This window comes from Leucoraja erinacea, chromosome 28, assembly GCF_028641065.1.
Source record: "Leucoraja erinacea ecotype New England chromosome 28, Leri_hhj_1, whole genome shotgun sequence".
Taxonomy (NCBI): Eukaryota; Metazoa; Chordata; class Chondrichthyes; order Rajiformes; family Rajidae; genus Leucoraja; species Leucoraja erinaceus.
The window spans coordinates 31,913,004-31,966,543 of NC_073404.1; the positions used below are offsets into that span (position 1 = coordinate 31,913,004).

A 53,540-nucleotide genomic window follows, 5' to 3' on the forward strand; every position below is an offset into this window, starting at 1 on the left:
AATCCCTCTTCACAATCTGCAATCAGGGAAAGATTGGGATTTTTAATTTGGTGCCAGAGTGAAGTAGGTGTTTGATGCTGGGTGTAACATCGAGACAGGAGGAATTTCTTTAGTCAGAGCATGGTGAATCTGTGGAACTCATTGTCACTGAAGGCTGTGGAGGCCAAGTCAATGGATATTTTTTACGGCAAAGATAGATAAATTGTTGATTAGTACGGGTGTCAGGGGTTATGGGGAGGGGAATGGGGTTAGGTGGGAGACATAGATCAGCCATGATACTTGATGGGCCAAATGGCCTAATTCTGCTCCTATCACATATAACACAGAACAGCACAGAAGAACAGGCCCTTCAGCCCACAATGACTGAGGCCCACCCGCCTGTCATTCTCTGGTTAGTTTAATGGACAGTTTTACGTGTACGAGGTACAGTGAAAAGCTGCTGGGTTTCTAGTTACTTAAACAAAGGAACAACATTGGCTGCTCTCCAGTCCTCTGGGACCTCGCGTGGGGCTGGAGAAGAAGCAAAGATCTCTGTCAAGGCTCCTGCTATTTCTGCTCCAGCTTCCCTCAATAATCTGGGATGGATCCCACCAGGTCCTGGGGATTTATCCACCTTAATCTCATCAACAGTCCCAACACCTCCTCCTCCACATCTCAAACTGCCCTTGTAAATGCATTTCGTTGTCTCTGTACTGTACACTGACAATGACAATTAAAATTGAATCTGAATCTGAATCAAATAGTCCAATTACGTTCAAACATGATTTAGTTGAATTACCAGTGAAGTCTGAAGTTGGATCTCCACCCAAAACGTCACCTATTCCTTTTCTCCAGAGATGCTAATTTACCTGCGGTTGCTCCAGGACCGTGTCTCTATCTTTGGTATAAACCGGCATCTACAGGTCGTTCCTGCACAAGTCTCTTGGAAAGGCCTGTGTTGAAGTCTTGTCAAACACACAGAGGGGCAGTAGAGCACTTTTGAGGAGGTTCCTTACCCCCAAGAGCCTGAAGAACCTTTCTTCCCCCTCCCGTTCCACAATCTTTGCACATCCCCAAAAGATCTGGTGTGTGTAGGAACTGCAGATGCTGGTTTAAACTGATTATAGACACAAGAAACTGGAGTAACTCTGCGGGACAGGCAGCGTCTTGTTGAGTCTCACTGTCTGTAACTGGTTTGCATCTAGACTACAGCTAACAATGGCCTGTTTCCTTATCATCGTTACTTTTCTGCAGATCTTTCATTCATTGGTTCTATATATCTCTACATCATCGTCTATATCTCTTGTTTCCCTTCTCCCCTAACTCTGTCTGAAGAAGGGTCTCAACCCGAAATGTCACCTATTCCTTCTCTCCAGAGACGCTGCCTGTCCCGCTGAGTCACTCCAGCATTTTGTGTCTGTATTCAGTTTATATGTGATGTGATGTGTATATGTGATGAGCCTAAATGTGGTCTGTTAGCCCACATCCTCCTTGACAGCTTGAACCAAAGATCTTATAGCGAATCGCTATAAGATCTTTGCTGCGCAGTCTCTCCTATCCCATCTCACTGTGTGCTGCTTTGTGTAGCATTGAGACTCAGGACATTTACATTTTAATAGGGTTTATTCCCTGGTGCCGACAGTTTGCAACTGCACGAGATGCACATGTCGTTAATCCCTTCACAGCTGCTTATTCAGGCTAATAGAGAGAGACCTGGAGCAACACCTGGAGCAACACCTGAAGCAATCACCTGGAGCAACACCTGGAGCAACAACCATTGTGTACAGGTAGTGTGGGAAGGAACTGCAGATGCTGATTTACACTGACAATAGACACAAAATGCTGGAGTAACTCAGCAGGACAGACAGCATCTCGGGAGAGAAGGAATGGGTGATGTTTCGGGTCGAGACCCTTCTTCAGATACAAAATGTCACCCATTCCTTCTCTCCAGAGATTCTGCCTGTCCCGCTGAGTTACTCCAGCATTTTGTGTCTAAGTTCGGTTTAAACCAGCATCTGCAGTTCATTCTTTCACATTTCAGAGCCTTACAGATCAGAATCTTCCAACGTTTAAGCCCTTTTGAAGATGTTTCAATCTTGTCAATAACAAGAATCTTTGCAATTTATTTCGCTGAGCGCTAGTTACTCCAGCACTTTGTGTCTTTCTTTTGCATCTGCAGTTCCTCATGTCTCCTGCACCCCACCCAGCCTTTGCTTGGCCATTATCTGTGCCAATGATAAGTGCTGGCCATCAGGCCTCAGGCTACAGAGGGGGGGAGATAGGTCTTCATCAATGACCTCTCATCACTGCATTCACACCTATTGTTCCTTTCCCAACAGTTCAACAGATAAGGTCTTCAGCAAAGGGAAGCCAACACATACTAGGGACATTAACACCAGATATGTTTCTCAGGTTGATTTCACTCACATCACCCTGAATATTAATACCAGGGACAATTTACAATTCTTACCAAAGCTAAGTCTGAAGAATGGTCTTGACCCGAATCATCACCCATTCCTTTTCTCTGGAGATGCTGCCTGTCCCGCTGAGTTACTCCAGCATTTTGTGTCTAACCAACAAACCTGTACGTCTTTGGAGCATGGGAGGAAACCGGAACAGGTTATGGGGAGAACGAACAAACTCCGTAGAGACAGCACTCGTAGTCAGGGTGTAACCCGGGTGTCCGGCGTTGTGAGGCAACAAGTCTACTGCTGCACCACCGTGCCACTCATTACAGCAGGAGGTAGTCATATCTGAAGGAAGTTTGACGTTTAAATGCACTAATTACTTCAACTTGAACTGGAGGCCATCAACCCTTTCACTAGTACACACGTCAACGTCATTTATCTGACACATATAATTTAGATAAAAATGGAAAAACGCTATATTTTCTTTACAAAGTCTTGCTTGCCAAATCTTTTTCAAGCCATGCTGCAAGAACATCTTCTGTTAATACTCCCTATTACATAAACATAAAACACCAAGGAGTTTGTTTAAGAAGGAACTGCAGATGCTGGAAAATCAAAGGTAGACAAAAATGCTGGAGAAACTCAGCGGGTGCAGCAACATCTATGGAGCGAAGGAAATAAGCGACGTTTCGGGCCGAAACCCTTCTTCAGACTTTTGTCTACACCAAGGAGTTTGGCAGTTTAAGATGATTGCAATATATTTAGCTTGCTCTGCTGAATCAAGGAATATGTTACAAATAGCAGAGACAGCCACTTGTTTAGTTTGGCAGTGGTCCTCCAAAGATATGCCACAAAACTATATGGTTACAGAAATCATGTGTTTAGAAATGAGAATCTGAATGATTAGATTCTGCGCTGTGGAAAAGTAACGCCTTTCTTGCTTTGTAAATTACAGGACATACTCGTATCTCCGTTACTCATCATCACTCAGAGATTTTCCAGCTGGGTTTTTGGTTGCCAGCACATCAGCTTTGGGGAGGGAGAGTCATGTTAAGTCAAGTCAAGTTTATTTGTCACATACACATACGAGATGTGCAGTGAAATTAAAGTGGCAATGCTAGCGGACTTTTGTGCAAAAGACAAACAACCAAACAAATTATAAACACAATCATAAACACACACATATTCTTTTACATAATAAATAATGGAAGGAAAAACGTTCAGTAGAGTTAGTCCCTGGTGAGATGGGAGTTTACAGTCCGAATTGCCTCTGGGAAGAAACTCCTTCTCAACCTCTCCGTTCTCACCGCATGGCAACGGAGGCGTTTGCCTGACCGTAGCAGCTGGAACAGTCCGTTGCAGGGGTGGAAGGGGTCTCTCATGATATTGTTGGCTCTGGAGTTGCACCTCCTGATGTATAGTTCCTGCAGGGGGGTGCATGAAGTTCCCATAGTGCGTTCGGCCGAATGCACTACTCTCTGCAGAGCCTTCTTGTTCTTGGCAGAGCAATTCCCAAACCAGATGGTAATGTTCCCGGACAAGATGCTTTCCACCGCCGCTGCGTAGAAGCACTGGAGGATCCTCGGAGACACTCTGAATTTCCTCAATTGCCTGAGGTGGTAAAGGCGCTGCCTTGCCTTACTCACGAGTGCTGAGGCGTGTGATGCCCATGTCATATCCTCAGAGATGTGGACTCCCAGATATTTAAAACAGTTCACCCTATCCACAGGATCCCCATTTATCCTCAATGGAGTGTACGTCCTCGGATGATGTGCCCTCCTAAAGTCCATGATCAGCTCCTTCGTTTTTTGATGTTCAAGAGGAGGCTGTTATCCTGGCACCAGAGTGCTAGATCAGCCACCTCCTCCCGGTAGGCCTTCTCATCATTGTCTGAGATCAGGCCCACCACCACAGTGTCATCAGCAAACTTAATTACTGAATTGGAGCTGAACCTAGCCACACAGTCATGTGTGTACAGGGAGTACAATAGGGGGCTGAGGACGCAACCCTGGGGCGATCCTGTGCTCAGGGTGAGGGACTTTGATGTATTCCCTCCCATCTTGACTACCTGGGGCCTGGCGGTAAGAAAGTCCAGGACCCAGGCACACAGGGAAGTGTTGAGCCCCAATTCCAGTAGCTTCCCCGCCAATTATTAAAATGGTGTGACATTGTACAGTAATTTAGGAAAGGCTGCCCCTATAACATCATTGCAGGCAGCTGCAGCATCCGTGTCTCTGGCCATAACATAGATGCCATTTACGCAGTGTATTTTTCCGGTTAGCTCACCCTGTGCAAACAGTAGCATCAGAGGTCCGTGCTGGAAGGCTGCACCCCTCGGCAATGCTCCAGGTTGTCCATCTATGCCTCAGCTCCAGTGAGAACACACTCACAAACAGACAGTTTAATTGAATTAATACTTTATTGTCAATTCTTTGCTTGCCAAACCAAGGTACATAAATGGTCGCCCATTAAGAGGGCTTACAAAGTTACAAAGGGGGAGGGAAAGACAAAGGGGGACTTGTCCCCCCCCCCCCCCCCCCCCCACCAAGTCCCCCCTTTGTCCTTCCCCCTCCCACACAGCAGCGTCCCCATGCTGGCTCCTTCCCTCATTCCCACATGTCCATCTTCCTCGCTATCATCGACTGCCACACCAACCTCTCCACGAACACTGCCAGCTCCTCTCCTGATGCCACTGTGGGTCCCGGCTGTCCAGCTCTGCCTCAGCTCCAGTGGGACCACACTCATAAAGAGACAGTGTGCATGCACCAGAGGCCTCGTCTGGGAGGGTTTATTTTTTTAGTTTAGTTCAGAGATACACCGAGCCCGTGCCGACCAGCGATCCCCGCACATTAGCACCATCCATCCTACACACACTAGGGACAATTTACATTTTCACCAAGCCAATTAACCTACAAACCTGTACATCTTTTATCCGGAGTACCTGAAGAAAACCCACGCAGGTCAAGGGGAGAACGTACAAACTCCATACAGACAGCACCCGTAGTCAGGATTGAACCTGGGTCTCTGGCGCTGTGAGGCAGCAACTCTACCGCTGCCCCACCGTGCCACCTGTCAGCTTTATCCCAATATGCCCACATCAACATTATGTAACTAATCCTCCAAAGAATAAATCACTATTTGAAGATTGCAAGGATGAAAGCAAAACCGTCTTGTGTTTGAGGAGATAAAACTGCCAATAAAACCATCCCTGGCAGTTTAGAGTCATAGTGTATTATGCAGTACAGCCACACCCTCTTCTCCCCTCTCCCATAGAAAAGGTATAGGTGTGAAAACCCACACACCAGATTCACAGATGCTGCCTGTCCCACTGAGTAACTCCAGCACTTTGTGTTTATCTTTAGTCTAAACCATCATCTGCAGTTCCTTCCTACACATTTTGTGCTCCACTGCGACATCTCCTTGAGGTATGTCTACTTTGAGGAAGTTCTCCTCCTCTCTCTGAGCAGAGTTCTGGATCATCCTCTCTCACTGCTCCCTCTGATGCCTCCTGTTCTCCGATTCTACGACCACATTTTAACCCAAAATCGCGACACAGCCAGGTGTATTATCTTGCTGCTTGCCTGCACATTCCCACCTAACAATAGCCCTTTCCTTTATCATCGTTACTTTTTTGCATATCTTTCATTCATTGTTTTATATCTCTCTATATCTCTCGTTTCCCTTTCCCCTGACTCAGTCTGAAGAAGGGTCTCGACCCGAAACGTCACCCATTCCTTCTCTCCAGAGATGCTGCCTGTCCCGCTGAGTTACTCCAGCATTTTGTGTTCAACCTTATGGAAATGTTTACATATCAAAATTGCTATATATGACAAATAATTGAATTGAATTGAATATACACATTCCTCCCAGCTGTTTTCAGGCAACGGAACCATCCTACCACAACCAGAGTGCAGAGCAAGTGCTGAACTACTATCTACCTCACTGGTAACCCTCGGACTATCTTTGATCGGACTTTACTGGCTTTACCTTGCACCAAACTTTATTCCCTTAACATGTATCTAAACACTGTAAACGGCTCGATTGTAATCATGTATTGTCTTTCCTCTGACTGGATAGCGTGCAACAAAAGCTTTTCACTGTACCTCGGTACATGTGGCAATAAACTCAAGTGGCCTGACCTGAGCTGTGATATGTCAATGCAGAGCCACAGTCACACATGGGGCAATAGAGCCAGTGCTTCGACCAGCTGCCTCTCACCACTGGAGTGCACGTTCCACAACTGAACACAAGACTCAGCCTCTGGTGGAATAATGGAATATGGGTATTGATCACTGAGTCACAGCACATGAAACATTTAATACTTAAACTCCATCTTCAATACACATTTAATGCAGACACCACAGAAGGAATTAGAAATCAGTAACTAAAGGTAAGTGTTGCGAGATGGTTATTACTTGTCGTGACGGCCTCATGGTTTTGTAACTCAATCATGGGCATCTATTATTGCAGATGTAATTTCCTGTCAGCTTCAAGTGGATGACACAGAGATTGATATTCTCATGCAAGATTGTCCTTCTGTGCAAAGACAACCAGGGAAGAATTTTAATAAGCAAATGTGTTCCAGTACATGGGCATGCAGGATTTCTAGAGTGGTGAGCTGGCTGAATCTTCCGTTACAGATACTAATGCATTAGGTTTTAATTGAAGATCCGAGTCATGAAATGGTGCAACAAGAATGATTTATTATCATTCTGTTATCAATGTAAAATGCCCATGGACGTGTGGCAGGTGATTATCCAATCTAGAACTGGTATCAATAGAGGGTGAATGGTGAATGGAACAAGCTGCCAGATGAGGTCGTTGAGGCTGGGACTATCCCAACGTTTAAGAAACAGTTAGACAGGTACATGGATAGGACAGGTTTGGAGGGATATGGGTCAAACTAGTGTAGCTGGGACATGTTGGCCTGTGTGGGCAAGTTGGGCCGAAGGGCTTGTTTCCACACTGTATCACTCTATGACTAATAGAGGACTGTGTCTACATTTACAAGTAGAAAGCAGGCAGATAAACAAATGGATCTACACCAGCAGCAGCAGAAAATCATTTTGTCTTCAAGCTTCGACCCTTGTATCCTTCATTAAACTTGGAAACATTGTGATCCATTTAAGTTCTGTCCATTAATTTCTGCAGCCCATTGCACAGAGTGCTGGAGTAACTCTGCGGGTCAGGCAGCATCTGTGGAGAATATGGATGGGTGACGTTTCACAGAGTGCTGGAGTAACTCAGCGGGTCAGGCAGCATCTGTGGAGAATATGGATAGGTGAACCTACTGGGGACTCCACAGGGAGTACCCACTGCATTTTCTACTTGTATCAGTACTCTTTACAAACACTTGGAGCAAGTCCCAGAAAATGTCATAACAAAAGTGCAGAAATTGTGCAGCACAAGATTTAATTTGCAGCGATTTCCTCTGGTCCCATATTCCATGTCACTAGTCTAGTTACTGCACTGAATAGCTGGCATCATGAACACCAGAAACCTGGTTGTGTTTAGCAGCTCCCTCTGCCAAGGGGATTTATAGTGGGGATGTTTTCTAACACTTGCAAATACTTGTATATATTTGGTAAAGTGTAGCGTGTGAGAACCAAAGGCATTTATAGCCTTAACTGATGCATTAAGAAACATACAGTAAGCTCCAGTCAAGGTTGAAGGAAATTATATTACAGCTTTTTGTAATTAGAACAGAATGTGAAGACGTGGTAACATGTTGCTGCAGCCTATTCCCAAATGCCAACAAGACTATATATTCTGCAATACTTGCACAAAATGTTATCCAGGCCCTGCTGCAAAAGCAAGGACGTAACTCCCTCTGGCTGCATTGTTCTGGCTGCATCCAGCACCGGACATCGTCCAATGGAGAGGAGAATGCGCACTTCTCATTGAACGGTTCAGGTCATCTTGCATTGGGCTCATCTCCCAAAGCTGCAGGAATAAAATGCAACATGCAGACATTTGAATCAATTATTTACTATTCATGAACAGTTTATTTTATTAAAAACGTGCATGTATTGTTCACAGTACATCCTTACATTCTAATATCCTCACATATGCTACGATTGCTTTCATAGGTCGAGGTGTTGAGGAAGAGTCAGGCCGCATGTGGAGTATCGCGTGTCGTTCTGGTCACCTCCATTACAGGAAGCATGTGGAGTATCACGTGTAGTTCTGGTCACCTCCATTACAGGAAGCATGTGGAGGCTTTGGAGATGGTGCAGACGTGGTTTACCAGAGTGATGCCTGGATCAGAGGGTTTCAGCTACAGGGGGAGGGTGGAGACGGTGCAGGATTGGTTTACAGGAATGACGCCTGGTTTAGGGGGTACGAGCTACAAGAACAGGTTGGGCAGACTTGGATTGTTTTCTCAGGATCTCTGGATGTTACAAACAGACCTGATAGAAGGATAAAATGATGAGAGAGAAAGATAGGGTAGACAGTCAGAACCTTTTTCCCAGGATGGAAAAATCAAATACTTGAGAGCAGAGCTTTAACATGAGAGGTTAAGTTTAAAGGAGATGTGCGGGACAGGTTTTTATTTACACAGAGGGCGGTGGGTGCCTGGAACGCGCTGCCAGGGGTGGTGGTGGAGGCAGATATAGTGGCATTGAAGAGACTGTTGAATAGGCACGTGGATATGCAGGGAATGGAGTGATATGGATCACGTGCAGGCAGATGAGATGGTATTGGCATCATGTACAGCAAGGACATTGTGGGCCGAAGGGCCTGTTCACATGCTGTACAGATCTATGTTCTTTCTTGTTCTCAGAATGTTGCCTTGTTGAGAGGTGTGAGTTTCTGTCACTCATCTTACTCGTGGGCATCTTGCTCAGGTCATCATTAGCTCCTTCAATGTTAAATAAACAGATCCAACAGAGGGCCATCCTTGACCGATCACTGACCTTCTGCGACTATCTGCAGAGGTTTATGGCAGTGGAGGTCATAAATCCACAGACACAATCGAGTGACAGAATCAAAGAGCCTCCTTGCATGCCGAGTGGATGTGGAGAGGATGTTTCCACTAGTGGGAGAGTCTAGCCAGAGCATGGTGAATCTGTGGAACATTGCCACAAAGGGCCGTGGAGACCAAGACAGTGGATATTTTTAAGGCAGAGATAAATTGGTTCTTTATTAGTACGGGTGTCAGGGGTTATGGGGAAAAGGCAGGAGAAGGGGGTTAGGAGGGAGAGATAGATCAGCCATGATTGAATGGCGGAGTAAACTTGATGGGTTGAATGGCCTAATTCAGCTCCTATCACCTATGAACATGACCTCAGACAGCCATGATCACATTGAATGGCGGTGCTGGCGCGAAGGGCCGATTGGCCTCCTCCTGCACCTATTGTCTACTGTCTACTGTCAGCTCTCCTGCTTGGTCAGTGAGCCACCATCTAAACTCAATGATGTGCAGGTGAGCGTGTAGGCAGCTTTCAGAATCTTAACGTCAACTCCAACTCCATAGCTCCTGGTGTCAAATGTTGCTGCTCCTCACATCCGTCAGAGAGGCGTGTGGACCATCTGTAACTGACCAACCATTGACACCACCTCAGTCCTCAATGGGCCCGTTCTCTCCTGCAACCCTCTCTCAACCCATTCCTCCCACCTCATCTATTTGAACAGCAATGACCAATGGATGTAAGTCTGAACTGACAACATTGCCCTCAACACAAACTTACTCCAACTCCAACTCAGCTCCGCTGTCAACACCGTCCAAGGCTTTGGGTGTTTGAAATAACGAACACAAAGGAACTCTAATCTGGCAAGTCAAACGCTCCTCTACCTATCAATGTAACAATCCAAATCAAACATTGACGAGAACATCCCCATTGCCAGGGTGAGACCACGCACCTCATATTCTGCTTGGTTAGTTTGCAACTCGAGGGTGTGAACGCTACCAATTATCCCCCTCCCCCACTTTCCATCCCCATATTTGTCCTGTGCTCCACATGGATGCTCCACCTTTGTTCCATCCTCTGGATACATCTTACACCTTATCTCCATATCTCACTTTTCATCTCTGATCTTCGTCCAACGATCTGCTAATCACTATTTTTTTCACTACACCTTGGCCTGGATACAAAACTGAACGGTGATATTTTTGAGTTAAACTACCTCTGGAAAATTGCTATTCAAAGTCTTAGACAGGTTGAACAATAAATACATTTCCAGCCAGATTCAAATCCCTCAGAATAAATGTGATAAATATGTGTAAACATTATGAACAGATTGTTTCAAGAAACACGTTGAAAATGTAACAGCTTTACAAATAATGAAAAACAACAAAATACTTGCTCACGTTTTATTGCCACCAATGTGTTTCCATGGCAACATGCCACGGATGTGATGAAGTAGGGGTTGTTTTCATCCAAGTGTAATTGTTTGGGGATTCCAGTGTGGTCTTCCTTTCTCCCCAGCCGTCCTCTGGCCCCCTTTCCCCAGGTGTACACCTCACCTTCTAGTAAAGTAAACAGTGATTAGATTAACTAGCACCCTGCAGAAAACAACTGACCAGACCAGACCCGACACTACTTTGTGTTCAAGAGAATTCTTCAGTCTTCCAATTGGAAAAACCAATCGCTATGATAGAATTTTAGACACACAATGCTGGAGTAACTCAGCGGGTCAGGCAGCATCTGTGGAGCTAAGGAAATAGGCAACGTTTCGGGCCGAAACCCATAAGGGTTTCGGCCCGAAACGTTGCCTATTTCCAGAAGGATTTTGTCAGGATTTTGGCCCGAAAAGTTGCCTATTTCCTTAGCTCCATAGATGCTGCTGCACCATAACTCAGCGGGTCAGGCAGCATCTGTGGAGAACGTGGATAGGTGACGTTTCACAGAGTGCTGGAGTAACTCAGCGGGTCAGGCAGCATCTCTGAAGAGAAGGAATGGGCGATGTTTCAGATTGAAACGCTTCTTCAAACTCTTCTTCAAACTGAAGAAGGGTCTCAACCTGAAACGCCACCCATTCCTTCTCTCTGGAGATGCTGCCTGTCCCGCTGAGTTACTCCAGCTTTTTGTGTGTATCTTCGGTGTAAACCAGCACCTGCAGTTCCTTCTGCACATGAATTAAGAATGATATAATTTAAGTTTGAAACTTGTCTTGAATTTAAACAAGGCCAATTGTGTGCGTATTAGTTGATTGAAGATGATTGAAAAATTACATTAAAAGGTTTGCCAGCAGTTAATGCAATGTCAACTATTTAAATATGCACTTCTTTTAATTTTCAATTACCAACTCCACAGAAAAACTCCTCCATCAACTGCCAACTTAGTTAAGAAAAGAATCAGGTTAAAAGAGACACAACTTTGCCACAAGTCACAAATGTGAGCAGGACAAGTTACAAAGTGCAAAGAAGCAAATGTATTAGTGGATGCAAAATATAGAAAGAAATAAAGAATATATAACAGCTTCCAGCGTAACAACATCCTTCCTATAACAGGGTGACCAAAACTGAACAGAGTACTCCAGGTGCAGCCTCACCAATGTCTTGCACACAGCTCCATGTACACTCAATATTGTGACTGATGAACCAATGTACCAAAAACGTTCTTGACCACCCAAACTATGTGCAACACCAGTTTCAAGGAGTGATGTAAGTGTATTACTAGATCCCTCTGCTCTGCAACACTGTCCAGGGACCTGCCATTCGCTGGGTAGGCCCTGAGCTGGTTTTATTTCCCACAATTGGACAATGGGACAAGGCATACCCAGGAGTTGTGACCGATGGGTCTATACCTCGTGTGGTACAAACCATTCTGTGAGGTGGACAACCTCCCTTCTATTGACTCCATCTACACCTCACGCTGCCTCGGCAAGGCCAGCAGCATCATCAAGGACCAGTCTAACCCCAGCCACTCCCTCTCCTCCCCTCTCCCATCAGGCAAGAGGTACAGAAGTGTAAAAACGAACGCACACCTCCACATTCAGGGACAGTTTCTTCCCGGCTGTTATCAGGCAACTGAACCATCCTACCACAACCAGAGAGCAGTCCTGAACTACTATCTACCTCATTGGTGACCCTCGGACTATCTTTGATCGGACTTTGCTGGCTTTACCTTGCACTAAACATTATTCCTTTATCCTGTATCTGCACACTGTAAATGGCTCGATTGTAATCATGTGTTGTCTTTCCGCTGACTGGTTAGCACGGAACAAAAGCTTTTCACTGTACCTCGGTACAAGTGACAATAAACTCAACTCAAACAATGTCAGGCTGTTGCCCGAGCAGCCCCCCAAAGAATGTTAACGACCTAAATGGGTTTTCATGACAATTGGTAGTTTCTATGATCATCAGTACTGAGTCTAGTTGGTGTTTTATTAACTAATTGAGTTTGGTCACTGAATGGCTGTCAGAGGTTACGGGGAGACTGGCAGGAGAATGGCTGAGAGGGAGAGATGTAAACCCTAGCTTGACGAAGGTAGAAAAACACATACACACATACGGACGAACACACACACACACACACAGCTTTTATAGGTATATAGATGGATATATGATCTGTATCTACAGTATGTGTATATGTGAGTATGTGTGTATATACACACACAATGAACTATTTGTTCTCGTTTATTATATGGTTTACAGTGTGCTATGTTTACATATTGTTTGTGCTGCTGTCATCTATCTGGGACACATCTATCTGTTCTATCTGGGACACATGGCTATGAAACACTCTGGACTCTTGACTCTTTTTCAGTGTGTGTCCTGGACATAAATCACACACAGGCTGGAGGTGTTTTGCTCTCTAGTCGAGTTGGAACTGCAATCTCTGAGAGCTGTGTCACGGCCAATGCAATCAGTTAACAGTGTAAATCCTCAAGGACTTCACAGAGGTGTACAATTTACTGGCCTTGCAACACGAGAGCAGCTCTGGAGCCCAGGCTGGAAACGGCATTTTCTCTCAATGATTTGTAAACATCTCCCGATTTATATGATCTTTTCTACTGACATTTATGGCTTCTCTTTGTGTTTCATTGAAGAGAAACTTGCTGCGGAGAATGATTAATGACTAGGTTGTTCATAACCTTCCTCCACAGTTATGAAATATCATCTTTCATACAGCCAAAACATTACAAAATACTAATCCCACAAATTCAATATTGGAGCAATGGTTATAACCACACGTTGCCTCGGCAAGGCCAGCAGCATCATCAAGGACCACCCCCGTCACTCCCTCTTCTCCCATCTCCCATCAGGCAAGGCCAGCAGCATCATCAAGGACCACCTCCGTCACTCCCTCTTCTCCCATCTCCCATCAGGCAAGGGGTACTAAAGTGTGAAAACACACACCTCCAGATTCAGGGACAGTTCCTTCCCAGTTGAACAGTCCACTCACCAACTAGACAGCGGTCCTGACCTCCCATCTACCTCATTGGAGACAGTCGAACTATCTTTAATTGAACGTTATTGGGCTTTATTTTGCACTATTTCCTTTATCTTGTATCTGTACACTGTTGACGGCTTAATTATAATCATGTACAGTCTTTCCGCTGACTGGATAGCAAGCGACAGAATGCTTTGACTGTACCTCGGTACACGGGAAAATAATAAGCGTTAGACCTGAGCTCTCTGATTATTGCCGTTTACAATAACTGCCAGCAGCAAAGTTAAACAGTGGGTCTTTGATGCAAATGATTTGCATTTCTGCAAATAACAACATTATCATGTTCCGCTTCATCATAATATTCTGAACAGGGTTTATTGTGAAATACGTGGTGTACAACCTCCACGAGCCATGCACTGGTCCATCAACTATCAGCTACTTTCAGCTATTTCAAGAAATAGGTTTATTAAGATGAGTGTTATTTTATAAGCAGGTATTTGGAGACCTATTGTAATATCAATGATTAACTGTTAATTTCACTAAATATTTATTTCATTATCATCGCTAGATGAGAATCCAATAGATGTCAGGGTTTAAACATGGTCCATCTTCCCTGTCCACTTGCCTGCTCCAATTGCCAGAGTGAAAGCATCTCCACAAGCGATCATGGTGACCTTTATCCCACGGAGCTCAGAGACCAAGTAGGGCAAGCGATTGTTGTGTCGGGTACTGGAGCCGAGTTGTCCATGCTGGTTACTGCCAAACGTGTAACATTCCCCAGTCTCTGAAAGGAGAGACATCCTCGTTATTCCAACATGACCCTCTGATACAACCTGGATTCAATCTTTATTTACTTTAGTTTAAAGATAAAGGACAAAACCGGCCCTTCAGCCCACCAAGTCATTGCCGTACCATGACCCGCTGAGTTACTCCAGATCTTCCGTACAGATGCTGCCTGACCCGCTGAGTTACTCCAGCACTCTGTGAAACGTCACCTATCCATGTTCTCCACAGATGCTGCCTGACCCGCTGAGTTACTCCAGCACTCTGTGAAATGTCACCTATCCATGTTCTCCACAGATGCTGCCTGACCCGCTGAGTTACTCCAGCACTCTGTGAAACATCACCTATCCATGTTCTCCACAGATGCTGCCTGACCCGCTGAGTTACTCCAGCACTCTGTGAAATGTCACCTATCCATGTTCTCCATAGATGCTGCCTGACCTGCTGAGTTACTCCAGCACTCTGTGAAACGTCACCTATCCATGTTCTCCACAGATGCTGCCTGACCCGCTGAGTTACTCCAGTACTCTGTGTCTAGCATGGACTGCATTGAAATTCTGTTCTCTATGTTACTGCAGTCATCATTTCATTGGTCAATGTAAAGACCTAAAATGCATTGTATTTGTGGAACCCTTTCTTCTTTAATTATGCAGCTTGCTTGTAACGAATGCCAAAGTCTGTACATTAGGTCTTCCAGTTCAACAACATCCCTTTGCATCATCAGCAGAAGTGAAGCTGAATGAAAACATAATTGTTATTTAATCAAGAAATTTGGATGGTCACAGATACATGGCAGAGTCTGTTTATTCTTGGCCAGTACTGCCCGTCCCGAGTTGCCAATGCCCTGGTAACTTCTTTGGTGAAAGACACAGGGGCACTGGGTGAGTGATCACAGCAATCTATCTGCTTTCACAGTCAATCTACTGATCTCTGCCCACAAGTTTCATTCATTTTCAACTCAAACTAAATGTTACCACCCGGTTACGGTGTCAAGGTAGTGAGATGTGCAGCACATCCCCACGGCTACCATGTCAAGGAGCTGCTGCATGTTCAATATTACACTTCCAATGTTGTATATTCAGACAGCCAGCTCTGGAGTGTCGTGCTCTGCACCATCCTGTACAGGCTCTGACAGGTTACATCTTCAGACCAAAAGGCCACTCCGTTTCCAATGTAATGAATGTCTACATCTCCAGTCATAGTAGATCAGTGAAACATGGCTCTGTGCAAAAAGCTAAAGGAAAGCAGTGTCTGGATTTCAGGCTGCATGATGTGTTTAATAAATGTGGAGATGTATTCATTCAAAGGTTAATTGCTAGAGAACAGACACTGATTGTGGGAATATTAATTAAGACCCTGCAGACATTAGCGCTCTGGTGCGTCTGTTAACTGTTTTTTTATTCATTACCAGTATTATCCTTTATAATTTTAATTGTGAAAACAGAATTTGTCATCAGGCAAGGTAATAGAGAGAGGTGGGTCATTAGGAAGAGCAATGCTGATGAATGGTGATCTGTTATATGGAGCTGGATGCACAAAGGACATGACCACTTCAAGCTGCGACAAGACTAGATTTTTAGTTTTAGTTTATTAATACAGCGTGGAAACAGGCACTTTAGCCCACCGAGTCCGCACCGACCAGCGATCCCCCCACACTAACACTATCCTACACACACTGGGGACAATTTACAAACCTGTACATCTTTGGAGTGTGGGAGGAAACCGGAGCACCCGGAGAATACCCAGGCAGGTCACAGGGAGAAAGTACAAACTCTGTACGGACAACACCTGTAGTCAGGAATGAACCTGGGTCTCTGGCGCTGTGATGCAGCAACTCACGGTCCACGGTCTACTAAGAACAGGTGTAGAGGCTGAGGTGAGGTGACAGGTGAGGGCTGCCAGAGGAGGTAGTTGAGGCAGGTTATATAACAACATTTTAAAGAGTTAGACAGGTACAAGGATAGGAAAGGTTTAGAGGGATATGGACCAAACGCAGGCAGGTGTGACAAGTGTAGATGGGGCATGGTGGTCAGCATGGGCAAGTTGGGCCTGTTTTCATGGTGTATGACTCTATAACATGGTGGTTAATAGATTCAAGTACAGACCACTTTTGTTTCATGCTGATTATAGCGATGCAAAGTAAACATGAGAAATCTGTATCAGGATTATTCACCTTGTTTTTTTTTAAACTTCTTATAAATCAAACCATAAAGTTGTCCTAGATCACGATATCACAATGCAGTTTAGAATCACCAAAAAATATTTGTATTCAAACACATTCAGCTCATCCACATATAGCACAGTGTGAAATATTGACAGATTTATAATTTTCCAATCTTATGCAACGGCTTCAATAATGTCTGGAATTAACCAGCACTGGGGATGGTGAAAGCAGGAAGTGTTAACAATTTCTGACCAGACTGAAGAAGGGTCTCAACCCAAAACGTCACCCATTCCTTCTCTCCGGAGATGCTGCCTGTCCCGCTGAGTTACTCCAGCATTTCATGTCTCTCGTTTCAATGTATATTGGGAGATGAGTGGATGGATTGTCAACGAATGGGTACAACAGTGACGGCAAAGCAAAATCTGGCACATTGTCCACACAAAAAGCTGCAGATGCTGGTTTACAAAAAAGGCACTAAGTCCTGCAGTGACTCAGCGGGTCAGGCAGCATCTGTGGAGAACATGGATAGGTGACGTTTCATAGAGTGCTGGAGTAACTCAGCGGGTCAGGCAGCATCTATGGAGCTAAGGAAATAGGCAACGTTTCGGCCCGAAACGTTGCCTATTTCCAGAAGGATTTTGGCCTGAAAAGTTGCCTATTTCCTTAGCTCCATATGGAGCTGCTGGAAATAGGCAAGCGGGTCAGCCCGAAACATCTGCCTGGAGAACATGGATGAAAAGTTGCCTATTTCACAGATAGATGCTGCTGCACAGAGTGCTGGAGTAACTCAGCGGGTCAGGCAGCATCTGTGGAGAACATGGATAGGTGACGTTTCACAGAGTGCTGGAGTAACTCAGTGGGCCAGGCAGCATCTGTGGTGAGAAGGAATGGGTGACGTTTTGAGTCGAGACCCTTCTTCAGACTCTAGATGTCAGTCTGGGCGGTATGGTGGTGCAGCATTCGAGTTGCTGCCTCACAGCGCCAGACACCCTGGTTCGATCCTGACTACGGGTACTGTCTGCACAAAGTTTGTACGTTCTCCCCGTGACCGCATGGGTCTTCAGCGGGCACTCCAGTTTCCTCCCACACTCCAAAGACAATAGGTGCAGGAGTAGGCCATTCAGCCCTTCAAGCCAGCACCGCCATTCAATGTGATCATGGCTGATCATCCCCAATCAGTACCCCGTCCTGCCTTCTCCCCATATCCCCTGACTCTGCTATCTTTAAGAGCCCTATCTAGCTCTCTCTTGAAAGTATCCAGAGAACCCGCCTCCACCGCCCTCTGAGGCAGAGAATTCCACAGACTCACAAATCTCTGTGAGAAAAAGTGTTTCCTTTGTCTCCGTTCTAAATGGCTTACTCCTTATTCTTAAACTGTGGCCCCTGGTTCTGGACTCCCCCAACATGGGGAACATGTTTTCTGCCTCTAGCATGTCCAAACCCTTAAGAATCTTATATGTTTGTACAGGTTTGTAGGATAATTGGCTTGGTATAAATATAAATTGTTCCTAGTGTGTGTAGGACAGTGCTAGTGTGTGTAGGACAGTGCTAGTGTGTGTAGGACAGTGTTAGCGTGTGTAGGACAGTGCTAGTGTGTGTAGGATAGTGCTAGTGTGTGTGTGTAGGACAGTGTTAGTGTGTGTAGGATAGTGTTAGTGTGTGTAGGACAGTGCTAGTGTGTGTAGGACAGTGTTAGTGTGTGTAGGACAGTGCTAGTGTGTGTGTGTAGGATAGTGCTAGTGTGTGTGTAGGACAGTGCTAGTGTGTGTAGGATAGTGCTAGTGTGTGTAGGACAGTGTTAGTGTGTGTAGGACAGTGCTAGTGTGTGTAGGATAGTGTGTAGTGTGTGTAGGACAGTGCTAGTGTGTGTAGGACAGTGTTAGTGTGTGTAGGACAGTGCTAGTGTGTGTAGGACAGTGCTAGTGTGTGTGTGTAGGACAGTGCTAGTGTGTGTAGGATAGTGTTAGTGTGTGTAGTGTGTGTGTGTAGGACAGTGTTAGTGTGTGTAGGACAGTGTTAGTGTGTGTGTGTGTAGGACAGTGTTAGTGTGTGTGTGTAGGACAGTGCTAGTGTGTGTAGGACAGTGCTAGTGTGTGTAGGACAGTGCTAGTGTGTGTAGGACAGTGTTAGTGTGTGTGTGTGTAGGATAGTGCTAGTGTGTGTAGGACAGTGTTAGTGTGTGTAGGACAGTGTTAGTGTGTGTGTGTAGGATAGTGCTAGTGTGTGTAGGACAGTGCTAGTGTGTGTAGGACAGTGCTAGTGTGTGGGGATTGCTGGTGGGCACAGACTCGGTGGGCCAAAGGGCCTGTTTCCGCGCTGTTTCCTAAGTCTAAATTAAACTAAGCTTTAGCAGCACCGTGGTCAATGATAACACATCAGCTGCTCCTTCCTCTATCAGCCCAGGCCAAAGACAAACAGTACCCGCTGCACTGTGACATGCACCCCCCACAGCTGAGATGAGAGTGAACCTTGGGCAGTTCTCACCTGTGACTGCAGCAGAGTGCGCTGTCCCCACATCCGCGTGTACTATGTTTCCTTCACTCAGGGGATGTGACTGCACGGGGGTGAAGACATGGACCTCCTCCACCTGACCAGAGCCATGAGTCTCCTCCTCTGTAGACACGTCATCCAGAGCCAGCTTGTTAAACCTGGGGAGCAAAGGGTTGCCGCTTAATGAATGTTCCAGAACAACATTAACTCCAGAGCAAACAGGTGTCAGTGCCTATCAATGTCACATGCTCTTGGACCTGGCCAGCAGGCTAGTATGCTCCATCTAAGGGAGTTTCATCAAGGGATAGGAACTTGTAAACAAAGGTGACAAGCACTGAATGTAGAAACAATGAAACATGGGCTGCACGGTGGCGCAGTGTTAGAGCTGCTGCCTCACAGCGCCAGAGATCCGGTTTCATCCCGACTACGGGTGCTGTCTGTACGGAGTTTGTATGTTCTCCCCGCGAGCTGTGTGGGTTTGTCCGAGATCTTCAGTTTCCTCCCACACTCCAAAGAGGTACAGGTTTGTGGGTTAAATGGCTTGGTAAATTGTTCCTAGTGTGTGTAGGATAGTGTAAATGTGCAGGGATCGCTGGTCAGCACGGACTCAGTGGGCCAAAGGGCCTATTTCCATGCTGTATCTCCAAACAAAACTAAACTAAACTAAAGACTTTTGAGTTTTCATACTTATCCCTAATATGGTTTAAACCAACAAAAGCTAAGTAATTGTGAATCGTTATTCTCAGTGTTTTAAGATTTATTTGCTAATCAAAGTCAGTTGTGAATGAGGGGATGTGTGCATTTATTGAAGTAATAAAGAGTAACCAGGATGGCTGATGTCGACATAAGGCATTCATTCATTCTCCTTCATTAATGATCATCTACTATTACAGCAGCATGATAAAAATGTAAATGGAACAATACCGCCCTGAGGCCCACAATATCTGTGACAAACACCATCTCTTATTGGCCTGCACGTAACCCATATGCCTCCAAAAGCCTCTTGAATGCCACTATCATATCTGCCTCAACTACCACACCCAGCAGCACATTCCACGCACTCACCTCTGCCCTGCACATGTCCCTTAAACTTTGCCCCTCTCCTTCACACTATGCCCTGGAGTATTTGATTTATCCATTCTGGGAAAAAGGTTCAGAGTGTCTGCCCTATCTATGTCCCTCATAATGTTACAGTATATGCTTCTATCAGGTCTCCCCCTCAAACACTGTCTGCACCCTCTCCAAAGCCTCCACATTCTTCCTGTGACCAGAACTGCACATATTTCTCCAAATGCGGCTTGACCAAAGTCCTATAAAGCTGCATCATGATGTCCTGACTCATGTACTCGACGCCCCGACTGATGAAGGCAAGCATACTGTATTGCTTCTGTACCCCTCTTGTCTACTTGTGTTGGTACTTGCAGGGAGTTATGGACTTGGACCCCAACATCCCTCTGTAAGTGGGGAAAAATATGTCACTCCCATTAAGACAGATAATAAATTGTTGAGGAATTGTAATTCACAGAAGAGTAAAACAAAATTTTCTGTTAATCGCAAATATCCAAAGATTGCTCCTTGATCAATAAATCCTGAATAATATTGGGAATAAAAAGATCCCTCTGTACATTTCAAGACTTGTAGATTCAAATTATAACCAACCCCAAAGTAGAAAGGAACTGCAGATGCTGGTTTACACTGAAAATAGACAGAGTGCTGGAGTAACTCAGCAGGTCAGGCAGGATAAAAAGCTGGGTGATGTTTCAGGTCGGGACCCTCCTTAATCCTACATCATCCACTGTAATTTTGATAGAGTTTGTCAGCTTGTTCATTACCTGTTACTCCCACAGGCCAAGATGTGGTTGTGTGTTGTGAGAATCATTGATGAGTCAATTCCACACAGGACTCTCTGGGCTTCATGTTCAGGGGGGATGTTTACTTGTTGAGGGGAACTGTGTGATTCCTGACTTCCCAAACCTAGCCGACCTGCTCCAGAAATGCAAAACATAATTACCTACATATTTCTCACACATTCTAATCATCTACTTACAACATAGTACAAAAGCCTGAAGCAATGCTGCCAACATCTGTGACATGATTAGAATGGAATTGGATACACAATCCATTAGTGTCAACGTTTCACACACCATGTGGTCCTTTAAAAACTATCTCATAAAACATTTAAAAAAATACATCCAAAAAGCAAATATTACCAAAATAATGGATGCTTGGATAATTGCACAGATTTGTGACAATTGTTGTGAGTTTGTAGATGTAGATAACTAGCAAGGAATTGGATGTACATATAACTCACTCTGACCATCTGGTTTTTCATCTGATGTATAACAGTTCATTTTGTCGTCTGTGGATAAAAGTATAACTAACAGCAATGGCAGTCGTCAGTGATGAAAAGAAGTTTAAGGACTAAAGTACAGAATGACAGGGAAGTAATTAAACATGCTGCTACTGTGTTCAGTTGTTTATTGTCATGTGTACTGAGGTACAGTGAAAAGCTTTTTGTAGTGTGCAGAAAGAATATGCATGATTACAATCGATGAGTTAGAGTATAGAAGAGAGATCGAGCAACTGTCCATATGGTGCCAGCACAATAACCTGGCCCTCAACACCAGCAAAACCAAGGAACAGATTGTGAACTTTGGAAGAAGTAGGATGGGGACCCACAGCCACGTTTATATCAACACGCCTGGTTTAATAGCCTGATGGTTGAAAGGGTCAAGAGCTTCAAATTCCTGGGCGTGCACATCTCTGAAGATCTTTTCTGGTCCGAGAACACTAATGCAATCATCAAGAAAGCTCATCAGTGCCTCTACTTCATGAGAACATTACGGAGAGTCGGATTGTCAAGGAAGACTCTCTCTAACTTCTACAGGTGCACAGTCGAGAGCATGCTGACTGGTTGCATCGTGGCTTGGTTCGGCAATTTGAGCGCCCTGGAGAGGAAAAGACTACAAAAAGTAGTAAACACTACCCAGTCCATCATCGGCTCTGACCTTCCTTCCATCGAGGGGATTTATCGCAGTCGCTGCCTCAAAAAGGCTGGCAGTATCATCAAAGACCCACACCATCCTGGCCACACACTCATCTCCCTGCTACCTTCAGGTAGAAGGTACAGGAGCCTGAAGACTACAACAACCAGGTTCAGGAATAGCTACTTCCCCACAGCCATCAGGCTATTAAACCTGGCTCAGACAAAACTCTGATTATTAATAGCCAATTATCTGTTATTTGCAATTTATCATTTTATTTATTCATGTGTGTATATATTTATATTATAGTATATGGACACACTGATCTGTTTTGTAGTAAATGCCTACTATGTTCTGTGTGCTGAAGCAAAGCAAGAAATTCATTGTCCTATCAGGGACACATGACAATAAACTCACTTGAACTTGAACTTGAATCGAGCCATTCATAGTGTAACGGTCTACATGATAAGGGAATAATGTTTAGTGCAAGGTAAAGCAAGCAAGTCCAATCAAAGATAGTCTGAGGGTCACCAATGAGGTATATAGTAGTTCAGGACCGCTCTCTGGTTGTGGTAGGATGGTTCAGTTGCCTGATAACAGCTGGGAAGAAACTGTCCCTGAATCTGGAGGTGTGCGTTTCCAAACTTCTGTACCCATTAGGACTCTTTCCAAATTGACAACATCTTTCCTGTAACATGGTGCCCAGAACTCTCAATGCTCATACACACGATACTCTTACATCTCTCAACACTGCTCTTCAGACCAGCCACTGCACCCTATCTTTTTAACGCAGTGATGATATATATTTTGCATATTTTGCTGAAATGACTCAATGCTCTTTGTAAAGAAAATATAAAACAAGATAAAATCAGGAACAATTTGTAAATAATCAGTTAACAGATAATTACAGTAAACAGATTGGATCATCACAATAACATTTGGAAATGTTTTTGTACAATTAATGTTATACTAGAATCAATGCAATTATGTAAGCAGTTATTTTAAACACAATAAAGGTTGAAATCACAGCAGTGATAGGCATAATCTGATTGTCTTTGATGTTGGTTTTGTGGGACTTTCTCGGTTCTATTTTACAGGACCACCTACAGTAATGACAACAAGGATGTGTCACGGAATAGGCTCTGGATGAGTAATTCCCAGAGTAAAACGGGATTACGGTGCAGATCTCAACAATGTGGACCCCACAGCAAACTAGCAAATTAGCCCGTCTAAACTCCAGAGTAGCATGTCCACCGGGAGCTACTGGGAACTAAAACTACCATTGTATTTATTTAATTTGAAAAATGTTAACATTACCACAACTCAGAATGCACTGACTTTCAAGTTGGATTGGCTTGTCTAGGTTTGGCAATCTACACTGTGTGAGCTTTAGTCTGGGATCACCCATATCAACATGGTTCAGTGATCATGTTACTGGAACCCTATCCAGAGGCTTGGACTATTGCAGTGTAGACACGAGTGTAAATCCCAATACAGCAGCTGGCAACTTCAATTCAAGTCATTAAAAAGTAATTCAGTACTTGTGACCCTGAAACCACTGGGCTGCTGTAAAAACCCCACCTGGTTCACTTTCCTGCCCAGCCTAGACTTGACCCTAAAGCCACCAATGTTGCCAAGGTGATACACCAAGCTGTTCGGCACAAGGGGCAATAATGAAGAACGATGGCGCCCAACCAAGTGATTATTTGTTGTGTGTGTACGAGCCACAGAGGCAGATCTACAATCACATATTACAATCGCTCCACACTTACATCTCTACTCCTATCTATACAATGAATGGTTGGATCTTAATCAAGTATTGTTTTCCACTGACTGGATACCACGCAACAAAAGCTTTTCACTGTACCTCTGTGGAAGTTAATAATGATTTAAAGATACAAAATGGATTCCGCTGAAACAGGCTAAGCTAGCAAAAAAGCACTAACCCTTGCTTTCAGTACATTAACAAGATCAGCAGGCTGTCGATGTTCCTCTTTCCAATAACATAAGCAAGATAACAAGCACAACTTCATGAATGTCTCCTCTATAACATAAACATAGGAGAGAATTCAGCCTGACCCTTGTTTCACAAGATTATGATGTGCATCATAAGTAGAAAAAACCAAAATGCTTGTTCTGCAGAAATATAACCTTTTCATATAACCATATATGGCTAACCCTTCCTCTGTCAGAAGAACCTGTCAATCTTCTGAAGCTGTCAATCTTAAGAAGCAAGAGGCTGCGCTATGATCTGTAAGATAAGGTATTGCTGAATCGTTGGTTATTGGAGTATATATATGTAATTAGATCACTGCCCCTTTGTGTGGGGATGAGAACTCTGTATCATCCGTAATCTGCATACTGCCACACCCACCTGGTGAAATAAAGATTACTGCTTGATACATCGGACACATATGATTTCATTTATTTATAGATATTGTTTATGACACTTTATAAATATTTGTGTTTTGTTTTTTGTATGCTGTTTCACATTTGCTTTTTATTCCTTTATTCTGTCTGAAACAAATAACTAATAAATAAATAAATAAATCACTGATTTTATTTGCGTTTCTGTCTGATTAAGAATATTTGGACCACGACATTGGCGTAGTTGGCAGCTCTTGCTGGAAACAATCGTTGAAGACTGAGTAAGAGGCTATAGTTTGGCTGGGGTCTCAAAGGGGGAAGAAAGTGCACTATCAGACCCCTTGAGTCTGAACTCCTAAGAGTACACGGGAACACTGTTGTCCTTCATCCAAAGTGATCTGGTTCCTGCCAAGATCTTTCAGAACAGACAACGCAAGGTAAGACAATTTTTTGGATTGTTGACTCAGACCAAGTAGGCTGTCTGTAGTATTAAGCCGATATTGAGCTGAATAATGGTATAGGCTCTGGATTGAGTAAGTTAGTCTGAAGTATTAAGCCGACATATTGGGCCAGTAATGGGATAGGCTCGGGATAAGAGGAATGTGGGAGCTTCGGTACAGCATATGTGTTATTTGGATCCAGGGAAAACGTTGCATAGATTGCACAATGAATATATTAAAAAATAGATTATGGTTGGCCAACATAATATTAAAGAATTGGTATGTAAAAATGGAAACCTAAGCAAAATACCCCCCGGAGACCCCTAGTCTGACAAAGCGACTTTGTTTACAGAGAGAGGGGGGGATAAGGAACAAATTTGGGGAGAGAAACAAATGGAAACAGTGTAGAATACCTCCCCCATGGCCTGGCCACCTGGTCGGTCAATAACAGCAGGAGCTAATACACTCAGATCCTGTGAAGAGGAAGGGGTTCCAATACGTCTACAGGGAAGGGTACCCCCAGAAGAAGGAAGAACTGAAGGAAGATGAGGGAGATGACTTAAGGCAGTAGAGGAAGAGCAGTGATAAACAACACAGAGCACCAGGACAGGGAAACAGCAGATAAATAAGAAGATTGCTAATATAAAGCAGGATGTTGAGCTGGTGGATATCAAGACACTGTACCGTAACTACTCCGCTAGAATCGCTGGTGGCTATCGAGACACTGTACCGTAACTACCCCGCTAGAATCGCTGGTGGCTATCGAGACACTGTACCGTAACTACCCCGCTGAATCGCTGGTGGATATCGAGACACTGTACCGTAACTACCCTGCAAGAATCGCTGGTGGATATCGAGACACTGTACCGTAACTACTCCGCTAGAATCGCTGGTGGATATCGAGACACTGTACCGTAACTACCCCGCTAGAATCGCTGGTGGATATCGAGACACTGTACCGTAACTACTCCGCTAGAATCGCTGGTGGATATCGAGACACTGTACCATAACTACCCCGCTAGAATCGAGCTGCTCACTTTTGAATCGCTGGTGGATATCGAGACACTGTACCATAACTACCCCGCTAGAATCGAGCTGCTCACTTTTGCCCCAAGAACTTTAACATTTTGCAGCCAACAGTTGGTACAGTTTAAAACAAGTTTGAAACAAAAGACTCTGACCTGTTTGAAAAAAAGTCAGAGCTCGTCTCCCTGGTGGAGAGAGAGAGGGGAAAGTCTGAGTAATTGGGCAAGTGTGAGGTGTGACAAGACCCTGTTTGACAGGGAACCGGACCAATCCCATTTTCTGGGCTTGGTTAATTTCTACCGGCAGTGGATACAGTGGTGTTTCAGTCAGGGTACAACAGCAATTCTCTCTTACGCCCCTGTCCCACTTAGGAGACCTAAACAGCAATCCTCTGGTGACCTTGCCCGCCACCCAAGGTTTCCATGAGGTCACCGGAGGATTCGGTCACTCTCCCTAATGTTTGAAAATGGTTTCTACGTGGTCGAGGTTTCATCTAGGTTGCTGCTATTTTCTCATCATGTTTAAAACCGGCCTCGACTAAAAATAGATTGCCGTTTTGAAAATCGATAATTTTTTTGTCGCAGTTCTAGTCAAAACCGGTTTTCTTCATAGTCGAGGAAGGTTTTCAACACATGCGTGGGAGGTGGTAGGAGGTTGCAGGTCATCTCGACCTTGATTTTTTTTTGGGTGGCGGGCAAGGTCACCAGAGGTTGCTGTTTAGGTCTCCTAAGTGGGACAGGGGCTAAACTCTTTCACTCCAATAAGAAGACTTTTGCAACTTAAAAACAGCGCCAGCTACTGCACCAGCTACTGCATGCCTTAACCCTCCCAGTCCAACTACAAGTGGCCACTACCAAGTCTCCCGCTGACATTATTGCCCACACAACAGATTACGAATTCTGCACATTGGTCCCCACAGAACCAGAGATTCTAGTAGACATTCTAGGAGAGATTCTAGGAGACAGCGGTATCGGAAGCCGCGGTCTCCAGTTAGGAAGCGGCCGCTCCAGGTGTCCCAAGCCGCTGAGAGGATTCTCCCGACGCCGGAGCACCATTACCCGGCAAGAACGGCCTGGAACATCGGGCCTCCGTAAAGGCAACTGTGAGGCCTCAATAGGCCCGACTATCGGTGGACATGGGATGGGGACTGGACACTGGGAACCATTGTGGGGGGATGTTTTTATGTTTAAATTTTGTTATTACTGTTATGTTTGTATTTTTTCTTTATGTGCTGCATTGGCAAGAAGCATTTCACTTCACTACACCTAGGTGTATGTGACCAATAAAATAACCTTTGAACCTTTGAACATAACAGCTCTTTCAGACAATTAATTATGTTGTGAGGATTGTTGAGAATTGTAAAGAAACAGCAACAATGTGCTTCAATTTGGTTTCTGTGTAAAATGTAAATCAAATGCATTTGCGACAATTGAAATTCATTTTAGCAAGGATAATAAAGTGGGATTCAGGAGGAGCTGAAAAATGTCTTCCTGCAACTTTCATATTAAATTTGTATTGAAAAGGAGGGAAGAGAATGTGGAAAGTAACTTACACTTTGAAGCTTTTAATGAAATGACCTGTGTTCAAGAAAGAGAGTCCAGAGTGTGTTTTGGGTTGAGACCGTTCTTCTGTATGCGGTGTATTTAAGTATGAACATTTTGGTGAATGGCTGGCTGACAAATTTTCCTCTGGTACAGTCTGAGGAAGGGTTTCGGCCCGAAACGTTGCCTATTTCCTTCGCTCCATAGATGCTGCTGCACCCGCTGAGTTTCTCCAGCATTTTTGTCTACCTTCGATTTTTATATGAATCTCGTCTATATCATAGTTTTTTTTAAATTAAATTTAAGAAGTAAATAGCTTCTGTTTTATAATTCTCTAAAGCTAGCTTGGTCAAGGTTAGCAACAAAGCAGTGCCTTTGTCTATTAAAATCTGATATTAAAATGTAAATTTCTAATTTTTGTGTGTTTCAAAGTTTAAGAGTTTTACATGATTTCCTTGAGGAGTACATAACTGTGTTTTACTCTGGAGTGGGAATGTTATTGCTTTAACGTGTGTGAATATCTGAGATTTAGCATATTGCATGAGGTGTGGAAATGTGTGAGTGAATGGCACAGAAAGAGGGTGTAGAGTGAGTTTAAAGACTGTTACTTGTTTGTGGAATGTTGAATTCATCATATAATTAAGGAAATAGGAAGTCATTGCTCATTTTGCTTACTCATTTACGTGATAAATCTTGGTAGAATCTCATGTGTTAAAAGGTAGTGTCTCTTTAAGAAGTTGCAGCTGTATTGGCGTTGAGCCTGGGACAAAGTTATTTTCTTATTCTTTGCTCTTTGGAAATGTATTGGTTATCTATGTGGAAATTAACTGTGTACTCTCTGTCTTCTCGACTTTTATTAAACAGGGGATGTGGCTCAGCAAAGAGACTGTTCATTTTCTTCGCCACATAACCTGGCGTGAGGATTGGTGACCTTGTGGTATTTTAAGTTGATTTCTTCCTATTTGTTACTTTTTGAATTGAATTGAGATCTGAATTACACACTGGCCATGTGAGATTCAACATAAGGTGTTGGATGAGAATTGGGAATCATTTTTAAATTGTTTTTTCTTTATAGTGACCTATTTTTAAAGGGTCTGCCTTGTAAGTAGTTTAAGAGTTTAAGTAAAGCCTTGACTGAGACTGGACAGGAACTTAGTGTGAATTAATTACATATACACAGCAATTGACCAGACCTTGTTAGTCTTACAGAAACCACTGAACCAGAGAAACGCAGAAACCACTATCAGCTGAATCCATAACGGTGAATCCTGACAACCAGAAGATCACAAACAAAATAATTGGTAACTGGAAAAAGGAAGTATGAACTTGGAGTCCTCCTGCAAGACTGGAGGTTAAAGCAAGCCATACACACAAATAAAACAGGCCAGTATTTACAGTATCTTGTTAAAACCAGCCATGAACATAAGTGAACGCACTACACGGAATTATATACGTGCCTCCCTAATCCCGGATACTTGCAGCGAGTCTCCCCCTGGTTGAATAAACTTGAACAATAAACAGTGATTTGTTCTTTGGGGTCCCAGGATTAGGAATAAAACCAAAGGGATCGATTTGAAATGAGAGACAACTCTGAGTCACATTTAGTCTAACTGCTCGACCTCCAGCAACAGAAGTAGGGAAAATGATAAATGGCTGAAGGACAAACAGACAATTCATGTTTTAAAGTTGCCAATGACACAGAGGAAAGATCACATGGGTCAGAAAGGAATTGGACACTATGAAAAGCAACAGCTGCCTACTGAGGATCTGCCTACTATGGCTCTGGTCCATAGAAACATAGAAAATAGGTGTAGGAGTAGGCCATTCGGCCCTTCGAGCCTGCACCATTCGCCATTCACTATGATCATGGCTGATCATCCAACTCAGTATCCCGTACCTGCCTTCTCTCCATACCCTCTGATCCTTTTAGCCACAAGGGCCACATCTAACTCCCTCTTAAATATAGCCAATGAACTAGCCTCAACTACCTTCTGCGGCAGAGAATTCCAGAGACTCACCACTCTCTGTGTGAAAAATGTTTTTCTCATCTCGGTCCTAAAAGACTTTCCCCCTTATCCTTAAACTGTGACCCCTTGTTCTGGACCCCCCAACATCGGGAACAATCTTCCTGCACCTAGCCTGTCCAACCCCTTAAGAATTTTGTAAGTTTCTATAAGATCCCCCCTCAATCTTCGAATTTCTAGCGAGTACAAGCTACTACCTCACAGCGCCAGAGACACGGGTTCAATCCTGACCATGGGTACTGTCTGTACGGAGTTTGTACCTTCTCCCCGTGACCTGCCTGGGTTTTCTCCAGATCTTCGATTTCCTCCCACACTCCAAGGATACACAGGTTTGTAGGTTAATTGAATTGGTATAAATGTAAATTATCCCTAGTGTGTGTGTGTAGGATAGTGTTAGTGTGCGGGGATAGCTGGTCGGCGCGGACTCGATTTGTCAAAGGACCTATTTCCGTGCTCTTTCCAATAGCTGACACACGCATCATTGCCCAAACCGCTGTCTCCAGTGCTGTGAAGCTCTATGGCCACATCTGTAGGAAGGAACTGCAGATGCTGGTTTAAACCAAAGATCAACACAAAATGCTGGAGTAACACAGTGGGTCAGGCAGCATCTCTGGAGAGAAGGAATGGGTGATGTTTCAGGTCGAGACCCTTCTACAGACACAGTTGCTTCAGGAGGGTCTCTGAATGTCACTGTCATGAGACAACATTTGTGTTCATTAACAGAGGGAGCTGCAAAGGCCGGGTATATGCACTCATCATCCTGAGCTGCACCAATGCTATTTACTTCATGTGAATGAAATATTGACCACCAAACAAAGCTGGAGCCGTATTCACCAGGCACTTAAGTCACAGCAGGGCAGTGGAACCTGGTGATAGTGGAGTGCAGGAGTGGAGATAGAGGGTAGAGGGAAAGATGATGATAAACATTGCTCCTGGCACCAGGCTGATGCCTTTGTTAGCACAGCAACTGCTTTTAGCATGCATTCACTAGCACACATGTCTGCACTGCTGCATGTTGGGCCAGTGTCTACACTGCTGCATGTTGGGTCAGTGTCTGCATTGCTGCATGTTGGGTCAGTGTCTGCACTGCTGCATGTTGGGCCAGTGTCCGCATTGCTGCATGTTGGGCCAGTGTCTGCACTGCTGCATGTTGGGCCAGTGTCTGCACTGCTGCATGTTGGGTCAGTGTCTGCACTGCTGCATGTTGGGTCAGTGTCTGCACTGCTGCATGTTGGGTCAGTGTCTGCACTGCTGCATGTTGGGCATGTGTCTGCACTGCTGCAAGTTGAGCCAGTGTCTGCACTGCTGCATGTTGGGTCAGTGTCTGCATTGCTGCATGTTGGGTCAGTGTCTGCACTGCTGCATGTTGGGTCAGTGTCTGCACTGCTGCATGTTGGGTCAGTGTCTGCACTGCTGCATGTTGGGCCAGTGTCTGCACTGCTGCATGTTGGGCCAGTGTCTGCACTGCTGCATGTTGGGCCAGTGTCTGCATTGCTGCATGTTGGGCCAGTGTCTGCACTGCTGCATGTTGGGCCAGTGTCTGCACTGCTGCATGTTGGGTCAGTGTCTGCATTGCTGCATGTTGGGTCAGTGTCTGCACTGCTGCATGTTGGGTCAGTGTCTGCACTGCTGCATGTTGGGTCAGTGTCTGCACTGCTGCATGTTGGGCATGTGTCTGCACTGCTGCATGTTGAGCTGTCTGCACTGCTGCATGTTGGGCCAGTGTCTGCACTGCTGCATGTTGGGCCAGTGTCTGCACTGCTGCATGTTGGGTCAGTGTCTGCATTGCTGCATGTTGGGTCAGTGCCTGCACTGCTGCATGTTGGACCAGTGCCTGCACTGCTGCATGTTGGGCCAGTGTCTGCACTGCTGCATGTTGGGTCAGTGTCTGCACTGCTGCATGTTGGGTCAGTGCCTGCACTGCTGCATGTTGGACCAGTGCCTGCACTGCTGCATGTTGGGCCAGTGTCTGCACTGCTGCATGTTGGGTCAGTGTCTGCACTGCTGCATGTTGGGCATGTGTCTGCACTGCTGCATGTTGGACCAGTGCCTGCACTGCTGCAAGTTGAGTGCATTTAATGTAATAGTTTATTTTGGAGAACCTATAGGGCGGCAAGCTCATGCAGTTCACCATTTCAGACAGAATGAGTCACAAACTAAACTCACCATTGTCCCCTCGTCCCCATGCAAACACTTCCCGGTCATTGGTTGCCGCCAGGACGTGTGACGCTCCACATGAAACCTGGGCGATCTCAAAGCCTAACAACGCCTCCACGATTTTCGGCTGCGAGATGGAGGGCGAGAGATTGGCAGAAATATAGCAGTGAGGGAAATTAGCTGCTAAATATGATATCATTGACATCAATACAAACTTGAGTTGTGGATACAGGTGAGATGCAGGAAGACTGGCGGGTGGCAAATGTTGTGCCTCTATTTAGGAATGACTGCAGGAAAATGCTGAGAACTACAGGCCAGTGGATTTAACATCTGTGGGCAGAATCTTACTACAGAGTATTCTGAGGGATAGGTTATACAGGCATTTGGATGGGCAAGGGCTGATTAGAGACAGTCCGTATGGTTTTGTACGTGGGAGGTTGTGTCTCACAAATCTGAGTTATTTAAAGACGTGATCAAAAAGGTCGATGAAGGCAGAGCTGTAGATGTTGTGTACATGGATTTCAGCAAAGCATTCAACAACATTCTGTATGGTCGGCTGCTCTGGAAGGTTAGAGTGCACGGGATCCAAGGAGAGATATCCGAATGGATAGAAAATTGGCTTAATGGAAGGAAGCAGAGGGTGATGGTGGAAAGTTGCTTCTCGTATTGGATGCCTGTGACTAGTGGTGTGCCTCAGGGTACAGCGCTGGGCCCGTTACTGTTTGTCATCTACATCATGATTTGGATGAGAACGTACAAGGCATGATTAGTAAATTTGCAGATGACACTACAGTGGGTGGTTTTGCAGATAGTGACGTGTTGGGAGATCATTGTACAGTGGGAACATCCCTGACTAGTCCGAAATACCAGAGAACAACTACACAGCACCATCCCATGTATTCAGGTAAGGGGGAAGTCATGAGTCAAGAATAACAGTTTTAATGATGAGAGGCGTGGAAGAGATTTGCACTCACCTGTGTGACATCATTAAAGGTCCCGTGACCCAGGCAACCGTTGCTACCGTTTCCAAAGGACATTATTATCCCTCTGTCTGAAATAAATTGAAATAAAAGTATTAATTGAAAAGTATGTCAGAAATATTTGGAGTAGTCAGGGCCTCTTCAGCTTATTTCATTGTAGACTTTGATGCAAAGCAGTAATTTACCTTTGCATTCACATTTCTATGCTTTTGATTTGAATGTATGTATGTATGTATGTATGTATGTATGTATGTATGTATGTATGTATGTATGCATTCATGCATGTATGTGTATATGCACGCATGCATGTATGTATGCATGTATGTTTGCATGTATGTATGTATGCATGTATGTATGTATGTATGTGTGTATGGTTGCATGTATATTCATGCATGTATATATGCATATATGTATGTATGCATGTGTGTATGCATGTGTGTATGTATGTATGTATGTTGTATGTATGCATGTATGTATGTATGCATGTATGTATGTATGCATGTGTGTATGCATGTATGTATGTATGCATGTGTGTATGTATGCATGTGTGTATGTATGTATGTATGTATGTATGTATGTATGTATGCATGCATGCATGCATGGTTGCATGTATGTATGTAATTAGTGCACAGGGTTGACTATTTGCAAAAAGAAGAGGAAAATCCCTACTTCAGACATAAGATAAAATCTTTTCAACTGAGAAAAAAATTGCTGGAATAATTCAGCGGGTCAGGCAGCATCTGTGGAGAACATGGATAGGTGACGTCTCAGGTCAGGACCCTTCTTTAGACTCAAACAGTGTGGGAGATGATGACCTGGTATTTGTCTTTGATGGTCAATGTGTCTCCCTCTCCCCAACTCTCAGTCTGAAGAAGGGTCTCGACCCAAAATGCTACCCATTCCTTCTCTCCAGAGATGCTGCCTGTCCCGCTGAGTTACTCCAGCTTTTTGTGTCTAACTTCGGCATAAACCAGCATCTGCAGTTCCTTCCTACACAAAGCCTTGTTCAGACCCAGTCGACAATCGCCACATTCCGAATGTGGAACTACACACACAGATTTACGATGAAACAGCAGTTCCAACTGTGTGATTGTACTGTGACCTCCAGGAGCTTTAAGTTTAATTAAACATTGGATTTTCACTAGTTTAGTTTCCGATATTTCATGTTTCCAAACAGATTCCAATCAAGTGAAGCTTATTCAAGCTGCTAGATGAATTATGGATACACTTTGCTGAATCTGCTTATCGCAGATGAATCAGTGGACCTTATCATTTTTACTGCCATTTAGCCAACAGAACATCACAAAGTATTGATGCAACGACAGATGTATGGAGTCTAGACATTGCGCGCAGGCGTAGCGAGGCATCGGGAGATGTACCTGTAAGACACACTGTGAACAGGTCTCCACAAGAAACATGCTTGATTGCCACCCCAGACTGCCCCTCCAGAAACCTGGAGATGAACTGTGGCTGGACCTGCTCCGTGCAGCCAGGGAGAGACACATCGCCTGCTCCTCCAGGAAAAGCCTGCAAATGGAAAATCAGCAGTCAGGCTGGTCAATCTTTCACCTGTGCAGATGAAACCCCTTCAGTATGGTAGCAGCAGTAGCAGCACAAATTATACTCCCTGGAGATGGATAGGGCCATGAAACTGTGAGGCCAATACTGGCGAATAACAGTAAACCACCTTTACCTTCTGCACAGCACCAGGTTAATTCAGGCACTCGGTCACGGTTCCCTGGGGACGTCCTTGGCTCCCAGCATGGACCTGGTCCCCAGTAGATACCTGGTCCCCAGTAGATACCTGGCCCCCAGTAGAGACCCGACTCCCCAGCAGAGATCTGGTCCCCAGTAGATACCTGGCCCCCAGCAGATACCTGGTCCCCAATAGATACCTGGCCCCCAGTATATACCTGGTCCCCAGTAGATACCTGGCCCCCAGTAGAGTCCTGGTCCCCAGTAGATACCTGGCCCCCAGCAGAGACCTGGTGCCCAGTAGAGACCCGACTCCCAGCAGAGATCTGGTCCCCAGCATAACCCGGTCCCTAGCAGAAAACTGGTCCCAGCAGAGACCTGGCTCCCCGCAGAGACCTGGTTCCCAGCATAACCCGTTTCCCAGCATAACCCGGTCCCCAGCAGAGACCCGATCCCCAGCAGAGACCTGGTCCCCAGCAGAGACCCGGTCCCCAGCAGAGACCCGGTCCCCAGCAGAGACCCGCATAACCCGGTCCCCAGCAGAGATCTGGTCCCCAGCAGAGACCCGATCCCCAGCAGAGACCTGGTCCCCAGCAGAGACCTGGTCCACCAGTCTGAAGAAGAGTCTGAACTCGGAACATCACCCATTCCTTCTCTTCAGAGATGCTGCATGACCCGCTGAGTTACTCCAGCACTTTGTGTCTATCTTTGGTATAAAGCAGCACCTGTAGCTACTTTGGGGCAAAGAAATATCTGCTTCATTTCACATCTCTCTTACAACTTGCACGCACATCTCCTTGTGCTCACCTCCCACATGATAAGTCGACCTGACTGGGTCACTCCGGCCTTCTGTGTTCGGCCGGCAGAGACCTGCACGACCTCAGTGTTCAGCATTGGGAGCCGGAGAGGTGAGGCAATTCCACTCCCCCACGTGTAGACGATGGAAAGGGGAGGAGGTACTTCAGCTTTACTGGGGTTTGCCAGCAGCCCACCTACAGCACATTGTACAAGAACGGTTATCATCAGGACATTAGTGATAGGAGCAGAATTAGCCCATTCTTCAAAACTTCAGCGAGTGCAGGCCCATTCCTCTCTCCGCAGATGTTGCCTGACCCACTGAGTTACTCCAGCACTCTGTGAAACGTCACCTATCCATGTTCTCCACAGATGCTGCCTGACCTGCTGAATTACTCCAGCACTTTGTGTCTATCTTCATAGAAACATAGACATAGAAAATAGGTGCAGGAGGCCATTCGGCCCTTCGAGCCAGCACCGCCATTCATTGTGATCATGGCTGATCGTCCCAAATCAATAACCCGTGCCTGCCTTCTCCCCATTTCCCTCGATTCCACCAGCCCCTAGAACTCTATCTAACTCTCTCTTAAATCTATCCAGTGATTTGGCCTCCACTGCCCTCCGTGACAGGGAATTCCATAAATTCACAACTCTTTGAGAAAAAGTTTTTTCTCACCTCAGTCTTAAATTAAGGATAACGAGGGATAAAATAGGATAACGAGGGATAAAATTGGTCCATTAGAGAGTCAGAGTGGACAACTATCTGCAGAGCCAAAAGAGATGGGGGAGATATTGAACAGTTTCTTTTCTTCGGTATTCACCAAGGAGAAGGATATTGAATTATGTGAGGTATGGGAAACAAGTAGAGTAGCTATGGAAACTATGAGGATCAAAGAAGAGGAAGTACTGACACTTTTGAGAAATATATCCAGGTCCGGACAGGATATTCCCTAGGACATTGAGGGAAGTTAGTGTAGAAATAGCAGGGGCTATGGCAGAAATATTTCAAATGTCATTAGAAACGGGAATAGTGCCGGAGGATTGGCGTACTGCGCATGTTGTTCCATTGTTTAAAAAGGGGTCTAAGAGTAAACCTAGCAATTATAGACCTGTTAGTTTGACGTCAGTGGCGGGCAAATTAATGGAAAGAATACTTAGAGATAATATATATAAGCATCTGGATAAACAGGGTCTGATTAGGAACAGTCAACATGGATTTGTGCCTGGAAGGTCTTGTTTAACTAATCTTCTTGAATTTTTTGAAGATGTTACACGGGAAATTGATGAGGGTAACGCAGTGGATGTTGTGTATATGGACTTCAGTAAGGCCTTTGACAAGGTTCCTCATGGAAGGTTGGTTAAGAAGGTTCAATGGTTGGGTATTAATGGTGGAGTAGCAAGATGGATTCAACAGTGGCTGAATGGGAGATGCCAGAGAGTAATGGTGGATGGTTGTTTGTCAGGTTGGAGGCCAGTGACGAGTGGGGTGCCACAGGGATCTGTGTTGGGTCCACTGTTGTTTGTCATGTACATCAATGATCTGGATGATGGTGTGGTAAATTGGATTAGTAAGTATGCAGATGATACTAAGATAGGTGGGGTTGCGGATAATGAAGTAGAGTTTCAAAGTCTACAGAGAGATTTATGCCAGTTGGAAGAGTGGGCTGAAAGATGGCAGATGGAGTTTAATGCTGATAAGTGTGAGGTGCTACATCTTGGCAGGACAAATCAAAATAGGACGTACATGGTAAATGGTAGGGAATTGAAGAATGTAGGTGAACAGAGGGATCTGGGAATAACTGTGCACAGTTCCCTGAAAGTGGAATCTCATGTAGATAGGGTGGTAAAGAAAGCTTTTGGTGTGCTGGCCTTTATAAATCATAGCATTGAGTATAGAAGTTGGGATGTAATGTTAAAATAGAATGTTGCCTGGGTTTCAGCAATTCTGGAGTATGGTGAACAAGTTAGGTCGCCTAATTATTGTTTGGATGCCAACAGAATAGAGAGAGTACAGGGGGGAATGTTGCCTGAGCGCAGAAGGTTAAGGGGGGACTTGATAGAGGTTTTTAAAATGATGAGAGGGATAGACAGAGTTGACGTGGAAAAGCTTTTCCCACTGAGAGTAGGGAAGATTCAAACAAGGGGACATGACATGAGAATTAAGGGACTGAAGTTTAGGGGTAACATGAAGGGGAACTTCTTTACTCAGAGAGTGGTAGCTGTGTGGAATGAGCTTCCAGTGAAGGTGGTGGAGGCAGGTTCGTTTTTATCATTTAAAAATAAATTGGATAGTTATATGGATGGGAAGGGAATGGAGGGTTATGGTCTGAGCGCAGGTATATGGGACTAGGGGAGATTATGTGTTCGGCACGGACTAGAAGGGTCGAAATGGCCTGTTTCCGTGCTGTAATTGTTATATGGTTATATGGTTAAATGGCCACCCCTTTATTCTAAGACAGTGACCCCCCTGGTTCTTGACACGCCCAACATTGGGAACATTTTTCCTGCATCTAGCTTGTCCAGTCCTTTTATAATTTTATATGTTTCTATAAGATCCCCCCTCGTCGTTCTAAACTCCAGTGAATACGAGCCTAGTCTTTTCAATCTTTCCTCATATGACAGTCCCGCCATCCCGGGGATCAATCTCGTGAACCTACGCTGCACTGCCTCAATCACAAGGATGTCCTTCCTAAAATTAGGAGACCAAAACTGTACTCAGTACTCCAGATGTGGTCTCAACAGAGCCCTATACAACTGCAGAAGAACCTCTCTACTCCTATACTGATATCCTTTTGTTATGAAGTATCCGCTTGTTTCGATGTAAAGAAGCATCTGCAGTTCCTTCTTACTATTCGTTGCATCTGACTATCCAAGAGACATCAACAACAATCCCCATGGGGGCTGGTTCCCAGACTAAATGGCCCAACATTTTATCTTTTCTGCAGCTTCAATGATTCCCTAATATTTTGACCACTAGTAATGTGCCCCATCTTTAAAGTTCAGTAGCCAAGTACTGGGTTTCATTGGCATTTGCTGTCATTTAAAGTCTACTGCTCCAGTAAATAAGTACAACATTCATTTAACTGTCAGGAAACAGAGGAATTGGCAAATTTTCATGCACCAAATGTGGATGATATCTTTTGGGATCAAGAATAACGGACTGAGTGTAAATTCTTTTAGAGGAGTAAAAGAAGAGGTAGATTTTCCAAGCATTACTTTGAACAAAGTTTCTTTCCATTAAGGATGACAATCACTTCCAAGCCCCAGGACACATCTAGATGTTTTCCTTCTCTCCCTGTGACTGCTGCCAATACTGCCCCAACTCCATGTGATCATACAGAGGTCGATAACAATTATAGAATTAAGATGAAGCCATTTAAATATTAAATATCTGCATGAATTGGCAGCAACACTTCCTCCTTAATAACCATCAGTACGGGAGCTCCTCAAGGGTGTGTGCTGAGCCCCCTGCTCTATTCACTCTATACTCACGACAGTTCAAACTCCATCTTCCAGTTTGCTGATGATACCACCATTGTTGGAAGAGTTACAGAGGATGATGATGAGCCTTTATCAGCCAGTCAGTAAGTCAGTAATAATTAGTCACCAAGACCAAGGAAGTGATTGTGGAGTTTGGAAGGACTGTCTATATTGATGGGATGATGGTGGAGAGAGTCAAAAGCTTCAAGTCCCTGGACGTGCATCTCTCTGAACTATCCTGGACCCAGCACATTGATGCAATCATACACAAAGCCCATCAACACCTCTACTTCCTGAGAAGATTACGGAGACTCGGTATGTTGACGAATAAGCTCTTGATCTTCTACACAAGTCCAGCCTGCTTCAGAAACCCAACTGGGTTAGCAGGCTACTCAGCTGAAGATATGGCATTGTGATGGTCACTGTGACAGTCACTAATCAAGGATGAACTATAAATGCCCCCATACCACACAGAAATAATAAGTCCAACCTCTAGATTCAGGGACAGTTTCTTCTCAGCTGTAATCAGGCAACTGAACCATCCTACCACAACCAGAGAGCAGTACTGAACTACTGTCTACCTCATTGGTGACCCTCGGACTGGCCTTGATCAAACTTCACTGGCTTTTCTTACACTAAACGTTATTCCCTTATCATGTATTTGTGCACTGTGAATGGATCGATTGTAATCATGTATTGTCTTTCCGCTGACTGGATAGCACACAACAAAAGCTTTTCACTGTACCTCGGTACACGTGACAATAAACAAAACTGAGCTGAAATCTGGTGAAACTAACTGCCTTGATGCAGCGTTCGTTGACCCATCACTAACCAAGTGGAAGTCTTGTCACAACTTTGGGCTTGTCCTTACCTCTCGACCGAGCACTGTTCACCCGTCCTGCTGCCCGCCTGCCTGATGCAGAACCTACTGTCGACAATGGCTTTTCAATTCTGCAAAAGGAAAGTTGAACCTGCGTTAACATCCCTGTATAGGAAGGAACAGCAGATGCTGCTTTTGACTGAAAATAGACACATAATGCTGGAGTAACTCAGCGGGACAGGCAGCATCTCTGGAGAGATGAAGGAATGGGTGATGTTTCGGGTTGAGACCCTTCTTCAGACTGAAGATCGAAGACCTTCTTTGGTCTGAAGTGGCGGCGCTGCCTTAGCAGCTGCGGCTCGCCTGCAGTCTGTCAGTTCTTTTCTTTTTTTGTTGTTTTCTTGTCCTGTTTTAGTTATCGGGTTGTGTACGTGTGGGGGGGGGGGGGGGGGGGGGGGGGGGGGGGGGGGAGAAACTTGTTCTAGTCTTTTCCTTCGGGGGGATGCGACTTTTTCTTGCCGTATCCCCCGTCTCCGTCTGCGCTGAGGCCTAATGGCGGAGCTGGCGGCCTCCAACTGGGACCGACCTCAAGGCTCCGGAGCCAGCCAGGACTTACCAGCGCGAGGCCGGCCGACTTCGGGGCTGTTGCGGCGTTCCGGTGGCAGCGACCCGACTTCGGAGGTTCGGCCACGGGCCCAGTGGACGACATTGTCGGGAGCTCGGTCACAGGTTGGTGACCTGTTTTTCCGGAGCTCCCGCAACAGCTTCGTCCGCTGAACTAGAGGGCGGCAGCTTCGACCACCCCAGGCCGCGGAGTTTGAACCGGCCCGTTCGCGGAGCATGGTTGAGCCGCGGGACTTACTTACCATCACCCGGCGGGGTCACAACATCGGAGGCCTGGATCGCCTCAGCGCAGAGGGAGAACAAGGAGGGAAGAGACAAAGACTTTAAGACTTTGCCTTCCATCACAGTGAGGAGGTGCCTGGTGAACTCACTGTGGTGGGTGTTAAATTTGTGTTTATTGTGTGTTTTTGTTATTTTATTATATGTATGACTGCAAGGCACGAATGACAATAAAGGATACTTTGACTTTGACTGACTGAAGAAGGGTCTCGACTCGAAACGTCACCCATTCTTTCTCTCCAGAGAGAGTGTCTATCCCCCTGAGTTTCTCCAGCATTTTGTGTTTAACTTACATGCGATCATGTGGTTTGTTTTGGTAAGGGAAGACAAACATATGAAATTTGCAGAATAGGCAGACCAATATCCCTCGTGTATCGTATCGTGTTTGTGTGTGTTCAGGATGTAAGTGAGTGCACGTCATATACCTCCTCATTTTCACACTGCCAATATCGGTGTAAAGGTTGAGAAGGGCACGGATGCAGATGGGCTGAGCTGTGATCTCGCTGAGTTGGGGCCGCTTGGATGGATCAAGGCTCAGGATGCTTAAAATGAGCTGCCGTAGCTCGGGGCTGTACTGGTCAGATATGGGCGCAAACGTACCACTCATGATCTTCAACACCAGTGCTGGCAGGTTCTGAAAAGACAGTCAAAATTTACTGACTGAGTAAAGTATTTGCACTGGTCCACTTTCAGCTCACTTTATTGTCATGTGTACCGAGGTACAGTGAAGAGCTTTTGTTGCATGCTAGGTGGAAAGACAACACATGATTACAATAGAGCCATTTACAGTGTATAAATACATGATTATGGAATAACGTTTAGTGTAAGGTAAAGCCAGTAAAACCCAATCAAGGATAGTCCGAGGGTCACCAAAGAGGTAGAAGCTCTTGCAGAACATTGCAGAATCGGGATAGACTGAAGTAGCAGCTAACTGTTGGATCCAAGCCCAGGTCTAGTTAAATAGAAGATAGACACAAAGTGTTGGAGTAACTCCAGCAGGACAAGCAGCATCTCTGGAGAGAAAGAATGGGTGACGTTTCGGGTCGAGACTCTTCTATGAAGATATGTGGACGTTGGGCTGAAGGGCCTGTTTCCATGCTGTATCTCTATGACTAGTATAAACAGATGGCAAAGTAGCAATATGTGGATCCAGTCTTTACCTGCTTATCCCATGTAGAAAGACCTTGAAATATTAATTACATTTCATCGGTACTTCATCATGGCAATAAGCTAAAAGTCCTTTACATGAAGAAATAGCTAGGAGTATAAATTACATTTAAAGGCACTTCATCACACTGATAAGTTAAAAGACCTTTATCTGACATTTCTAGGGATACAACTATCCTCTATTTAATTCTAAAAACATATTAGTCTTTTAAATAGAATATCTAACCATGAATTTGACGTAAGCACAGTGACCAACATGCTCTCAGCTGTTGGTCACACAAAGGGTGGTGGGTGTAAGGAACGAGCTGCCAGAGGAGGTAGTTGAGGCAGGTACTATTGCAACATTTTAAGAACCATTTAGACAGGTACATGGATAGGACAGGTTTAGTGATACATCTACACCAGTCCCACCTGCCCACATTTGGCCACCATCCCCTCTTCATCAGTCTGAAGAAGGGTCTCGACCTGAAACATCACCCATTCCTTTTCTCCAGAGATGCTGCCTGTCCCACTGAGTTACTCCAGCATTTTGTGTCCATCTTCGGTTTAAACCAGCATCCACGGTTCCTTCCTACACATGCTCTCAAATGTTTCCCGGTCCATCTAACTGGACACATGCCTACACCAGAGTTAACTAATCTTTTATCAATCAATGTCATCGCATAGCTTTTCAAGATCAGTATGCTAACGTTAATCTCTCACCCAGTCTGTTCAAAGTTCAATGTTGTTAAAAGTGTTCTTGGAGTCACACAGCACGGAAACAGGCCCTTTGGCCCAACTTGACCATGCCGGCCAAGATGCCCCATCTACACCAGTCCCACCTGTCCACATTTGGCCCTCATCCCCCTAAACTTGTGCAGGAAGGAACTGCAGATGCCGGTTTAAACCAAAGATAGATAATGTCCGCACCTACCTTTTTGAATATCACTTAAAAAACCACAATCTACTTCATAAGACACAATCTCCCATGTCCAAATCTATGCCGACTATCCCTAATCAGCCTCTATCTATCCAAATGCAAATATATCTTCATCGCTCAGAATCCTCTCCAGTAACTTATCCACCACATTCTTTGACACTTATCTTTTTTTTTAAACGTGAGGCAACACAATATGGACTATCTACACTGACTCATTATGGAAAGTGAGGAGAATCTTGTTTACAGATTGGTCACTCAAAGTTAGCAAACACTGCAACGTTTCCACCTCCACTTCTTGTTAACATTGTCCGTACACTATCTTTGTAATCAGAACATTAGAAAAATATATTAAATTACAAGTATCATATTTATTCCATCTTCTAACTGGCTGCTAATACAGGGAACTGAATGTCTCTAATCATTTATTTTCAAATAAACAGGGCTCTGCCATTCTCTGTGTCTACATTCTACTTAGTCAGTCACTTTATCTCATTTTCTCATAGATTTGCATTGTGCTATTTTGTGCTGAGTTCATTTACATTTCTGCAACAGCAAACAGTTGTGATAAGGACTTTGCATTAAAATATTCATTTTACTATCGATCATGACTATTGTGCAGTAAATTAGACAGCTCAGTCAATGATTAGGTTGGGAATCATGTGCCAAAGCAAATTCATCAACGTTGCAACCTTCCCCAGCTGCCGATAATGAGCACAATCTGTTCTCAGCCCAAGCAAGGAACACTCATGTGCATTATCATATACCCTAGCAATAGATTGTACAGGTTAGCAATGGGATTGTGTTGGAAGGAACTGCAGATGCTGGTTTAAACTAAAGATATAGACACAAAATACTGGAGTAACTCAGCGGGACAGGCAGCATCTCTGGAGAGAAGGAATGGGTGACTGAAGAAGGGTTTCGACCCAAAACATCACCCATTCCTTCTCTCCAAAGATGTTGTCTGACCCGCTGAGTTACGGCAGCATTTTGTGTCTGTATATTTAGTAATGGGATTATACATTTACATACACAATTGTACAGTAGAATGTTTATCATGATTTTACAGTATTATAAATCTTTAGATTCTTACAGCAGCTTCGAAAGCTCTTTTCAAACTGGCCAGCTCATACAAAACGCAGCCCAGTGCCCAGATATCGCTCTTCTGATTGTATGGTTTCCCCTCACACAGCTCGGGGGAAATGTAACACGGTGTTCCCACCACCTGGAACATAACAACAAGGCAACGTTCACTAATCACACAGAAATGTCGATCACCACATAATTACAAGAACATCTGCATTTTCTTTAATCTGGAGACAACTAAAAACAAAGGCTGGTTACAAAAATGTAGTCATACAGCTGGAGGATAGCCACACATTGCATGGGCAATCTATAGAACGGATGAGGTTCTGCTATTGTGTATGTTTTAATGTTTTAATGTTACTTTAACATTATTCTGCTGGTTACAGTTAGAGCCGATCAGTACATTTTCTGAGGACTTGATCTCAACAATTAGATGGGGAACCGGCGTGTTTAAAATCAGAGAGTTAGCAAGTTGGGGTCCAGAATTCGAGTTGTTTCATTGAGAGATTTATCTGTAAATCAGTGCTGCTTCTCACTAACTAACTGCCTCACAACGCCAGACACCTGAGTTCGATCCTGACTACTGGTACTGTCTGTATGGAGTTTGCATGTACGCCCCGTGACCTACCTGGGTTTTCTACAGGTGCTCTGGTTTACATAGCAGTAGGCCATTCGGCCCTTCGAGCCTGCACCGCCATTCAATATGATCATGGCTGATCATCCAACTCAGTATCCTGTACCTGCCTTCTCTCCATACCCCCTGATCCCTTTAGCCACAAGGGCCACATCTAACTCCTTCTTAAATATAGCCAATGAACTGGCCTCAACTACATTCTGTGGCAGAGAATTCCACAGACTCACCACTCTCTGCAAAAAAAATGTTTTACTCATCTCGGTCCTAAAAGACTTCCCCTTTATCCTTAAACTGTGACCCCTTGTTCTGGACTTTCCCAACATTGGGAACAATCTTCCTGCATCTAGCTTGTCCAACCCCTTAAGTATTTTGTAAGTTTCTATAAGATCCCCCCTCAATCTTCTAAATTCTAGCGTGTACAAGCCAAGTCTATCTGGTCTTTCTTCATATGAAAGTCCTGACATCCCAGGAATCAGTCTGGTGAACCTTCTCTGTACTCCCTCTCTAGGATAGTGCTAGTGTACGGAGTGATCACTGGTTGGCATGTACTTGGTGGGCCTGTTTCCACCCTGTACCTCTAAAGTAAAATAAGGTTCTCTTTGTTAGGGCACATCCAAAGTTTCTCACGGTACCTCGGTACCAGTGACAATAATAAACCAATACCTCGGCCACATGTGCCATTGTGTATAAATGACTGAATGAATGAATGAATGTATGAATTAATACTTTATTGCTACATGTGAAAGTCACTGTGGAATTCTATGTTTTGATCCCCAAGGTATACAAAGAGTCACCACATAAAGGGTGCTGACACGGTTACAAAGTAACCTGCGGAAGGTTGTCATTCCACTGAGTCCTCCAATGCCCATCCCCCCCACACGCACACACCAAGTCCTCCATCGCTCATCGCCCTCCCTGCGTGCGTTCAGTTCTGCAGCCTCTGCTCCAGACTGATGGTGCACCCCTCACTGTTACTGTCTAGACTCCTACCTCTAGCTAACCAGCCCTGCCCTTTGACCCACCCACCACCTCATTTCCAAATGATTTTCTTTGGAGTATCTTGGTCTATTTCTACACAGACACAACAAGTACAAGCTGTCTTTAACGACAACACCCAGAGTTTACGTGATCTTACGGTGTAGGCTTTACTTTTGCTGCTCAGGATTTTCGAGATGCCAAAGTCACCGATCTTCACGATCATCTGGTATTTATCAAGCAGGATATTCTGTGTTTTCAGGTCTCGGTGCAGGATGAGTTTGTTGTGGACATGATGAAGGGCCAGAAGGATCTGTGCAAAGAAATGCATGATGGTGTCCTCGTCTAACAAAGAGTTACGCTTCTGGATGTATTCTGCCAAAGTTCCTCCTGAATCAAAACAAAGTGAACAAAGAGGGGAGCAACTCTAACAGATATTATATTCTCTTCTAGAGGCTGATTTTATAGAGGTGTGTACGACCACAAGGAGAATGGACAGGGTGAATTCACAGAGTCTCTTGCCCAGAGTTGGGGAGTAAGAAAAGGCTGCAAAAAGTTGTAAACACTGCCCAGTCCATCATCGGCTCCGACCTCCCTACCATCGAGGGGATCTACCACAGTCGCTGCCTCAAAAAGGCTGGCAGTATCATCATGGACCCACACCATCCTGGCCACACACTCATCTCTCCGCTGCCATCAGGTAGAAGGTACAGGAGGCTGAAATCTGCAACATCCAGGTTCAGGAACAGCTGCTTCCCCACAGCCATCAAACTATTAAACGCAACACAAACATAAATCTGAACTTTAATAGGCCAAGTTGCACTTTATATGCTTATTTATGTGTGTGTGTGTGTGTGTATATATATATATATATATTCAATGGTATATGGACACACTGATCTGTTCTGTATTTATTTATGCCTACAATATTCCGTTGTGCTGAAGCAAAGCAAGAATTTCATTGTCCTATCTGGGACACATGACAATAAACTCTCTTGAATCTTGAAGAACCAGGACACATAGGTTTAAGGTGACGGAGAAAGATTTTAATAGGAACCTGAGGGGCAACATTTTTACACAAAGGTTGGTGGGTGTATGGAACAAGCTGCCAGAGGATGGAGTTGAGGCAGGTACAATAACAACATGTAAGATCCATTTGGACAGGTACACAAATAGGACAGGTTTAGAGGGATATGGGCCAAACGCAGGCAGGTGGGACTAGTATAGATGGAGCATGTTGGTCGGCGTGTACAGTTTCCACACTGTATGACTCTGTGACTCTCGGGACCCATCAATATCCCAGTGGAATGTTCTTTTGGAGCCAGTATCCAGGATGGGGCCAATTGTAAAACCCATCAGTCTGGGTGACGTTTTATTCCAAGTGGATTGTGTAGGCCATTTGGCCCATCATACAATCATGGCTGATCTCTCTCTCCCCCCCCCAACCCCATTCTCCTGCCTTCTCCGCATAACCTCTGACACCTGTACTAATCAAGAATCTATCTATCTCTGCCTTAAATATATCCACTGACTTGGCCTCCACAGCCTTCTACAGCAAAGAATTCCACAGATTCACCACCCTCTGACTAAAGAAATTCCTCCTTATCTCCTTCCTAAAGGAACGTCCTTTAATTCTGAGGCTGTGATCTCTAGTCCTGGACTCTCTCACTAGTGGAAACATCCTCTCCACATCCACTCTATCTAAGCCTTTCATTATTCTGTAAGTTTCAATGAGGTCCCCCCTAATTCTTCTAAACCCCAGCAAGTATAGGCCCAGTGCCGACAAACACTCATCATAGGTTAACCTATTCATTCATTTTTAATAGCTTTAAATAGGTGACCTCTAGCTTGAACCCAAAGCTAACACAAGCTTTAAACCAGAGCTTTAAAGCTGAAATGGAGAGACTTTTCAAACTGCTTTCCTTTGATTATTTTCCTTCCTTACCCTGAATGATTACAGATCCTGGCCCTAATTTAATTGGTAGTACATTATCAATCAAGTTCAGAGCACCCTCAGTAACCATGATAGGTTACCTCGATAAAATAGCAGCTCGCTCAATGCTACAATTATCCTCCCTTTCAAAAATCTATTTTTAGAATCAATGTTTAATTCAATAAGAAAACTGAACTATAAATCATTCCATGTGTTTATTTTTATATTGTTTCCTCTTCAGACTTCACTAGAACATCAGTGAATCGCAGAATGGGAATATGAATCGTTTTGATCCTGTGCTGACAGCTTTGAATGTCTGAAGCTGTGACCTCTGGTCCTAGACTCTCCCACTAGTGGAAACATTCTCTCCATATCCGCTCTATCCAGGCCTATCTCTCCAGAATGGCAGCAACTCACACTGTGCCACCGTGCTGCCCCTTGTGCATACCTGGTGCGTACTCCATAGCTATCATCAGAGCCTTGTCCTCCAGGAAGTTTTCATAGTACTCAATGATGTTGGGGTGGTTGAGGAGTTTCAACACTTGGCATTCGTTCTGAGCAGCCAGTCTCTCATCTTTAGTCATCTGCTCCACGGGGATCTGCTTGAGGATCACCAGCTTTTGATCAGCTTTCCGCAGACACAGGTGGACAATACTGCGGGGAAATAGAATGCGACACATCAGTGGGCCTCCCAGACTGGCAGTTACTGAAGGGCGGAAAGTGCTTTGGTTTGATGGATATCAGCTTTAGCATCCATTCACTTTCTGTATGCATCCTAACAACCTGAAAATCAATCTGGAAATAATTGGTGGGCTTCTTTTCATAAGCAGAATTAGTTACGATTTCTGTCTGTGTGCAGCTTGGCTGCCAATAGGCCATCAACAAGCTCTCACACTTAATACCATCTAAATCAAGGGAAGAGAATATTTCCTGTTACTTTATTAGTGTTGAGTGCTGCATCTCACTATTAACAATGTGATTACAAACTAGCATCATTAGATTGTCTAATGCAACAATAGCTATGATCTTCAGTCTGAATGCTCTCGACCCGAAACGTCATCCATTCCTTCTCTCCAGAGATGCTGCCTGTCCCGCTGTTGTCTGTCTATCTTCTGTGATGTTGATAGCTTGAATACAAGATATCACTGCAGCAAATGCCATATCTTGGTGACGCAATCATTTCTACACACAAAGGTAACTATCCTGTTACACTCCATGCCAACGTATTGCCAATAACACAAGGACATTTTGTATGTTTTCAAGAGGGAATTAGATTTAGCTCTTAGGGCTAATGGAATCAAGGGATATGGGGAGAAATCAGGAACGGAGAACTGATTCTGGATGATCAGCCATAATCATATGGAATGGCGGTGCTGGCTCGAAGGGCTGAATGGCCTACTCCTGCACCTATTTTCTATGTTTCATTTTTCATTAAATGCCCACCTTTGTTTCTCAAAACGAGTGTGAGAATAGTAATGATAAAAGTGATCAGGAATAAAGCAAACAGCTGAGCAGTGCACCTCTCAATTCTGCTCTGCAGTTGCCAGCTGATTGAGGAAAACCTGACGAATTCCTCAAGAATGACAGTTTATTAAAAGTAACCTTGGCACAACACCAGCTAGCTGCCATTTTGACAGTAAGTTACAAGTTTAAAGTTACTCCCAAGTTCATAATTGAGGCTGGCATGTCAGTACAGTACCGAGGGAAAGCAACACCTTACACAAATGTTCATGGTAATGCCAGGATGCTCAGCTGAAGAAAAGCAGAGAGTGGTGTCACCCTGCTCAATGGAGGCACCCTGAATGTCCACGCGACATGTGTGTGGAAGGTGAGAGTTGTGGATGACTTCCCACCTCCACCCAGCCCTGCCCTCTGCTCCTTGCCCAAACACTGGAGGCCATGCAGCCTCACGATGTACAGTAAAGATCATTAAAGATGCTGAAACAACAATGACCTGACCTTTCTGCTGCAACAGGGGGGACCAGGGGTGGGGGGAGCAGCGAGGAAGAGATCTCTGATGTTGACCAACAACTCTGCTCACACTGTAAGGAACAAGGCCGGCACGGTAGTGCAGCAGTAGAGTTGCTGCCTCATAGTGCCAGAGACCAGGATTCCATCCTGACAACGAGTTTGTACGTTCTCCCTGTAACCTGCGTGGGATTTCTCCAGGATCTCCCACCACACTCTTCAAAGACGCACAGGTTTGTAGGTTAATTGAAAGTTGTCTCTAGTGCGTGTAGGATAGTTGAGTTTAGTTTATAGTCACATGTACCGAGGTACAGTGAAAAGCTTTTGTTGCTTGCTAACCAATCAGCGGAAAGACAATACATTCCTACCACAGGCTTGGCTTGGCTTCAAACCACCTGTGAATTTGGAGAAGAGGACCATACAATGCAGCACTGCCTTGTCTGCCCCTACTACCCAACCAGTGCAGCTCAAAGGATCTTGCAGTGTTCAATAAAAATGCAAAGGACTGTGTAAAGGAATGGGAAACTGTCATATAACCAACCAGCTTCAAAGACACAAAAAGAAGAAGACCACAGGCTGTGAGGCTGCTAAACAGTCACTCTGTACTCACAGTCACTTGATTCTGCGGCTGGCACGGCACTTTAATAACTGGCACTGGCCACTTTAATAACTGCCACTGGCCACTCAAATCAGCTGCCCCGGACATTTTTATGCTTGGTTTATTGTATTTTAACGTTGTGTTTTACCTGCTTTTAACTATTTATTTATACTGTTCCATCAGGGACTGGATTGTTTTGAGTGTCATTATGTGTGAAACGTTTTAAATTTCATGTGCGATGCTCCGCTATTTCTTTTCATTTTGCACTGTACAACTGTTGCTTGCAAGATGACAATAAAGGTTGATTGATTGATTGACATGATTACAATCGGGCCATTTACAGCGCGTAGAGTTCAAGAAGATCATAGTTAAAGTGAGAAATGTTGCTGTAGGAGCAGAGATGTAAGAGTGTGGAGCGATTGTAATATGTGATTGTAGATCTGCTTCTGTGGCTCGCACGCACGCACATAGTCGCCTGGGTTGGGCTCCATCTTGGAAGTGTGCGGGGATCGCTAGGCGGCGCAGGCCAAAGGCCCTGTTTCCATGCTGTATCTCTAAACTAAACTAAACTAAAACAAAACCTAAAGGGAACTGAAGTGGGCATCAACAAGATAGACACAAAACGCAGGAGTAACTCAGCGTGTCAGGCAGCATCTCTGGATAGAAGGGTGACGTTTCGAGTCGAGACCCTTCTTCAGACTCAACACCATAGTTTTTGTTGCAGACAATCGAATGATGCTAGTTTGTAATCACGTAAATAAAAGTGAGATTGCATGTTGCATAATATAGATGGCCATTTAACCTCTCCATTAGATGGCCATTTAATCTCACCATTCTACCCAGGCCTTTATTTTAATTCTTTCCTTCCCTTTCCCGCTTTTGTGATCTTAATACGTGTTATCTCTAAATTTTCCATGTTCTTCGGAAAGGTCAATGACCTTAAACCCGAGCTTACTTTCCCTCCGATCAGACGCTGCCTGACCCGTTGATCAATTCCAGTATTTTTTCTTTTAAGGCTACCATCAAATTTCTACTCCATTATCTTCTTGGTTTAAGTAAGCTTGCCATTGCTATTAGAGTACTCTGGGAGATACTACAGCTGCAGAATGCACTCCTTTCAAGCTAGGACATAATCTCTACCAATTTAATAAACCACTCACAAGCATTTATCAAGATTTTGTTGATTACTGGCGTGATATGATCTGTTAGACATAGTATTTTCTATTTTTATGAGCTAATAGCTACAAAACCTCTGAAATGGCGACGCACAAGCACCTCAAGATCCGCTCCAGCTAAATTTCAGATGCAATTTGGTATTTGTAGTGTGAAGCATAAAAAGCTGGAGTAACTCAGTGGGACAGGCAGCATTCCGGGAGAGAAGGAATGGGTGACGTTTCAGGTCAAGACCCTTCTTAAATGAAAATAGGTGTTTTGATAACTCCTGAAGAAGCACCAACAGGGTGGTAAAGAAGTATGCTTGCCATAACTGGTCAGGGCAACGAGTATAAGAGTGAGGAAGTCATGATACAGCTTTACAGGGTTTGGTTAGGATACAATTGGAATATTGCGTGCAGTTCTGGTCACTCCATTACAGTCAGGAGGTGGAGAGGGTGCAGAGGAGGTTTACCAGAATGATAGACACAAGGAACTGCAGATGCTGCTTTAGAAAACACAAGACATAAAGTGCTGGAGTAACCCAGCGGGTCAGGCAGCAACTCTGGAGAATAAAGATAGGCGATATTTCAGAGAATATAATGGTGACTGGATTAGGGGGGTATCAGCTACAGGATAGACTTGGTGTGTATTCTCCAGAATGCTGGAGGTTGAGGGGAGACCGGATAGTACATACAATGATGAGGGGCAGGGATGGGGTGGGAACGTCAAAGACCAGAAGGCAATGTTTAAAGGAGATGTGCGCGGCAGGGTCTTTACACAGAGGGCGGTGGGCGGTGGGTGCGGTGGAGGCCGCGCTGACCGTGCTGCCGTGGGCGGTGGGTGCCTGGACCGTGCTGCCCGGGGCGGGGGGCGGTGGGGCCTGGACCGCGTCACCGGGGTTTAGGGGGGTGTCAGATACCGCGCTGCCAGGGGCGGTGGGAATGGGTGCCTGGGGTCGCTGCCAGGGGCGGTGGGCGGTGGGTGCCTGGGCCGTGACCCACCACCGGGGCGGGGGGGCGGTGGGTGCCTGGGCGCTCTGCCAGGGGCACCAACTTCCGCCGGGATCGCCTGGACCGTGCTGCCCGGGGCGGGGGGCGGTGGAGGCAGATACCACAGTCACGGTGTTTAGGAGGGTGTCAGATAGGCGTGTGGACATGCAGGGAATGATGGGGTCAGGGGTCAGGGGTCGGGGCCGCTCCTCACCCGAAGGCCCCGCGACCCACCACCTTCATCTTGCGGTATTTCTCCATCTCCCGCCCCTCCCGGACACCGCCCACTTCCCCGCCGGGGATCGCCCCGCCCCACAGCCCCGCCCCGCCCCGGACCCCGCCCACAGCCCCGCCCCGCCCCGACCCCGCCCACAGTCCCACATCAGCCCCGCCCCCGCCCACAGCCCCGCCCCAGCCCCGCCCCTCCCCGACCCCGCCCCACAGCCCCGCCCCTTCCACAGTCCCGCCCACAACTCCACATCAGCCCCGCCCCCTCCCCGACCCCGCCCCCCCCCGACCCCGCCCACAGCCCCGCCCCTTCCACAGTCCCGCCCCCTCCCCGACCCCCGCCCACAACCCCCATCAGCCCCTCCCCGCCCCCCCCGCCCACAGCCCCGCCCACAGCCCCCCCACAGCCCCGCCCTCAACACATCAGCCCCGCCCCACAGCCCAGCCCCTCCCACACACTCCCGCCCACACACTCCACATCCCCCACTGACCCCGACCGCACTGACCACACACCCCACTGACCCTACCCCCACACTGACCTCCTCACACACCGCCCGCCCCCCTGACCACTACACCCCACACCACTACACCCCCACACCCCTACACCACACTGACCACTACACCACACTGACCACTACACCCCACTGACCACTACACCCCACTGACCACTACACCCCACTGACCACTACACCCCACTGACCACTACACCCCACTGACCACTACACCCCACTCAGGTGGTGGGTGTATGGAACAAGCTGCCGGAGGTCGTTGAGGCAAGAACTATCGCAACGTTTAAGAAATAGTTAGACAGGTACATGGATAGGACAGGTTTGGAGGGATATGGACTAAGAGCAGGCAGGTGGGACTAGTGTTGATGGGGCATGTTTGTCAGTGTGGGCAAGGAGGGCCGAAGGGCCTATTTCCACACTGTGTGACTATGAATAATTGGATTCTGAGCGTATGGGTCAGCACGGATGCTGCAGGTTCTGGACAGTGCAAGCATGAGGGACATTTGTGAGCTCTCTGTGAGGAGCTGACCAAGGGTTTACACCAGATAACCCTGGTCAGAGCCAAATGCACAACACCACACTGCTGCTAACAGTTCATGTCTGCATCCTTCATCAGGCAGAAACAACAGCTGGGGAAATCAATAACATGAACTCTTTTATACGGTTGCAGCTTTTTCCAACCATTGATTTTATTATTAAAAATAATGTATTTTTGCCATTTATAGCGTTGAATTGAATATTGCAGCCTCAACTATATGAAACCATTGATCTGGGGTGTTTTCATGAACGATTCAAATCAGAGTGTTTCGATTTCTTTTAAATGTTACGGTGGTGCAGTGGTAGAGTTGCTGCCTCACAGCGCCGGAGACCCGGGTTTGCTCCTGACTACGGAATTTGTACGTTCTCTCCGTGACCTGCATGGGTTTTCTCCGAGATCTTCCATTTCCTCCCACACTCCAAAGCGTACAGGTTTGTAGGTTGATTGGCTTGGTGTAAAATGTAAAGAT

The 53,540-nt window shown here is 45.3% G+C and overlaps 1 protein-coding gene across 2 annotated transcripts; it reads right to left on the bottom strand.

The window, feature by feature from the left end:
- Positions 1–6,684: 6,684 nt before the first annotated feature.
- nek8 (NIMA-related kinase 8) lies at positions 6,685–52,059 on the bottom strand. Of its 2 annotated transcripts, XM_055658191.1 has the most exons (15): positions 52,011–52,059; positions 47,535–47,740; positions 45,314–45,543; positions 43,552–43,683; positions 40,801–41,009; positions 39,524–39,603; positions 35,185–35,369; positions 34,062–34,209; positions 32,677–32,753; positions 31,712–31,829; positions 20,996–21,146; positions 19,158–19,321; positions 14,352–14,510; positions 10,699–10,857; positions 6,685–8,330 (listed from the first exon to the last, which is right to left on the bottom strand). In XM_055658191.1, exons 1-15 carry the CDS (start codon positions 52,055–52,057, stop codon positions 8,302–8,304), a joined length of 2,094 nt encoding a protein of 697 aa, XP_055514166.1. In that variant the 5' UTR covers positions 52,058–52,059; the 3' UTR covers positions 6,685–8,301. The 2 variants fall into 2 exon arrangements, with proteins under 2 accessions (XP_055514166.1, XP_055514167.1); XM_055658192.1 differs by lacking the exon at positions 14,352–14,510.
- Positions 52,060–53,540: the final 1,481 nt, after the last annotated feature.

What these genes read in the sequence shown, in the direction of transcription:
- nek8 (XM_055658191.1), bottom strand. Translation starts at nt 52,057, where the DNA reads ATGGAGAAATACCGCAAGATGAAGGTGGTGGGTCGCGGGGCCTTCGG. An exon ending in GTGGGTCGCGGGGCCTTCGG is followed by an intron (nt 47,741 to 52,010) that starts GTGAGGAGCGGC and finishes ATTTCCCCGCAG; the next exon opens with TATTGTCCACCTGTGTCTGC. An exon ending in GCAAAAGTAAAGCCTACACC is followed by an intron (nt 43,684 to 45,313) that starts GTAAGATCACGT and finishes GTTATGTTCCAG; the next exon opens with GTGGTGGGAACACCGTGTTA.